This window comes from Schistocerca cancellata, chromosome 5, assembly GCF_023864275.1.
Source record: "Schistocerca cancellata isolate TAMUIC-IGC-003103 chromosome 5, iqSchCanc2.1, whole genome shotgun sequence".
Lineage (NCBI taxonomy): Eukaryota > Metazoa > Arthropoda > Insecta > Orthoptera > Acrididae > Schistocerca > Schistocerca cancellata.
The window spans coordinates 165,025,492-165,097,580 of NC_064630.1; the positions used below are offsets into that span (position 1 = coordinate 165,025,492).

General features: G+C 40.1%; 1 protein-coding gene across 1 annotated transcript; it reads right to left on the reverse strand.

Annotated features, from left to right (window-relative positions):
* Nucleotides 1-27,646: 27,646 nt before the first annotated feature.
* Nucleotides 27,647-54,967, reverse strand: LOC126188843 (synaptic vesicle membrane protein VAT-1 homolog). Its single transcript, XM_049930462.1, has 8 exons — nt 54,928-54,967; nt 53,536-53,590; nt 44,916-44,990; nt 42,078-42,269; nt 41,794-42,004; nt 39,320-39,577; nt 28,072-28,316; nt 27,647-27,995 (listed from the first exon to the last, which is right to left on the reverse strand). The coding sequence occupies exons 2-8, from the start codon at nt 53,572-53,574 to the stop codon at nt 27,765-27,767; spliced, it is 1,251 nt and encodes a 416-aa protein (XP_049786419.1). The 5' UTR covers nt 53,575-53,590; nt 54,928-54,967; the 3' UTR covers nt 27,647-27,764.
* Nucleotides 54,968-72,089: the final 17,122 nt, after the last annotated feature.

The window sequence follows — 72,089 nt, forward strand, 5'->3', positions numbered from 1 at the left end:
TACATTATTTTATATTGCTCAGCCCTACTCCCAGATTCTAGCTCCCAACCAGTTCACGAATGTTTGATACTAGGTAGTCACAGTTCTCCATTTCGTTAATAAGTCTAGCATAGTCTTGCATTACAACGTCTCCCAGCTACACTTTACATGGCACAGCCATGGATTTCTTTTATTTAATGTAATTGTTTTCCAGCGCTTCATTGCTATTTTTTTCCAATATGGCTGTTGCTAATGCAGTATGGTCCATGTTTAGGGGAATATGGCAGTTACATTTTGACACTATGTCTCTGCAAGGTCTAGTCATTCCACTATTAAAGCTCATATATGTAGAATCATCCATTTCATATATCTACTAGTTACATTAAAGCCCTACAGGCTATATGACAATAGTCCTTAAGGATGCTAAATGACTTATCCGCTTCCCTGGCAGCCTTCCTCTTGCACATAGAATTTGTGGTTTGATAGTGCGAGGCCAGTCTTAGCCATTTTGTCACAAAAATCGCTCAAAGTATTGCATTATTTGCACGCAGCCACTTGATCCCTTTGAAAAATAGTTTAACAGTGGCGTATGACACAGCCACAGATTTTCTTTTTGTGTTTACTTTTAATGGCTTCGAGCAGTTTTCTGCTATTTTTTCCCGAAATTCCTGTTGCTGATGCATTATTGCCTATATGTTGTCTAATATTACAGTGTTGTCTCTAGAGTGTACTGCCATTTCACTATTAAAGCAAATATACGTTGCGCCGTCGCTCTCATATATCTAACTAGTGCCTATATAAAGACCTGCAGCTTCTACTGCAAATTCCGGTTACTCCCCTTGTGCAACGCTTTTTGTTTTCACTAAGTGTATGTGTGCTGCTATTTATCTCCTAGGCATCTACTGTTTATATCGCAAATTTGAATTCTAAATACAGTATTCCCATTTTCGTGTCCGGATTTTTTCTACATTTTTCTCGATTGTTCCATATTTTTCATATTTTTCCATGATCTGCGTGTAAACGTACAAGAATATTTATGCTCTTATTGCCTACACTACCAAGTTTCTTTAGAATCCAACAGTAATTTGGATCCATCCTTCAAGCCAGTGAATATCTACGAAGTTGATACAATCGGCAACTCACCAAGGATGTGACCCAGGAAACCAATTCATAAATAGTGTTGGAATCTGTATAATCGATTTCGATGCTCTTTATCACTCTACCAATGCAAATGATCGCTAAATATAATTATTCCACGGTTTAAAAAGCTCGCCAACGACCTTGCCGCATTGGTAACACTGGTTCCCGTCAGATCACTGAAGTTAAGACCTGTAGTAACTGACTAACACTTGGATGGGTGACCGTTCAGACTGCCAACGCTGTTGGCAGGTGGGGTGCACTCAGCCCTTATGAGGCGAATTTAGGAGCTACTGAACTAGGAAGTAGCGTCTCCGGTTGCGAAAGGTGACGCCGACCACACGCCCCTCCACATCCGCATCCTATGACGCCTGTGGGCGGAGGATGACACGGAGATCTGTCGGTACCGTTGGCCCTTCACGGACGTATTTGAGAGTAGTATGGAGAAGAATATCCTGGACTGAGAAAAATATGTTTCTTCATCTTTAATATAGCACCTATGTATAACACATACGTCGTGTTTTTCAACACTCTTCTCCTTCACCTTTCTAAACGTTTATAATTTATAAAAAAGTAGGCAGACAGAGGACATTCCCAGTAGATGAAACGGCAGAACTACAGTAGTGTCACACATGAAACTTTACTGGAAGTCATTAGTAGGGAGTGGCATATATATCTGCTCGATTCAATGGTTCATGTAGATGCTATTCGTCTCAATAAAGAATTTCGATGCGTATTACATCATACTAAAAGAAAAATAGTGCCCCCACCTTTAATGTAATATATATGTCGTCTGTTATGGAGTCCATGTCAACAAAAATCGTCTGCAGCACATCTGTCAGACTCCTCTTTTTTAAGCAGAGTTACTGATAAAGTGTACCACATCCCAACATTAACACACATTCCATTACAAAAACAAATCTTCTGTGGCATATACATCCCATGCTGTATTTGAAATGCAATTTGCTTACAACGCTTAGTCATTCCTCCAGCAGAGTAATGGAATCAAATGTGTAACACAGATGCCCCACATAGTTTTACAATATTTCGTCTGACGATGCGGAAGTTTTTTGGGAATGTGAAATGTTAATGCAATGTTCACACCTCTCTTCATGCTTCTTGCTGTTGAAAAAATAAATGACTAATGGTGACGTTTATCACTGTTTTTCAACCTGAGATCGACTAGTGAGACCCCCCCACGTGCATCTGCACCAATAAAAATTTGTATAATTCAAGGAAAAGTACTGTTCATGGGGCCTCCTATTGCTTGGTTGGATTGTAAAATTCCGGCTAGATCTCTATCCAGCGGCCAACTAATGCATCTGACACATTAACCCAGATGAAATCAGTCACAAGTTTAATAAATGCGCAGGCAGGAATTTGTGGTGAAATAATGTTCACGTCTCACTTTTCACGGACTGAATTTGTTGCAGCACTATTCACAACAATTTATTATTAAATGATATTTGTCAGTGTGAGAACCTAAGTAAATCGACTAGCATCACTTACTTGCTTGACTTTATAAAATATGTGTTTAAAGTAATTCAGAACATTTCTATGTTTACGTTCTATAATTGTGAAGTAACGACATTTTTATATTTGCAGATCACCATCAAAGTTAACCGCAGAGCAGTTCATAGATGTGTAGACTAAGTCGCCTAATGTGAAACTTTTACAAGTCATTTACTGAAGACATAGAAAATATTTCAGTTACGTACACGAGATGACTTCCAGTAACACATATATCTTACCCGCATGCGAACTCCACCATAACTGCATGCCGAAACCCTAGTCATCACACGCGAGAATAGTAGCCGTTACTTGTACTCTTGCACTGACGTGAGTGAAACGAATGCACAACCGACTTCTGAATACATATATGAACTGTAAATTTAATGTTATATATGCATATGAATTTGGACGAAAATTTCACAACCATTTCAATGCTGGTCGTAGGTTTTGCGTATGTTTAATGGTTTTCACACAAATAGTTTTTGTCCTAATATCGATTCTAATTTGGGTCGTTATATCAGTAGTAATAATATTAAACAATTAAACTAATTACAGTCATGCATCAATAATTTAATCTGTTCGCTAATGCTGTTACTACTTTCACTGATTCATGTTTTATTTACTACAAAATTCACTTATTCATGTGCGGAACATACATTCCAGACTATAGTTTGAAATACGAAATATTCACAGAAAATGTATTAGAACAGTTATAGTGTTCACTGAGCCCTAATCATTGACATTACTTTTGTCTGAATCGCCTAAGGAATCAGTGAGTTATTAAATTTTATAAATAATTTTATACCCAAAACATTTAACATTTAATAACTTGTAAACTAAATCTCGAAGCGAAGGCATGTCTTTATTCACACACTCGTCTAACTTTAGCCCTTAAAACCGTGTGACTGGTGTCTCTGTCATTCGTTTTGTTTAGAGTTTCCCTTAATTCATATTTTCTTTTCTCAGTTAGTTCGGCCCCAGCATCTATCCACCACAGTCTATTCACACAGTCCAGTTTCACCCACCACATGATCTGTGTCTCCGGCTAGCTGATTGGTACTGATGATTTCTCAGACTCTGAGATCTGCCAGTCACTGCGCATCAAAGTCCCGCTACCTACTGACAGAACTACAAAGATCGTCTGACTCAACATGGCACCCTCAGCAGTCAAACCCCACTTTCATGATTGTCATAACTTTCGTCGACTGAGCTGCTAGCATTACATTAGTGCACGTGCGCATTGTGTATTCGTTGTTAAAGTTTTCATAGGCATTTATAGGATGTACTGCCTGAATATTCTATCTTGCTACTCCATACATGTAGCGAATAGTGTCACAGGCAGCTCCAAACACTGTGATGTACTTACAAAAATATCGTATTTATCTCTTTAAACACAAAGACATTTCAGGAAAGCTCATTTAAATTGTGGCATCATCTCCTATCCTAAACATATTTAAATATTTTTATCCCTGTGTAAACCAAGAATTAAGTACAAATGTGTGAATGAAACAAGCAACAAAATGTATCATAGTATGTTAGTGGTTCTAGTCTCCCCTGTATTTGCATGTATACATTAGTGCAACCAATCTGATAAACATAACAAACAATTAAAATCAAATTTAAATTCAGCTTCTGTGATCACAGACCCACAATGATTGCTTAATGCCCTCTACAAATGTTTCTGTTACCACTTTTGTAATGGCTTATGAATTCAACCATTTGTATTGTTGCGCAAATGAACACTGATCACAATACCTTTCATGTTCTGATATGTGCCTCCCAGTTTACTATGACAATGCAGCTCAGAATGTTAGCACTGTTTCCAGTTCTACTGCTAGCTGCTTTGCATGATGTTACAAAGGTTAGGTTAGTGTGTTTTAACGTCCCATCGACAACGAGGTCATTAGAGACGGAGTGCAAGCTCAGATTAGGGAAGGATGGGGAAGGAAATCGGCCGTGCTCTTTCAAAGGAACCATCCCGGCATTTGCCTGAAACGATTTAGGGAAATCACGGAAAACCTAAATCAGGATGGCTGGAGACGGGATTGAACTGTCGCCCTCCCGAATGCGAGTCCAGTGTGCTAACCACTGCGCCACCTCAGCCCGGTGATGTTACAAAGAAACAAAGATCAGCCCATAAGTATGACGTGAGTCAGAACACCAAGGATTGGACAGATCAAAACCCAACTCCTGTGACATCCAGGCTTGACACAATCAAAAAACTAAATCTTAGAGGGAAAACTGACACAACCAAACAGATAGAACTGTTGGCAAGGAATGCATATTAAACAGAGATTTTTCATATCTTTTACAACTTATTCCATTAACGCCCAGAATAGCCTAGGCCATTGCCACTGTACTAGACTGAGAAAAAGTGTCTCCAACCCAAATGAAATCAACATATGGCATAAATATAAACGCTCAGAGTATAAAACAGGTGACCAAAGTCATGAAGAAGATTCAGCAAATAAACTAATTATTCCTTGCACCAAACCAAAAAGAGACTGACTGTTGTATTTGCGACCAAATTAAAATCACTAATGCAACAATATTACATAATAACTCATTTCAGCTTAACCTTTCTGCTTATTCAAATTAAAACAAGTAATTACTATAAGCAATTAATCTTACTGAGCAATGCTTTACTTTCCCCTTGATCTGTAGTTCATATTTTCAATTTCCACTCTCAATTGAAAATTCTTAGCTCTAACAAATCCTTTAAACAAAACCTTTAAACTAAACATTTTGTATATACAAAATGAATCAGCTCTGAAAACATGAACTTAACATGTAATACCCATTAGTCCTCCAGTATTTTTAACCACATGCATACTCATAAGACACCCCCTCCCCCCCCAAAAATTAACCTGAACCAAGACAAATATCCACTTTATACACATCATTCCATTTCACCACAACAATGGCTGTTAATAACTGCTGCTTGCATAATGTGGCTCACTTTTACTGCAAACTATATGCTAACCCTTAATCTAATATATACACTGGCATTCATTCCTGAATCACCTTAACCTAGTCTGTATTTCACTGCCTGCTTCTCATTTGTCACCTCTACACATAATCTGGCCACCAAGTTCTTTCCAATCGAAGTATTCTTAAGTATAACTTTCTTCCTGAAACTTTCTGCATTTATTCCAAGTGCCCTTTTTTTGTAGTATACATTTACCTCATATGTACTCAGAAAGCCTATGCCCAGCACCACATTTATGCTCAGATTTGGCACCAGAAGAAATTCATGATTAAATATTTCTCCACAAATGTCTACATGTAACACAACTTACCTCTTTACTGGCTTACTGCAAATCCCAATTTTTATTCCTTTTCCTTTGACTGAAAATTCTTCTGTTTCCTCATTTTTAATGTGCTCATGAGAATCCTCTGCCAAGCCACAAAACAAACTCCCAGTATTTACTAAAACAGTCTCATATATTTCTCGTACCTGAATACCTATTATAGACTGAACCATTTCAATGATGTTATGTTTTAATTCAGTTTCAGCTAAAAGATCTTCCTCTACTTCATGTGCACAATCTTTCATCACAGAACACATCTGACTTTCATTAAACTATTCTGTCTCAATATCCCCTGCAAATAATAAATTCAAAGCTTCTTTAAATTTTAAACTTCCTGCACTCAACTCCCCCCCCCCTCCAGACCCTAGCCTTGTGGCAACATTACATTTTCCTTTCTCTCACGTCCCTTGTATCAACTGCTGGTGAAATTTTTCAAAGGCTACCCATCTTTCCCTATCCATTCAGTGTTTAAATCACACACATCCATACCAATAAGCTGATCATCATTTCATACTCTCCCCCATCTACTTAAAATCTTTATCCACATTCTCTTCACTTTGCTCGCTGATCTGCCAAGTATAATCATGTTTAATAATCTTCCAATCTGTATGTACCTACTTCTGAAACCCCTTGGCTAAGGCTACCCACTCTCTTGAATCAAACTCAGTCTTCTGCTTAGCCTCCCAAGGTTTGACAAATAAAGGGACCTGTCTTCATCCATACTGTCTGCAACAGAAGTTACATCACTAGGATTAATGGTGTTATAGCTTCTAACACAAAAATATCATTATCTGCAACTATACTCTGCCTACTGCAAAAATTGTCACCAACATCATCTTGTATAAGAATAACTGCCCAGCTACACTTGATGTCACTCACATTGTATGTACCTTGTACATACCCATTCACACAAACACTGTGGTACTATCGCCTTCACTCAATTGATATCTGCTTTAACTGAACTACGTAGATTCCATTTTAACTACTTCAGTATCATTTCTGTTGCAAATACTCCCAACATCACAAGACACGTTTATCTGCCCAGTCTCTACAGCCAATTGCGATCCATTATTTAACATAGATGCCAAACCAACACTAATTTACTCTACATTCGCAACACTGTCATCCCCTATATTGATTAGATGCCCAATTTAATTTCTGTCCTTTGCTTGTCAGTTTCTTTGTAAGATATTCTTGTATAAGCATTTCTTTTATAATGCTGTTTAAATCAGCCTCCAAAGAACTTATTGTTTCTTATAACTGTCTCCATCCACATATCCTCTCTTCCCTTACTTCTTTAGTGATATAAAAAACCGTGATATTGTGCCTATAAACACTATCCTGTCTCTTGATCTTACATTACGTCTTGTCCCAAAATGTACCCTGGTTCCATCAAATTTTCTTTTCTGAATTCTGTTCTTGTTACTGTCTATTATTTAGTTCCACAATCCTTGCACTACTTTCATTCATTGGCCTTGGTTCATTCCTGTAATTGTTTTCCCATGGATTCCCCCCCCCATTCCTAGTCCTTTGTCTATTCCCTCTCCAGTTCTTATCATGACTTCTATCCCTGTTCTGTTTCTCTGGATTGTTCTGTTGTTGTGTAGTTTCTGTGGTTGGTTTCCTAATCATTACCCCCAGAGCTTGGCTTAAGGCTCAATGTCTGATCCATACTCTATAGAAAATCTAAGTAACTCTCTACAGAGTCTGTAGGACAATGTATTAACTGATGATAAAATCTTCTCAGGTTGACAGCCAAGTCAATGCATTGTTCTCCAGTAACATTTCAGCATGTTTCTTACTTGTCATCTTCAGGTGAAGTATTTACTTCTAAGACAAATTCTCAGATAACCTTCTTCATCATCCATCTAAATGCAACATCTATCTTAATTCCTAAACGTGAATTTGGACGACATGGTCCAGTTGTTTTAACCCAGATTCTTACTTTATCATGACAGAACACTCTCATACTATATGTGCCCCCCAACCTTGCACACTGGTCCTTTCATAAACTCATTATGTAACCTACATTGCTTGGCTTGACTTCAATACCTATTCAAAATCAACTGTTCAAATAAAGTATACAAAATGAAGTGATCAGCACATTGATTTGCTCCTGTCCCAGCAGACTTAACAAACTTTGTTTTACTTTGGCCACTCAGCCCTTCAATAAAACTTGTAATCTGCAAGGAAATCCTCAGCATGGCATTTACTTTCACCTGAAAAATTTTCACAACTGGGTGCCTGTGTTATAAGCCATCCCACATTTCCTGAAGCACTATATAATCCTAAGTTACTTATTCTACTGTTTACTTTAGAAATTTCACAATTACTGTATTTACAGCTACCACAATTTTCATTTCTTTTCTCAGACTGGTAGATGTGCCTGTTAGTTCGCCCAACAGCAAAGTTTCTGTTTCATCACAGCTAACCACAGTGTTTCTATCCACCTCAAAAAGAGTTTACTTTGTCTTCCTCATCCCTTTTATTATAACCTGCTTACCTGAATCAATCTCAGACCTCAGTTCAGTCTCAACTGTATCAGTTCTGGCGAACCTCCCAAACTTTACCGTTTACACTAGAACTGCAGCTAGGTCATTAATGACAAGCTTCTTAATTCTTTCGTTTGTCACTCTTCTGTGTTCCTGCCTAGAGTGCTGAATTTCTGTTACTTATTATAAAATAAGGTAATTAGCGATTATACTTAATTTTACACTTCATGGGGAAACCTTAAAAGAGAAATATGAAGATTCACCTAGAACCGCAGACAGATAGTTCTGACCCCCTCCGCTGCAGCGGCTATAACAATCATATTTTTCGTGCAGCTTCATGCTTATTGTTAGATTGTGTTTGGCCAACAATCGCAAAATTCTCTTATGTCTCACTCCCTTTTATCTCGCTGGCGTTGCAGTTTTCCAGCGTGGGAGGAGAGGAGAGTGGAGAGAGGGGAGAGAGAGAGAGAGAGAGAGAGAGAGAGAGAGAGAGAGAGAGAGAGTTAGAGCGCAGGTTGAAACGCGTCCAACGGTGTATTCACTTATTGCATAGCCGGTGTTTTGTTTCATGCAATACGGTTTTAGTAGCGCATTCTAACTGTGTATATAGTGTTTTGTTTCATGCAATTCAGTTTTAGTAGTGCATTGCTAACTGTGCATATACTGTTTGCAACATAATAATTTATTATGGCCAAACGTCTATGAACAGAAGAGGACATTATTAATGCACTAAATGAGATTTTGGCTCACTAATCTGAGGTCGCGCTGGATGAGTCATCAGCTGAGGAAAATTGCCACCGCCTGCAGTTCCAGATTTTTCATCAGAAGATGATGTTACTCCTCAGGATGTTCTATTGAATAATAATAAGGAAGATATGTAAGTCTGTATGTTTTGTTTTTATAACAATTATTGTTCATGTATTTGCTGCATAGACACAGATTTCAATTACAACACATTTAGACATTGTTGCTTTCTTGACTTTTTACAAGTCTTACATTACATTTACAGAGATTTGTTTTTGTTCTAATATTCCACAATATATTGAATACCAATTGTTGTAATAATAGTTACTACTATTACAGGAACAGCTCCCAAAAAGGTTAGGTCAGATCGTGGTTGTGGATGTCATGGTCAACGAAATGTCCAAGGTTGAGGACTACTTCAGTTTCCTTCAGGTAGAGAAAACAGAGAGACATACGTGGAAAGTGGGAGTTACATATGACTGCTCAGTTGTCAGATATGCACAACAAAATGTTTTCATAGACCATGCAGGACAATTTTCGCATGCAAAACGAAACGTGAATGAGACATGCTACAGTGCTTGGCACCTTACGATAACGGACAACATTCTGAAACACATTGTAAAATTCACTGAGACTGAACCACGTCGAGTATTGGGTTCAGACGATTGGACTACGAATCTTGAAGAATCGGAGGCTTTTATAGCTATAGTGTACGTCCGTGGTCCTTGTGAACTCAACAACGGCTCTTAACAGATTCAGAGAGATAATGCTTTCTCAGATTTGACTTTAGATGGACAAGATCAGAACGACTGAAAGAAGTTTGCTTTGCTATTAGAGATCTGGAATGAGTTCATTGCGAATGCACAATGTTGCTACATACTGAGTCCATATATAATAATCGACGAACAGCTTTTTCCTTCAAAGTGACTTTGCAGATTCACACAGTTCACGGTCTCAAAACCAGACAAATACAGGAAAACGCTTTGGATGACACTAGACAAATACTCCAACTATTTTGTGAATGCTTTCCCTTATCTAGGGAAGGATAACACTAGGCCGAGTGATGAGCGTCTTGGCTATTTTGTTGTGGAAAAATTGATGCAACTTTACATCAATAAAGGAAAAAATGTCAGATGACAATTTTTTCACCTCCTTGGCTCTCTCTGAAACCTTGAAAGCAAATGCTACAGGTCTATAGGGCAAGCCTAGGGAAATTACACTCTGTATCAAGAAGGCAAAAGAAGTGTATATCATAGTATTGTTGAGGAAGAATGACACCACACTGACAGTTTACCAGGAAAAGAGCCACATGAATATCCTGATTCTAGCACTATTCATCCTCATATTAAAATTGAAGATGGTTTGATAAAGAAGCCAGATACAGTTACATTTTATAAGTGCTCTAAATATGGAGTGGACGTGGTTGACCAGATGGATCGCTAATACTCTGTCAAAGCACCATCGTGTCGTTGGACTGATCATAAACTTTACAACTTACTGGATTTGGCTCGAATAAATGCCTAGGTATTGCACAATGCTCTAAACGAGAAACATTTCGAACACAGAGATTTCTTACTGCAGGTGGGAGAGGAGGTTGGTACGCAATAACCAGGAAGAGTAGTGCCTCTGTCACACCCTAAGACACTCTTGAAAGACAAGGAAAGCGAAACGTTGCCTTGTAAAATCTAACTGTGAAGGAAAAAAATCATTTGTGATGTGTCCTACGTGCAAAAGACTGTCTGCAACAAATGTACATCAAAAGACTTATTTGTACTCATCATTTGAGGGTAGCCAGTAAAGGCGCACAGCAAATGTGTGTAAAATTTTTAAAATAATAAATGATAATTTGAGAAAAACTACTTTATTTTCATTGATTTCATAATAAAATTTACAACATTTTAAAGATTAGCTTTATTAGTAGTAACAATAACCCAATCACCCAGAATAATAAAAGGGAAATAAACGCAGGTCGTTTGTGACCCAACTGTGGTTCTAGTGTTCAATAATCCACTTTACTGAATAATCCCTGGATTTTACCACTCAAATCATTTTTAAACATCCCACAGAATTTTCCAATTGAGTTTTTAATTCGTCTTTAAATCCTCCCATGGAATTGGTCATTTTACTCCCCATAGAACGACCTAAATTTGTTATGGATTCATCTACTATACCGTTTGAACCATCAATCAAGTAAGCATGTCTTTCACAGTAATTTCCTTTACTTCTTCCGGCCTCTGTAGGTCGCTTTCAATAGCTGTGGAGTTACACTCACTAGGCGACTCTTAGGTGCCTGATCAATCGCTTTGGCTTGCAAAAGAATTGAAAATTAACGCAAAGAAAAAAATTACAATGTTTTGTTGAGCTAATTGGTCTTTCAATATTCTGCATGGTGATCTTTTATTCCTGATATATATGTATATCTCGGTAAATTCTCTAATATGGCTAACTTCCTTTCTTTCGGTACTTTATGGTATCTCTACTCTGTTACACTGTCATATTTCGGTAATCATACTGTTAAGTTGCTACCTAGACGCACGTCCTAGTCATCAAAAGACAAAATCTGACCAACTGAAATTTGTCTTGCATTATTACCTTATTCCAGATCTCATTATCAGGACATAAGAAAATGCATATTTGAGCACTTACTGTGAAACGTCATTGTCCAGTGTCATTGTTCACCTCAAGTGAGTAACCTGGACCTCAATTAATGGCATTTCACCTTGACATGTACACATCCAGTATTGTAATACATCAAAATACCATTACTTGTGTGCTATGTTTTGTGTATTGATGTATACATTACAATTAAACGAGCATGTTAAACTGCTCTATAATTGGAAATTTCCATGTGACGTCTACTGTGAGACGAAAAGTGTAATACATGATAGAATTTGTAACTAGGCTTTATACCATTGTGCTACAAAATGATCGACTCTCATACCGTTATCTATATTGTGTCCCACTTTACGTCGTTCTTGTAACCTTTAACAAATGTTTAATGTTAACTGACTTACTGGGAATAATTTTTAGATCTTAAAAATTATCGAAATATTATCTACTATATTTCTCATTTTATGTGACTGACATTGTACTATTTAAATGAGTCACATTGTATTCTATCACGTACTGTTACATGTTTGCTCATTGCTAAAGAACCCAGAAATTTATTATTATTAATTCTATTTTTCTCAGACCTTAGGTCTGGTTAAAAATGGAAAGTGACGCGGACCTTGATCAGGCGTGACTTCCTTTTAACTGTATGGTATATGTTACATTGTATTTAGGAACTTTCGGGTTATTGAACACGTATCAATAATTACGGATTTCTGTAGTTGTATATATACGTTTGGATGTAGCTGTATTGCATTGATGTACTGGGGGGTATTGTGTGGTATGACTCCTGTAGTTGATAGTATAATCGGTATAATGTTAACTTTATCCTGATGCCACATGTCCTTGACTTCCTCAGCCAGTTGGATGTATTTTTCAATTTTTTTCTCCTGTTTTCTTCTGTATATTTGTTGTATTGGGTATGGATATTTCGATTAGTTGTGTTAATTTCTTCTTTTTATTGGTGAGTATGTCAGGTTTATTATGTGGTGTTGTTTTATCTGTTATAATGGTTCTGTTCCAGTATAATTTGTATTCATCATTCTCCAGTACATTTTGTGGTGCATACTTGTATGTGGGAACGTGTTTTATTAGTTTATGTTTTATGGCAAGTTGTTGATGTATTATTTTTGCTACATTGTCATGTCTTCTGGGGTATTCTGTATTTGCTAGTATTGCACATCCACTTGTGATGTGGTCTACTGTTTCTATTTGATGTTTGCAAAGTCTGCATTTATCTGTTGTGCTATTGGGATCTTTAATAATATGCTTGCTGTAATATCTGGTGTTTATTGTTTGATCCTGTATTGCAATCATGAATCCTTCCGTCTCACTGTATATATTACCTTTTCTTAGCAATGTGTTGGATGCATCTTGATCGATGTGTGGCTGTGTTAGATGATACGGGTGCTTGCCATGTAGTTTTTTCCTTTTCCAATTTACTTTCTTCGTATCTGTTGATGTTATGTGATCTAAAGGGTTGTAGAAGTGGTTATGAAATTGCAGTGGTGTAGCTGATGTATTTATATGCGTGATTGCTTTGTGTATTTTGCTAGTTTCTGCTCGTTCTAGAAAGAATTTTCTTAAATTGTCTACCTGTCCATAACGTAGGTTTTTTATGTCGATAAATCCCCTTCCTCCTTCCTTTTGCTTAATGTGAATCTTTCTGTTGCTGAATGTATGTGATCTATTCTATATTTGTGGCATTGTGATCGTGTAAGTGTATTGAGTGCTTCTAGGTCTGTGTTACTACATTTCACTACTCCAAATGAGTAGGTCAATATTGTTATAGCATAAGTATTTATAGCTTTTGTTTATTGCTGTCAATTCTGTTTTCAGTATTTTTGTCAGTCGTCTATATTTTTCTTTTAGTTCTTTAATATTTGTATTATCTATTCCTATTTTTTGTCTGTATCCTAGATATTTATAGGCATGTTTTTTTCCATCGGTTCTATGCAGTCGCTGTGGTTATCCAATATGTAATCTTGTTTAGTGTGTTTTCCCTTGACTATGCTATTTTTCTTACATTTGTGTTCCAAAAGCCGTATTTATATCATTGCTGAATACTTCTGTTATCTTTAGTAACTGGTTGAGTTGTTGATTTGTTGATTTGTTGCTGCCAGTAGTTTTAGATCATCCATGTATAGCAAATGTATGATTTGTATGGGTATGTTTCAGTAATATTGTGTCCATAATTTGTATTATGTAGCATGTTGGATAGTGGGTTCAGAGCAAGGCAGAACCAGAAAGGACTTAATGAGTCTCCTTGGTATATTCCACGCTTAATCTGTATTGGCTGTGATGTGATACATGAATTTGTTTGGATATTGAGTGTGGTTTTCCAATTTTTCATTACTATGTTTAGGAACAGTATCAATTTAGGATCTACTTTGCATATTTCCAATATTTGTAGTAACCATGAGTTTTTTTGGTAACAAAGTATGCGTGGTGTAGCGACCTTTGTTTAGTTTTAGCTTGATATGTCACCTCTGAATTTATTATCAGTTTCTTTTTACATCCTCGTGCTCCTTTGCAACAGACTTTTTGTTCTTCATTTATAATTTTGTTGTGTGTTTTATGTGTCAATATCTGTATAATGACTGAAGTTAATATTTTGTATATTGTTGGTAGGCATGTTATGGGACGATATTTAGCTGGGTTTGCTGTGTCTGCTTGATCTTTAGGTTTCAGATAAGTTATTCCATGTGTAAGTGTATCAGGGAATGTGAATGGGTCTGCAATGTAACTTAAATAATTTACTTAGATGTGAGTGTCTTGAGCTGAAATTCTCTAGCCAGAAATTTGCTATGTTATCTTTTCCAAGGGCTTTCGAATTGTGAGTGGAATTAATTGCTCAGGTGACTTCATGTTGCAAAATTATCACTTCAGGCATTTGTGGTATCTTGTATGTGTTTCTGCTTGTATCCACTGTGCATGCCTGTTATTTTGTACTGGGTTTGACCATATGTTGCTCCAGAAGTGTTCCATGTCTTATGTTTGGTGGATTGTCTATTTTAATGTGTGTGTTGTCTGTTGTCTGGTCAAATTTCTTTTGGTTTGTGTTGAATGTTTGGTTTTGTTTCATTCTATTTTCACTTTTTTTGTATCTTCTAAGTCGTTTGGCCAATGCTTGTAATTTCTGCTTGTTTTGATCTAATTGCTCTATCGCTTCTTGTCAGATTTTACCTAACCTTTTTCGTTTTTCTTTCCTGACATTTCATATCTTATAAATTGTGTTAGCTGTCCGATGACTTTTCTCAGTTTGTCTATTCTGATCTGTAGCCTGTGCTGCCATGCTGGTTTCGTGGGTTTCTTTTGTGTGTTGGTTGGTTCTAATCTCTGCCTAGTGTGTATATTTAGTGTAGTGAGTGCTCCTATATAAACCAGTAGTTTTAACTCTTCCATAGTTGTGTATAATTGTGTTGATAGTTTTTGTTTCGACTTGTGGGTTATTTAGCGGTCTATGCAAGACTGGTCTAATGTCTGTATTTGTCTCTTTGTATTCTATATGTCAGCTGAAATTTTTCTTCTATATCTAACATGTGTGTCACTTCGCGTTCTATTTGTGCGTGTTCTGGTGGCTGTCTTAATATTTCGTTTTCCTCTGATTGTTTAATTTATGCGTGTTGTTCTTTGTTTGTTTGCTCTGGGATGTTTGACTCCGTTACTGTATTTTCTTCTGATTGCACATTTGTTCCAGTATTTGTTGTACTTGTTTGATGTTTTCTAATTCTGACTGGGGTATCCTGTTTTTGATTATTACACGGATCTGATCAGCTAGTCGTCGTTCTGTTAAAAAATTTAATTCTGGGTATCTGGTTATAAATGTTGTGTACACTTGTGGCGTGCAGGCAACTCAGACAGATGCGGGATGTCTTGGTTTGTCATGCCTGTATGACTACATTGTCATAAGGACAGTAAACTAATATTTTTCCTCTTTTCGTCACGATATAGTGTTATCTTCGGCATATTTTGGATTTTATATAGGCCTATTTAGTGTAATAAATTACGTGAAGGTACTTTTACCTTCATTTCAAATCACGTTCCGTTCAGATGGTTAAATAAAAGTGCAATGTATCTCACAAGCCATACGCTGAGGGTAGATTAAAAAGTACTTGTTTAAGATTGTTAATTTACGATTACATTTACAACAACTTAGTACTTCTTTAATCTTTTTCAAGCAATCGAATTTGAAGATCGTAGCTCAGCCCTGCCAAAACTAGTACCCAGTGTACGTATAAGCCATCGATGCAATAAGAACTTCATGTCTCAAGCTTTAATTGTACTAAAATATGTTCCTCCAGCTTTTTAATAAGCTAATACATGGATCGTCTGCACGAAGCTGTTGCAAAATTAAGAGTACTCACTGTAACATCGACTAGTTCCTTTTGTGGTAACACCGTATTTGTTTATTTAAAGTAAAGCACGGTTGTAAGTGTTAAACGCTAAACTATAGGACGCAGGTGCTAGCTGGCTGTTACATGTAGCGTTATAACCTCGGACAGGAACGGTTCTGTCGAGGCAACGCCAGCACCCTAACCTACCGTACAACTCTGATTAAGTTGAGCACTTACAGGTGACGTGATGTGGCTATTCTTAGGAAAGTCACTGTATTACCTAATTTTATTACCTACGAAAGGCGAAACAAAATATTTTATCGTTCCTCAACAATACTGGAACTGCGTCGGCGTTTTCCATTTTCTATTCCCATAGACAGTGGGATCCACAGTGAAACTCTCTTGTTACAGTTCTCATCAAGTTGCACATGGGTGGTTCCCAATTGCGAACGATAAAAACCTGATTCAGACGTGTATTTTGTAAGCTATTAACTATAGTTGCGTGGTTTATTTACTAACCATTTTGACTGCTAACTTTCTAATTCTCGTAACCTGCACTATTTCTCTCTCTTCCTCCTTCCCCTTTACAACAACCGGGGAAATTAATTTTCCGAAAAAACACTCAAAAAGTATGCAAGAACGATTAATTTCCTAAAATTAGCTACAGTTTAATGTAATATTACAAATGAATCTGACAGATTCTATAACAGCACCCGACACCGGCAACACACTTGAAAAAGGTAATTTTCCAAAACATCACGCACGTGATACAGGATTCTAGTTTGGGAATTTTATAGCCACTATCGTTTCCAGAGGCGTAGTACAAATGGTGCAATACGGCACTAACACATTTTTCAAACAGTGTTGTGTGTTGAAGCAGTATGGTCTACATTGACAAACTTATGACATCACGAACCTACCACACTTTTTCAAGGTGTGCTACAGCAGAATGACAGCACTACACATGTCTTTCTATACCCTAAAAAACGAATTTTTGACGGTATTGTTGCAGAAAGTCGATCCATTTCAACGCCAGCTAATTATACTTCGCATTAAATAATGCAATGAGGTATATATTAAACGATGGGACAGACACGCACTTGCTGGCTGTCAAATATCTTTGTTGCTCTGGCGACAGCTTGCGGTGGCACGGTGTAATGTTAGGCGTTTTCGTGGACGTACTAGTTGAAGAATGCTGGTTCTGCTTTCTTGCAACGCCGATGTCTTCTGCTAGCACCGGACGCTTCTCCGAAGATTTCACTGCTAGGAAGGGGAAATTTTCTCTCTCTCTCTCTCTCTCTCTCTCTCTCTCTCTCTCTCTCTCTCTCTGTGTCTCTCTCTGTCTCTCTCTGTGTGTGTGTGTGTGTGTGTGTGTGTGTGTGTGTGTGTGTGTGTGTGTGTGTGTGTGTGTGTGTGTGTGTGTGTGTGTGTGTGTGTGTGTCATTTAAAAAAAATAAGCTACTCTTGGAATATCATTTAATGCACCAGAACATTTCCACGTTGTACAAAAAAGACAACTAAAGAAGAAAGAATTATTTTGGAGTGATCAGTGTACACAGCTGACTGCAAGAATTTCCAGAGTGGGGGGAAAGGCGAAAACTCTAAATTCCAAGGTCAAGCTTTTTTTTAATATCCCGTTGCCAAAAATAAATACGTAGGTCAAGATTAGTGACTGTCGTGCACCACATTATATCTCTAAATGTCTTCAATTAAAAATGTTAAGCGTTGTCAGGAAGTACCATGAACGCTTAGAACGAAACTAAAGCTCATGAACGTTACAAATTTTACACCTCTGGCGAATACGGCATACGCACCTAAGAGCTTTTGCTATCTATGGTAAAATTTCAGCTAACATCTTATTACACAATTGCATTATAGCTCCAGATAAACTGTCAAAATCTTGTGGTAAATGGTGCTGCAGTTAGACTTTCTGCCCTCCAGAAAATGCATAACGTCTGCTTTGATTTTAATATGAATACAAATTATTTGGAATAGCTGACCAAGAATAACCTAGTTTAGAGTGCTTATGAAGTGACTATTCTCTTAATAGTTTTGTGTTGCTGTGTTTCGTCATCCGAAGTTTTATTTTGTATTTGTTAAGAATCGTGTATTTAGCAGACAAACATAAAAAAGTTTTAAATGACCTCCGGAACATGTACATAAAATTGGAACACAGTTCAACATAAACATCATTTCCGCCCTATTTATTGCTCATGAAAGCCACACCCTGCATGTTGTACCTCCATACAGCGAGACCTTCAGAGGTGGTGGTCCAGGTTGCTATACACTCATGTACCTCTAATACCCAGTAGCACGTCCTCTTCCATTGATGTATGCCTGTATTCGTCGTAGCATACTATCCACCAGTGCATCAAGGCACTGTTGATCCAGATTGTCCCACTCCTCAACGGCGATTCGGTGTAGATCCCTCAGAGTGGTTAATGCGTCACATCGTCCATAAACAGCAATGTTCGATAGGGTTAATGTCTGGAGAACATGCTGGTCACTAGTCGAGAGATGTTATCCTGAAGGAAGTCATTCACAGGATGTGCACAATGGGGGGCGCGAATTGTCCATGAATACGATTGCCGCGCCAATACACTGCCGATATGGTTGCACTATCGGTCGGAGGATGGCATTCACGTATCGTACAGCCGTTATGGCGTCTTCCATGACCATCAGCGGCGTACGTCGGCCCCACATAATGCCATCCCCAGACATCAGGGAACGTCCACCTTGCTGCACTCGCTGGACAGTGTGTCTAAGGTGTTCAGCCTGACCGGGCAGCCTCCAAACATCTCCGACGATTATCTGGTTGAAAGCATATGCGACACTCATCGGTGAAGAGAACGTGATGCCAATCCTGAGCGGTCAATTCGGCAGGTTGTTGGGCCCATCTACCGCTCTGCATGGTGTCGTGTTTGCAAAGATGGACCTCGCCATGGACGTCGGGAGCGAAGTTGCCTATCATGTAGGCTGCTGCGCACAATTTGAGTTCTAAAACGACGTGCTGTGGCTGCACGAAAAGCATTGCATTATTCAACATGGTTGCGCTGCTGTCAGGATGCCCCGAGCCATAATCCGTAGGTAGCGGTCATCCACTGCAGTAGTAGCCCTTGGGCAGCCTGAGCGAGGCATGTCATCGACAGTTCTTGTCTATATCTCTTCCACGTCCGCACAATATCGCTTTGGTTCACTCTGAGACGCCTGGACGCTTCTCTTGTTGAGAGACCTTCCTGGCACAAAGTAACAACAATGCGGACGCAATGTAACAGCGGTATTGACCGTCTAGGCGTGTTTGAACTACATACAACACGAGCCGTGTACCCCCTTCCTAGTGGAATGATGAGGTGATCGGCTGTCGAACTCCGTCCATCTAACAGGCGCTGCTCATGCGTGGTTGTTTACATCTTTGGGCGGGTTTAGTGACATCTTTTAACAGTCAAAGGTACTGTGTCTGTGATACAATATCCACAGTCAACATATATCTTCAGGAGTTCTGGGAACTGGGGTGATGCAAAACTGTGTGTGTGTGTGTGTGTGTGTGTGTGTGTGTGTGTGTGTGTGTGTGTGTGTGTGTGTGTGTACAACCGAACATTATGTAACTTCTACAAACTACGACCCTGGAAGTGTTTACAGTTTTCCTACAACAAAATAAGATTAATTGAACAAAACTGGAGATATTTTTCTGGGACATTTTGAAATGTCCATTGTTTTCTATTGATAGAAGGGAATGGTTAGTAATTGCCCTCAACAAATAAATTTGTGGCGCCCAGTTTAGACTAATCCTATACGTTTCACGCCTCTTCTGTTTCTCGAACGCCGTTTAAGACATTCATTTGATCAAATAGTTATTTCCCGCCACAGACTTTCTCCCATTTCGGAAAAGTGTAATTCAGCTACCACTAATCAAAGTATGCACTTTCGTAACCAGGGGCACTAACCATATCTACACATTCTAGTGTAGCCCGAGTTTTCTTATCCACGTCTGTACGATTTTCACGTTTCAACGTAACACTGTTTGCTCCTAGGGCATTTTGCGGTAAAAAAATTTCGAAACTGTCTAGACTTTTCCGACTTCCTATCGGTATTCAACAGTAGTCAAACACTCAACGCTCCATCTCAAACTTCTGACCATCCGTAATTACGCTGAATGAAGGGAAATTTGATTTTAACGTTGTGTTAAAGTCAAAAATAGGACATACGCGTAGTGAGATGAGCATTATTCGAGGTCTGTTGAAGGAGCAGTTCTCGTACTCACGTTATGCGCTTCAAGGTAATCGTAAAACAGTGGTATTTGAATGTAAGATGAGTGAGAGTCCATGTCTGCGTCCGTAGCTGAGCAATTAGCGTGAGAGACTGCTATGCGGATGGGCAGCTTTGAGCTCCTGGCACTTGCAATGCTTTTTGTTGGTGGGAGGCGGACTGCAAATGAATGCACTGTCTCTCGATTCCAATTGAGGAGCTCTGTGAGTAGCTGCTCGAGGCAACTGACAAAACAAGGATACAGGCATGCTGACTGGTGTGTCTCCATACTGCATGCAATTGCTGCCATCAGCAGACTGAGTCCCAAAACGTTATGACACCAGTTTAGTGTTGCACCCGATTTAACGTATAGTTTGGTTTGCAGAATGGTTTATTGAGAGAAGGTACGTGTACTTTGTGTTTAATTGCTGGGCATAGTTCTGCAAGAGCCGATTTCATTTACGTTTTACGTCGCTGGATAATCGGGGCATGGCGCGCCGCTGGAGCGAGCAGGGCCGCGTGAATCTGGCCACCAATGTGTACAGTATAGGCCGTCGCGGGATCTGTGCGCGCGCCTGCGTTGGGTAACTTTTCACGAGACTTCCTGCAATCGTTCCGTCATTATGACGTCAAGCACATTATCGACAATCGCAGGAAAGGCAATCGACTTTGTGACTAGCGAGAATACGAATGTTATTGTTCATTTTAGTTGATGCAATTTAAGCTGTCTTATGGGCTTCCGCCTAACCACACACTAGAATTGCAAATACTTCATCCTTTATCAAGTCAGATGGAAATTTAAACATCGAATATTGCAGAACAGACTTTTGTTGCATTCATGAAATTGTCCAGGGTGTTGCCACTGAGACGAGAAAGTACACATGTTCTTTTCTGAACACATTGAACGACTAGAGACAGGACGTTCGTATTCACAGAACATGTACATTATTATGTTGTGCAGAACCGATTAGCATTTGAACATTGTCGGTCTGCGGGTTCAGGGCTCAACTTCGATATCACGTGGAACACCACCAACCGGTAAAATGTACTGCCGCTCTCCTTGGCGCTGTGAACAGAAGGTGTGAACTGAGAAGAGGTACAGGATGCTTCGCACGAATCGTATCATCTAATCAATGAGTTATAAAGGGCGCATTTTTGACATGAGAGAATGTGACATCCATCCGGAAGACTGCTGCCCGTGTGGGACGAAGTGTTTCGGCAGTGCAACGAGTGTGTGCAGAAACGTTCACGGAAGGCCGTAGAACACGATGAAATGTCATGTAGCAGCACCCAGGCGACACCCCGAGAAGATGAACACTAGATCCGAATGGCATTGCAGGACAGATGTGCGTCGTCCTCGGCTGTGGCGCAACAGTGGATCAGTAACATGTGGTACAATATCAAGGGTGACTGTCCGTCGCCGTTTATTACGGCATGGTTACGTAAACGTTGTCCACTTCTCCGCCTACCTCTGACGAATGCGCAGAAACATGCTAGACGGCAATGGTGTACGGAACGTACACTGGGGAGAGGAATGGCATCAGTGTTTTCGGACGAATCCAGGTCCTGTTTGAAAATGATGCCCTCGTTTTGGTTCGCCGCAGACCGGGGAACGGGATCACTGTGACTGGATTCGCACAAAACATACACCGCCATCTCAAGGCCTCACGGTGTTCGGTCCTGAGTGCTATCACAAATCACATTTGGTCTGTGTCCAGTGTGACCTACGTGAGTGACATCCCGCGACCCATACCCCTTCTACCCAGAACCCCAGATGCCGTTTTTCAGCAAGACAGCGCACGACCACATGTTGCTGCGCTGACACGTGCGTTCTTGGTGCCATAGGACTCCGTTTTTTTGACCTGGCACGCCAAATCAGCAGACTTGTTGCAATCGAAAATGTTTGGGGTACGGTGAAACTACCACTGCAGCACTGTGAGCCAACGGCAGCCACCACAGATTAACTTTGGAACCAGGTGAATGTAGCGTGGATAGCTATACCACAGGACACCATTTGCGCCTTATACGCGTCGATGCCATCACGCTGGAACAAGTTATCAGGGCCCATGGTGGGTCCTCTGCCTACTAGACAACAGGACACATTCTGAAACGAGATGACTGAAATGCCAATTATTTCTGCAGAACATACTAACGTACATAGCCCATGAATATGAACGTCCTATGTCTAGTCGTTCCGTATTTTTCCTCTAGACAGGAGTGTATTTGCCTGTTGCGGGATATGAATCTACATCCATCGACTCCATTAACCACCACATTATCCGTTTCGGCATTTCCCCATGTGATATGTGATTCCCGTCTGGGTTTAATGTCTATTTAAGGCTCACATCGTTGATGCATTATTGGTATTTAATGATAAATAGTAAATGCGTGCGATAAATTTTCATTGCGCCATTATCTTAAAACGGCGTTTTGTGATTGTAATAAAAGCGTGTTTCACGCCTCATTTGTCAAATATTGACGCTAACTCACTCCTGAGAGAGCACTCATATGGAAGTGTTAACCGTCGCTAATCGATTACGCGACGCTTGATTATAACGATTACAAATCATAGTACCAAGAATGGAAAGTTTTTATAAATATCCAATACGCGTGTGTTAAGTCTCGAGAGATTCTTATCAAACGCTAACTAAAGTTTATGGCAGTTCCTGCTGTTGTCGATCCTGCGCATGACCTCAAAATGACGTTTGCAGAAAGTCCTGAGTGTTACGCACCCGGTTTATCCATACAACGTACAGAAGCAGTTATTCATTGAAAATTGTTAAGGAACCCTCATTTTAAAAGTTTTAAGAGAAACAGTTAACGTCTGATGATCACCGACCTGACAGAAAGACAAGTTAATGAAGGTCTAGTGCTCTGAAGTACGTTATTTATGATTTATTGAGAGAAAGAAGGCTATTTTTCAGGAGTGATTTTGTTTTACGCGTAGGGAAGTCGCCGTCGTTGTGGTCTTCAGTCCTGAGACTGGTTTGATGGACCTCTCCATGCTACTCTATCCTGTGCAAGCTTCATCTACCAGTACCTACTGCAACCTACATCCTTCTGAATCTGCTTAGTGTATTCATCTTTGTCTCCCTCTACGTTTTTTACCCTCCACGCTGCCCTCGAGTACTAAATTGGTGATCCCTCGATGTCTCAGAACATGTTCTACCAACCGATCCCTTCTAGTCAAGTTGTGCCACAAGCTCCTCTTCTCCCCAATTCTATTCAATACCTCCTCATTAGTTATGTGATCTACCCATCGAATCTTCAGCATTCTTCTGTAGCACCACATTTCGAAAGCTTCTATTCTCTTTTTGTCTAAACCATTTATCGTCCATGTTTCACATCCATACATCCGATGTTAAATTTCTCTTCTTCAGAAATTTGACCCTTGCCATTGCCAGTCTACACTTTATATCCTCTCTACTTCGACCGTCAGCAGTTATTTTGCTCCCAGAATAGCAAAACTCCTTTACTACTGTAAGTGTCTCATTTCATAATCTAATTCCCTCAGCATCACCCGAGTTAACTTCACTACATTCCATTATCCTCGTTTTGCTTTCGTTGATGTTCATCTTATACCTTCCTTTCAAGACACTGTCCATTCCGTTCAACTGCTCTTCCAAGTCCTTTGCTGTCTCTGACAGAATTACAATCTCATCGTCGAACCTGAAAGTTTTTATTTCTTCTACATGGATTTTAATACCTACTCCGAATTTTCTTTTGTTTCCTTTACTGCTTGCTCAATATACAGACTGAATAACGTCGGGGTAGGCTACAACCCTGTCTCACTCCCTTCCCAACCACTGCTTCCCTTTCATACCCCTCGACTCTCCTAACTGCCTTCTGGTTACTGTACAAATTGTAAATACCCTTTCGCTCCCTGTATTTTACCCCTGCCACCTTCAGAATTTGAAAGAGTATTCCAATCAACATTGTCAAAAGCTTTCTGTAAGTCTACAAATGCTAGAAACGTAGGTTTGCCTTAATCTTTCTTCTAACTTAAGTCGTAGGGTCAGCATTGCCTCACGTGTTCCAACATTTCTACGGAATCCAAACTGATCTTCTCCGAGGTCGGCTTCTATCAGTTTTTCCATTCGTCTGTAAAGAATTTGCGTTAGTATTTTGCAGCTGTGACTTCTTAAACTGAAGAAGTCAGGAAAAGTATATACTGAATATCATAAAAAGAGTAATGTGTGTGTCAGTATAGGTGTAATTTAGGTGAGCGAAGAATCTGAGTTGTCATTTGGCAGAACCGCCTATATATTCTCAATGTCAACTTTTCGCTTCTGCTGGTGGAGACATTTGACGGCAGATTTTATTACAGTGGGTGTTGCCGCCTGTGCCACCCTTCCTGCAGTTTCTCTCTAACAGTTATCCATCTAGTGCTGGAGCAGTCTAAGCTGCGCCAGGACTAACACGGAAGCCAAAAACCGAGGTCAGAGTACCAACCCATCAGCAGCAGGTCGATGTGGAACACCCCATCGTATGAAGTATGTGAAGATACTAAAGGTCCAGTGTTTTAACAACTACTATTTAAAATCAGAAGAAATTACGGGAGTGGAAACCAGTCTCGGAATGGATAATAACCGCACGCTTTAAAAAAATGTGCTATGTGTCACTGTAATTCAATGCTATACACCTACTGAAATAGCTGAAGGAGAATTAGAAGACGCAATTTATACAGAACTTAACGGAGTCCTTAGACAAACATTCTAGCGACATAATTTTAATGGGTGACTTGAACGCAAAAGTTGGTTCTGAAAATGAGGGTCTTGAACACATCATGGATGTGTATGGCACTTGGTCAGAAATGTAAATGGTGAATTATTGATAGATACGTGCACTGTACATGACCTAGTCATTGGCGGCACATTCTTTCCACACTAACTGGCATAAGATAACATGGGTTTTTCCAGACCACGTTACCGAAAATCAAAAGACCACATAACCATAAGCCATAAGTTTCGACAAACTGTTAGAGGTCAGAAATAGAAGAGGAGCAGACGTTGAATGCGACCACCACCTAGTTTCGGCGGAATTAAGACTGCAGATAGTGGCAAATAGAACCAAGCTCAAACACAGGAGCAAGAAAATAGATGTGGCAAGGTTGAAAGACCAACTTATCACAGAAACATTTGCACTTGAACTACGAAACAGATTCCAGGTTCTCTCTGGAGAAAACTTTATGGAAGAGGGAATTGAAACAAGTTGGCAAAAAATCAAAGTTATTTGTATGTGGGGGGGGGGGGGCTTAGGGTTTAAGGCACATCAAAGGAAGGGATGTGATCTCCGATGATACATGGAATGAAATCAGCTACAGGAAAGAACTAAAACTTAAGTTAAATCTTTGTAAGACAAGAACGCAGAAGAGTGAAACCCATAAAAAAATGCACGGAGGCGAACAAAAAGGGGTAAACATGGGTACGTCGAGAAAACCCTACAGAATACAAAGGCCCCAGGCCTAGCAACGGCGCTCTTAAAAGCCGATATTGAAAGTACTGTTAAAATGCTCCATGCCTTGCTGAAGCATATTTGGATTGAAGAGAAATGTCTAAATGAGTGGGAAAATGGTTTGGTGGTAAAGTTCCCAGAAAAGGGTAATTTGTCAGACTGGAACAACTGGCGTGGTATTACATTGTTGTCAGTGCCCACTAAGGTCTTCACCATAGTTGTTTTAAACAGAATTAAAGAGGCTCTTAAAAAGTGACTGCGTAAAGAACAGGCCGGTCTTAGGGCACTACGCAGTTATGTTGACCTTATTAACACTTAGGATCATTTTAGGGCAAAGCAAAGAATTCGAAGCAACCATGTACCTGGTATTCATTGATTTTCAAAAGACCTTTGATTCCGTGAAACAAAGTGCTCTGACAGGTGTTGCGGAAGTATAGCATACCACACGAGATCTTAATAACCATAAAAGATACATATGATGGCTACAAATGTTGCGTACTACACAAGGGAAATATGACAGACCATAAAAGTAACTGGAGTCGGGCAGGTTTGCATTTTATCACCAACACTTTTCCTACTTCTAGTCTCAGTTACGAGAAGAGTCACAGCATGCAGGAGACAAGGAATCCAGTGCGGGATCCATGTACGTTTGGATGATTTGGATTTTACAGACGATGTTTTATTAGCTCAAAGGCTGACTGATATGCAAGCTAAATTAAACTTGCTGAAAGAAGAAGCAGAGACTGCTGGCCTCAAGATAAATACAGACAAAACAAAGGAAATGAGAGTAAATTCAGGGAAAATGGAGGTGTCACTGTTAATAGGGGAGCAGCGGGTGGAGACAACTCATTCCTGTATCTGGGTAGTATAGGGACGGAAGATGGTGGAGCTGGAGATGACGTGAAAAACCGCATTAAAAAGGCAAATGCTGCCTTCATACAATTGTATTCAATATGGAAAAATAGAAATATCAGGTACAAAACAAAAACCCGGATTTTTAATAAAAAAGTGAAGGCTCTCCTGTAAGACTACAAGCTGGAAAATGAATAAAAAGATATCACAGTTACAAAGTTTCATAAATAGATGTCTCCGACGCATCATGAATATCTGGCGGCCACAAGAAATATTTAATGAGGAGCTCTAACGAATAATATACCAGATACCTATAGAAGACCAGATACGAGAGAGAAAGTTGGGTTGGTTGGGTCACACATTGAGAAAACCACAGGGAGCCACCGAGAAAAAAAAGCATTGGAATGGAATCCCCAGGGAACAAGGAACAGAGGAAGGGGAAGCAAAAAGAATTTGCAAGACCTCGTGAGAATTCAGACAAATGGCCAAAGACAGACGGATGGCGAGTTCTCCTGGGTGCCCTATGTCCCCTTAGGGGCCAAAGGAATTAAGTGAAGTCAAAGTTATTACCCGCGAGATGATCTGAAGACGCAGAGAACAAGGAGTGTGAGCTACAGTTAAATCACTTTGGATGTTTTACTGGAGTTTCAGCGTGTAAATCTAATATGGAAATAGTATAAATTATGCAATTAGTTACACATTAAGACTTCACAAGTTTTATTGTTAATGCTTGAGAGTTTTGCTTGGAATCTTTATAGAGGCCGGCCTGTGTGGCCTTGCGGTTCTAGGCGGTTCAGTATGGAACCGCGTGACTGCTACGGTCGCAGGTTCGAATCCTGCTTCGGGCATGGATGTGTGTGATGTCCTTAGGTAAGTTAGGTTTAAGTAGTTCTACGTGACTGATGACCACAGATGTTAAGTCCCATAGTGCTCAGAGCCATTTCTTAATAGAGCTCAGAGAGAAACACACGAAATTATCACCCATTACTTAAACTATTTGAAAAATGTGTCGGATTGATATTTTTGAAACCGCAAATTGATTAAGGAGACTAAAAATCAAATTATTATGCTAGTGAGCCTGACGACAGCTCCTAGAGAAGTGGCATGTCTTCGGAAAAATCTTCATCTTCAGGGTCCAGAACCATCTCTTCTGCTTCCGTATCGTCGTCCTCGTCTGATAGTCTTCCCCAATGCGAAGTTCCTCGCTGTGGCTTCGAACCTTGCCGTAGTTTCTTAGCGGAATGGGCGGAGAAATGCTCTTGATCGAGAACGATCTTTCCGTAGTTTCTCCTTTCGCACAGCTCCTTTATCCCATCATTCACCTAGAACAAGTATTAGCGTTACATTTGTTAGTGGCATTTTGTAGCAGTAAGTAACTTTCAACACCAGAAAACTCACTCGATCGAAAGGTATAACGGAATGAACACAAGGTCGAATCAGTCCTCTCTGATGCAGTTCAAATACTTTTGCTAGGATGGTCTGTACTTTTTTCGGGTGATTTTCTAGCCACGTTCCGACGTTCAAACCTGCTACCCTGTAGTTGTGACTGATTAACTCTACTGTACGTATGCGTTTGGTATCCCATGATGGTTTCGCAAATCCCCACGCTGTCGACCTGGGGTAACAAGCAGTGCTGTTTGAACCTGGAACAAATTCGGTATTTTTTATAAATTAATCTTACGAAATGCAATGATTTACTGTTACAGTTTTTGTAACTTTGACATGTTTTGTAAAAGTTTTTGATGAAGTTAACGGCAACGAACTGACTAACGAATAATTCCAGTTAATGAAAAGCATACAGGAGGTGTATAAAATTTTAAGAAACTATGTGTAGGAGAGACTGGTATTAACCTAATACGTAGAAATATGTTCAATGACTCTCCCATGTTTATGATGAGAACCAATATTAAAAGCAGTGTGTACACAAATGTATAAATAACAAAGGACTTTAAGTACTTACTTTAAAGAAATTATTCATTTCGGGTGTGTTGACAATAAGATGTTTAAAGCGACTGAAGTCAGGCCTTTCTGTCTAAAAGCATGGTGGAAAACGTTTTTGAATGGGTTAGCTAAGATTTCAGACGAGCGTAGGTATTAAGATCTGGAAGAATGTTGGTTCCTACAAAAACTGATTTTGCTTGGTAAGTAGGAATCCCGCCGTCAGAATTTTGCACAGAGCATATCTTGGTCATAGCTAACAGTTTAAGTATCACGAAAGAAGGTTGTATACATGGAAGAGGCCTGGAGACACTCGAACGTTTCAGACAGATTATATAATGGAAAGACAGATTTAGGAAACAGGTTTTTAAATTGTAAGACATTTCCAGGGGCAGATGTGTACTCTGACCACTATCTATTGGTAATGAACTGTATAGTAAAACTGAAGAAACTGCAAAGAGGTAGGAATGTAAGAAGATGGGACCTGGATAAACTGAAAGAACCAGAGGTTGTAGAGAGTTTCAGAGAGAACATTAGGAAACGATGGACAGGAACAGGGGAAAGAAATACGGTAGAAGAAAAATGGGTAGCTTTGGGAGATGAAATAGTGCAGGTTCAAATTGCTCTGAGCACTATGGGACTTAACTTCTAAGGTCATCAGTCCCATAAAACTTAGAACTACTTAAACCTAACTAACGTAAGGACTTCATACACATCCATGACCGAGGCAAGGTTCAAACCTGCGACCTTAGCGGTCACGCGGTTACGGACTGTAGCGCCTAGAACCGCTCGGCCACCATGGCCGGCAATATTGAAGGAAGCAGAGGATGAAGTAGGTAAAAATCTGAGGGCTGGTAGAAATCCTTGGGTAACTGAATAGATATTGAATTTAATTGATGAAAGGAGAAAGTATAAAAATGCAGTAAATGAAGCAGGCAATAAGAAATACAAAACGTCTCAAAAATGAGATCGACAGGAAGTGCAAAATTGCAAAGCAAGGATGGCTGGACGACAAATTTAAGGCTATAGAGGCATGTATCACTATGAGTAAGATAGTTACTGCCTACAGGAAAATTAAAGTGTCCTTTTGAGAAAGAGAATCATTTGTATGAATATCAAGAGCTCACGCGGAAAACCAGTTATAAGCAAAGGGAAGGCGGAAAGGTGGAAGGAGTATATAGAGTTTATTCAAGGGCGATGTACTTGAGGGCAATGTTATGGAAATGGAAAGGACGTAAGTGAAGGTGAAATGGGAGATACGATACTGCGTGAAGAGTTTGACAGAGCACTGAAAGACTTAAGTCGAAACAAAGCCCCGAGAGTAGACAACATTCCATTAGATCTACTGATAGCCTTGGGTGAGCCAGCTATGATAAACCATCTGGTGAGCAAGACGTGTGAGACAGGCGAAATACCCTCAGACTTCAAGAAGAATATAATCATTCCAATCCAAAAGAAAGCAGGTGTTGACAGATGTGAAAATTACCGAACTATCAGTTTAATGAATTATGGCTGCAAAATACTTACACGAATTCTATACAGACGAATGGAAAAACTGGAAGAAGCCGACCTTGAAGATCAGTTCGGATTCTGTAGAAATGTTTGAACACGTGAGGCAATACTGACCCTACGACTTATCTTAGAAGAAAGATTAAGGAAAGGCAAACCTACGTTTCTATCATTTGTAGACTTAGAGAAAGCTTTTGACAAGGTTGACTGGAATACTTCATTTCAAATTCTGAAGATGGCAGGGTTTAAATACAGGGAGTGAAAGGCTATTTACAATTTGTACAAGAACCAAATGACAGTTTTAAGAATCGAGGGGCATAAAGGGAAGTAGCGGTTGGGAAGGGACTGAGACAGGGTTATAGCCTATCCCCGATGTTATTCAATTTGTATATTGAGCAAGCAGTAAATAAACAAAAGGTAAGTTTGGAGTAGGAATTAAAATCCATGGAGAAGAAATAAAAACTTTGTGGTTCGCCGATGAGATTGTAATTCTGTCAGACAACAAGAGACCTGGAAGAGCAGCTGAACTGAATGAACAGCGTCTTGAACGCAGGGTATAAGATGAACAACAAAAGCAAAACGAGGATAATGGAATGTAGTCCAAATAAATCAGGTTATGCTAAGAGATTAGATCAGGAAATGAGACACTTGAAGCAGTAAAGGTGTTTTGCCATTTGGGGAGCAAAATAACTGATGATTGTCGAAATAGAGAGGTTATAACATGTAAACTAGCTATGTTAAGGAAAGTGTTTCTGAATAATTGAAATTTGTTAACATCGAGTACAGATTTAAATGTCAGGAAGTCTTTTAGAAAAGTATTTATATGGAGGGTAGCCATGTATGGAAGTGAGACATGGACGATAAATAGTTTGGATAAGAAGAGAATAGAAGCTATCGAAACGTGGTGCTACAGAAGAATAGTGAAGATTAGAGGGGTAGATCACATAACTAATGAGGAGGTATTGCGTAGAATTGGTTAGAAGAGGAGTTTGTGGCACAACTTGACAAGAAGAAGGGACCAGTTGGTAGGACATGTTCTGAGGCATCAAGGGATCACCAATTTAGTGATGGAGGGAAGCGTGGATGGTAAAAATCGTAGAGGGAGACCAAGAGGTGAGTACACTAAACAGATTCAGAAGTAGGTTGCAGTAGGTACTGGGAGATGAAGCTTGCACAGGATAGAGTAGCATGGAGAGCTGCATCAAACGCGTCTCTGGACTGAAGACCACAACAACAACGCAAGTAGGAATGAAATTACTGAGGAAATAAGTCTAGAGCGTTTCCTCTGAGGCTCTCCATAAGTAAAAGGTTGGAAATATTTCACGCTGGTAACAGTCTCATTTCACACTGTTTTATTATTCTGGTTCAGTTTATTTCCTTTCGGCACCACAACTCTGTTGTGGACTACTTTCGCATTTACTGCTTGTGGTAAACAGAGTTAACGCCCAAGAAACATCAATGAAGTCATGAAAAGCTGCAGCTCAGAAACGTGTCGGGTTGAAGCAGGAGAATAAAATTTCACTGGAGAAGGCGTATTACTATACCTGTGGGGTAAGTAAGCAACAGTGGCTAAAAGAATCTCTCTAACCTAAATGTAATGAAGTACACCACATGTAAAGATATCACAACTCCCAAAACAATATTGGCACAAAAACGTGATTATAGTACATGGGCACGAAGACAAAACAGCCAGACAATGTTTTAAGACTGTGTGTTTGCCAAGAACTGGGAACAGTGAACCAACATTTTCGAAACGGTTGCCCTAGCTCCCAGTCTGCTGATACATTTACAGATACACTGAGTTTTCCTGGAAATTTTTTCACCCAGTGTGAACGCCAGTAGGGTATGACGTGCACAAGACTACCTCTAACCTGGGCACGCTACTGACTATGAACGCTGTGGAATATTACAAGATGGAACAACTGTTAGTTGATCCTGTGTACCGCAACCTGGAAAACGATTCGACGAGAAGAGTCGTTCGGAAAGCAAAATATTTGATATTAGACCCCAGAACGGATAGCTCTATTACAAAAAATCTAACGCCCCATTAAGTGTCTGACCCAGAATGGACTACCCAATATACACAAAGAACATGCTTCCTTTGAGATCTATAGTGAGTAGGATTAAAAACTGAGCTTTTAGCAAGTCTTTTCTGGGAAACTGACATCTAGTTCGAAAAATAATAGTTTTGTAGAAGATTCTGAACATTTTCTAGAAATTATACGCACGGTGTAGAAATTCGCAAGTGACCTTTCTGTAAAATTCGATGTGACATCGTTATTTACTGACTTGACAGCATCAGACACTATGAAGACCGTAAGGGAGAAATTTGCTGCAGATGATGATGACTTCTTTTATGTCCTCGATGGCACCATTTCAAATACAGCGGTTAATTCTATTCAGTCTGACGGTCTTTCTATGGGCTCACCGTCGTCGCCAATTATAGTTGGCGTTCTTGTGGAAAAGTTTGAGCAACGGGCCTTAAGTAGTGCTGTTTTAAAGCCTTCCTATTGGCTCCGCTGTTGGATGACTGTTTTATATGACCACACAACGAAGAACAGCTTTATGGGTTCCAGTTTCTTAAATAGAATTCACCTCAAAATCTACTTTACCTTGGAGGCTGAAGTGAGTCGGTCTTCCGTTCCTAGCTGTGAAGGTACTTAGAAGACCTGGCAACACTCGAGCGTACAGTACTGACACAAACAGTTACTTAGACGCCGCTTCGCACCACCACCTAGCCCAGAAGCAAGCAGTGCTCAACGTTCGGTCTTCACGTGCCTTCCATATCAGCGATAACACCTTGAAATGAAGGCCAAGGGCTATTAGTTTGTACATAAACAAGGCTTTGAAGAGGAATTTGAATAACGCTAATAATAATGACTAGGAACTGCCTTCTCAGTTATCTGACTGTTTCTGTGGTCTGACCGTATAATCAGAATTGTAAGGAAAAACGTTATTCACTCCTCTTTAGTGAGAATAGAGGATTTTTGCGACAGAAAAACAGATGCACCTGACTACATCCACACTGCAGGCGTGTATGGAATGTCGCTGCGGCAAAGTGTATATACACGAAACGGGGAGGACTGTTACAGAATATATTAAAGAACACTCATCACGTAAGTGCAGATTTAGAACACAAACACCACACTTTGCTACATAAATCTGACATCTGCGTTAGCGGTTCACCACGGAAACAGCAGTCTTGACACCGATTTCAATCATGTTCATGTGCTGGCTAAGGAAACCGACATTTATAGAATAAAATGTCCAAGAAGCGATTGAAATTTGTAAGGACGCATGTAACTTTAGTAGAAGGGATAGGCTTACGGCATCGTGGATCCCCACATTCAAAGAAGTGAATACGTGGTCACAGCGTGCGACCAATAGAAGCAACGCCCTGAAGGCCACGCCTGGGGATAATATTTTGGATAAACATTCCCTCCCTCCTCCCTCCCCCTCTTACTCTACCAGTTTCGGTTCTAGCCAATAACGACGGCCCGTCGGTAGTAGCAGCAGGATGATTTTTAACAGGTACCTCTACAGCAAAACTGCGGGAAAAACTTTCTAACCAATGACCGTGGTCCATCAGTGGTAGCCGTAAGAGTTGTACCCAGTAATCGCATTTCTCCAGGAGAAGTGCGGGAAACTACTTAAGTGAACGCAATGCTGGTCTCTGGAAGTTTTTAGACAACAGTGGAACCCACAAGATGCTAAAGACACCAGCAGCCGGGTCAAATCGTCAAAATGGACGCAGCCTGACACTCCAGAAGTTTTTAACAATTTCTCTATATTGGAGGCATTACCTCACATTTACCCACATTTAATGAGCGCTGGTATTAATTACACCATGTTTAAACTGACCAAATATTTCTCAGTTTTCTTACCATCGCCCAACAACGCTCTTTCCTGTACAAAACTGCGTGTCTAACAAGCTCTCTTAGTGCCGCTAACCCTGTTTGACAAATGACTGACTTACACTACTGGTCATTAAAATTGCTACACCACGAAGATGACTTGCTACAGACGCGAAATTTAACCGACAGGAAGAAGATACTGTGATATAAAAATGATTAGCTTTTCAGAGCATTCACACAAGGCTGGCGCCGGTGGTGACACCTACAACGTGCTGACATGAGGAAAGTTTCCAACCGATTTCTCAAACAGAAACAGCAGTTTATCGGCGTTGACTGGTTAAACGTTGTTGTGATGCCTCGTAAGGAGGAGAAATGCGTACCATCACGTTTCCGACTTTGATAAATGTCGGATTGTAGCCTATAGCGATTGCGGTTTACCGTATCGCGACATTGCTGCTCGCGTTGGTCAAGATCTAATTATTGTTAACAGAATTTGGATTTGGTGGCTTCAGGAGGGTACTACAGAAAACCGTGCTGGATCCAACGGCTTCGTGTTACTAGCAGTCGACATGACAGGCATCTTATCCGCATGGCTGTAAAGGAACGTGCAGCCGCGTCCCGATCCCTGAGTCGATGACCTTTGCAGCAGCATGGACTATCAGCTCTGAGACCATGGCTGTTGTTACCCTTGACGTCACAGAAGGAGCGCCTACGATGGTGTACTCAACGATGAACCTGGGTGCACGAATGGCAAAACGTCATTTTTTCGGATGAATCCAGGTTCTGTTTACAGCATCATGATGGTCGCATCCGTGTTTGGCGACATTGCGGTGAACGCACATTGGAAGCGTTTATTCATCATCGCCATACTGGCGTATCACCCGGCGTGATGGTGTGGGTTGCCATTGGTTACACGCCTCGGTCATCTCTTGTTCGCATTGACTGCACTTTGAACTGTGGGAGTTACGTCTCAGATGTGTTACGACCCGTGGCTCTACCCTTCATTCCATCTCTGTGAAACCCTACATTTCAGCAGGATAATGCACGACCGCATGTTGCACGTCCTATACGGGCCTTTCTGGATACAGAAAATGTTCGACAGCTGCCCTGGCCAGTACATTCTCCCGTTCGCTCACCAATTGATAACGTCTGGTCAATGGTGGACGAGCAACTGGCTTGTCACAATACGCCAGTCACTACTCTTGATGAAGTGGTATGGTGTTTAATCTGCATGGAAAGCTGTACCTGCACACGCCAACCAAGCTCTGATTCAATGCCCAGGCGTTTTAAGGCCGTTATTACGGCCACAGGTGGTTGTTCTTGGTACTGATTTCTTAGGATCTATGCACCCAAATTGCGTGAAAATGTAATCACATGTCATTTCTAGTATAATATATTTGTCCAATGTATACCCGTTTGTCATCTGCATTTCTTCTTGGTGTAGCAATTTTAATGGCCAGAAGTGTATATTGAAGGAAGATCTTGCAGTGATCCCTCGGGGTGATAATATTGCTTCCGTGGAACATTCTCCGCTCAGTATGACGTACCGGTTTATGTTAGTAAAACATTTTTTTGATGATACTCAAATGACGTTGTGGTTCTAAACACTTTCGACTAATCTGTCAATTGCGGCTATCATCCAAACATTTTCGATTGGAGTGAATTTTTCCTAGAAATTTCCTGGCACAGCAAGCTACGCTAATGGGTATGTGACTGCGGTGTTGGGCCCATTTCAACTGTTATCAATTTCTTGCAAGTCTAAGAGCAACGCGTACTTTTCGGTAAAGCTACCAGCAATAGGTGCTTACTAAAGGATAGACGTAACTGCTATTACGCAGTTACGTCGCAGAGATGTCCTTGTACGATGTCTGCTTTGGAACCTCAAAATTTTGAGAAAATATACTTCCTAGTGGCCTTCTCTCTGTTACCTTTCAATAAGGCAAGTATATTCTCGAATTGTAATTACGAAGTGCCTTCAGAATACTCATCCACGGCTGACATAGCTTTAACTACAATATTTTTATATTTCAGCTACAAATTTCCTCAGATTTGTAATGCAGGAGATTATCGAATCCAAATATAGATGTTACTACTACTCAAACGTCACTGTATTGTGTCTTAAGGGTCCATTCTCATTCAGCCTATAAACTTAGTGATAAGTAAACGTAAACCTTTTTGCACCCTTTGTTGATTCTTGGGCAACAGTGATTTAAGAAATCATTAAGCCTCCCCATCGAGGTATTATTTGCTCTGACCAAAGTGATGTGTGCCCATGACGGAAGCCCTGCCGTCTACAAATGGTATCTGAAATCAAACAACGATTACTTCAATCTACAGAATATTGCGCATGGATTGTTACTACAGTTTTTGAAATCTGAGACTATATAATTGAGGGAGTTTGAAACAAAGATACTTCTGTCGTGGTTCACATTTTTTGCAATGACTAATGAATTAATTAAAATTAGCCTAATTCTACTCGTGTACATCCATGAGTAGCTCAGCTCTATTCCACAGAGAGATCTTTGTTACTTTGCGCTCAATCTCTTCTGTCAGCTTGAAACACACTATCTCAAGCTGACTGAATGGACTGCGGTCCCACTAATAAAAATCTCTGAAATGTGGCTGAATTACTCCTCGTGCTTGTTCGGAAGGAGTAATAGGCTGATTAATTTTAATTTATTCTTTAGTTATTGCAGAAAACGTGATCAAAAACACGAGAAAACAACATCTTTGTTTGAAAGATACACAATATTTTTTTCCAAATTTCGAAGGACTGTGCTACTGCTCCGTGAGCAACGTCCTACGGATTAAAGAAATTGTTTGATTTTAGGCAAGTTTCGCTGACTGTGGGACCTACGTTAGGGGCACACCTCAGTTTGAACAGATCAACTAAGTCCACAGATGGGGGCTTAGTTACGTTGAAAAAATCAAACTTATCCAAGAATAGATGTGTGCGGAAGGATACGTTTATTTCTTCATCATTTTTCCAAAAAACGATAACGATCTGTTCAACAGGCCAATTGAATTGACCCTTACTCCTATGTTGTCCCATTTTCCTATTATCACCCGTTTCGCTTATACCTGAGCTTCAGGACGTTCGTAACAGGAAAGTAACGAATTAGTGACTTACGGACGCAAATACGACAGATATGAATGTCATTTGAGTGCGAAAACAGGGATCAAGGCAAAAATGTATGTTGTGATAAACATGAAAGACATACCAGCTGCTTTGAATTTTCTCCCATTGACTGTGTATCACATTCCAGATTTTGCTTCAGATTTACCAACGCAAATCATCTGTCTGAGAAGGAGATTTCTGGGTGATTAGGTGAAGGAAGTGAGTTTCGTTTTAGGCACACCGAGTGGCGCAGGGACAGTTGATGTATCTCCACTCGCTGGAAAGTGTTAACTGCAGATTTAAACGTTATTGACACTCTGGGATGTGTGTCAGAAATCCTAATTATGTAGTTTCAACGAGCGGGTGCAATGGAAACTTTGCCACGTGGACTCCATTTAGGAAGGAGGGCGGGCTGTTCGAGATATTGAACAGGATGCTCTTTGAAGTCATTCGATTTAGGAATGGTTTTTCTGTTTCCCATTTTTGTATTAGACGGGTGATGCCAAGCGAAGGGGGATTTGCATGTCTCCCAAGAGGTAATTTATTTAATAAGGCTTGTTATGGACACCTCTGGTATTCGACCAGGAAAAAATTTAGAAAATTCTAGCATGAGATAAATGAAGTAGTTAAAACTTTTACATCTGCAATCAGGCTATTTCAATAGTGGCAACCGCTTCGAGAGTATGTCTTACTTGCAAACATTATGCTTCCGTGATAGTGAAGTTTCATTGGTGAATCGATCATCGCAATTATGCCCATAAGACAATCAACTTGTGCTGTTCACATACAATATCATAGAAATAATCAGAGTTAACTAGTTGAATTAAAATTGTCGACTTCTACTGGAGCAACGTTTTCACGTGAGGTATTTAGTGAGATTTGTTGCTGGAGTGGAAATTTGACAGGAAGCACGTAGAGAGTTACCCTACATGTGTTCTCTGCTGAAAAACTGTCCCTCATTCTTCAGGATAGAATCCTAAGATGTTTTCTTTACTAACAAGTTGGTATATCACAGGTGACAATCTGCGAGGATATTCTAAACGATACAAATTTTAACAATATTTAGTCACCAAGACGATCAATATTTAGCCTGATTTGTACAAACATTGTGGAAAGAGTACAGTTATAGGTAAATCCAGCAGCAAGCTTCGATTTTATTGGTTAAACACAAGGATTCAATTTTCATTATTGGATTTTCCGGAACATGGCACACGTAGTTCTCTTATCTTCAAGATAGTGATTGCAGCTTTAGGAAATGTGAAGTGTCTTTCAGGCCAAATTAATGTTTATAGTAGTGAAGTAAGTTGGCTGTTTTTGCCAAGAAAAATGAAGTACAGTGTGTGTATCAACGTTATGCTATAATGAGAAATAGCACTAAATTTTATTGCGATTGCTGGAAGACCAGAATCTATCTTCGGTCCGTCCTTGCCTAGCTGGGTTTTCTTTTGGGGGGGGGGGGGGGAAGGAAGGAAGGGCGGGCGGTGGGAGACGGGCTGCACAGGACGAAACAAAGTCACGATCCGGAAGTGTTGCATCCACAAGTAGAGACGTCCACCGAGAACGTTTTATGATCTAGGTGGCAGATTAGTAACAGAAAAAGCAAGAGGGCTAAAAACGTAATGGACATCTTGCAATAATAGAAGCAAGGGCAGAGAAACAGGGAGGTCGGCAGGTGGGCAACACCAGGGCTCTTCATGAACAGGAAACGTCCCACCCCTGGCCCATTAGTCAAGAGCGCCAATAAGGAGGTATACTAAATCTAAACGCGATTAGAAAGGAGTTAAGGAGGGATGAAAGAATAGCTGGTTGAGGAGGTAGAGTTGGGGAAGCCCAGACAGCTTACAGTGGGAGAAGCCACATCCCAATCACAGTGCCTCTACTCCAGAGGTAGGTTGAGGCCGTGTAACAGAAGCAACAAAGTTTCGCAGGGAAGCCTCTGCGTAGAGTTCATTGTTTATTACGCATGTAATCCATGATCTTAGAATGTATAGTCTGTTTAGAGTTTTCGATTAATAGTGCGAGTAATTTTTTTTCGAGATCCTAAGGATAGAGCAGTTGCCCGCCAATAGGCTCTCCTGATCGCCCTCGACACACATGGATCGTAAATTTTCTTTCAATTGGCGTCACGGTTTGTGGAATTTCAGAAATTGGAATTATCTGAGTATTTAGTCACACATACAGTCACACGTATCAAAGTTACGTAGAATCCAATGCATGTCATACTTACCAATATTTATCAGCGTCCCGCATGGCTTAAGCAATTTACAACATTTTTCAGTATCCTTTCCACCGTTACTGTTTACCATGATATCTACGCCTTCAGGGTAAAACTGCAGCATTCTTTCGACGTAGTTTTCTTCTGGGCAATAGACGCACTTCACTCCAAGAGTCATCAAATCATCATGTTTCATTTCTGAAGCGGTCCCAAAGACTTCGACATCAGGTACAGTTCGACACAGCTGGACCAAAGCCGTACCAACGCCACCTGCAAACAACGCTTGTCAGTTAAGTAATGGTGGAGCGGAAAATATTCCGAAAGTCTTTGGCTATAACAATAATCAAGTTAACGGTGCAGTTAGAAATCCGGAAAATGAATTTGTTACTAGCAAACTGATTTCTCACTAAGCAGCAGAGTTAAGTGGACAGGTTACAAAGAAATGGCCATTTAACTAGGTACACTTATTAGCGTATTCTATTCTTTTAAAGCATAAAATTAAACGGGGAAAAATAACAGACACAGGGGCGCGTTGACACGAAATGGAAAATTTTGTGGGACCATGTCTCAACGTGTAGTGCAACACAGAATGTAAGGAAATACAGACGTGTTACGACAAATGGTTTGGAGGGAAAATCAGCCTTCGTACAGATTTGACAAAGTATGATAAGTAGAGTGCTAACCGATGATCATCCATACTTACTAAAATATTATAATTTGTTTATTTCAAATTTTTCAGTAAATGGTTCGTTTATTACTTGCAGATGTAAGAACTGAGGTACATAAACTTTTTGGTATAGTGAATCTAAATTATGACCCTATTTAGCCAAGAGATTACATATATATATAAAGCTGTGCGTTATTTGGTACGTACGTCCCTTGTATGCCGTTTCTTCATCTACAAATAAAAATGCTTTGACAATTACTTACAAATTTTTCAACTATAAACTTTCGCGAAATAAAGTTTGTGTTCTGGTTATTTCATACAATACTATTAGCGGTTTATGATATTGAAAACTAACATTTGTACCGAATTGGAGCTATAAATTCTGCAGTCCTCTAAGCATTGCCTTACGCACCTCAATAAGCAGGTTTATAAAATCACGAACCTTCATTTTAAGATCGATGTGAACTTGTTACCTCCGTCGTATAATTTCAGCAAATACTGGATATAATCTGTAATTTCATTTGATGACTGCATTAAGTGATGACATTTAACGAGGTAAAATGTCAAATTGTAGCTTGGAGACGGTAAATGACAAATGTAGACGGTACAGGTGTCAACTAATAAAAAAGATTTCTAGTAATGAATATTCTCAGTTGAAGCGGTGCGAACAGACGACGATATCTGAAAATGCCAACAGTCAGAACGTTTACTCCTCAACATCGTTTTGAAATCAACATTTCAAAAATCAGAGGAATGCTTAATCAGTTCTTTAGGTCAGGCTGTTCTAGATAAAAGTAAAACCCAACATCGTCGATATGGTCCTGATGTTAGGAGGTAGTATGAATAGTGTACTACGTAATGGGGTGTGATTAGTATCGTGTGTCATATTGGGAAATGAACACTTTAGTACTAGCCTTTTACTTTTAATAACTTCCTTGTAAAAGAATATTTTACATTAGAGAGAAACCAAATGGAGTAGTTCTGCTTGAAAGAGACTTGCCCAGTATTCAGAAGGGTGGAAGCTCCAGTTATCTAGCCATCCTTATCTAAAGGTTTGTGGTCTGCCTAAATTACTCTAGAAAAATGCTGGGACAGTTTCTAGTGTAAGAATAAGGCCGACCACATCACTGTGAAACCAGTGATGTAACTGCCAGTATATATTAATTGAAGAACTGTAAGAGCATGACGTGTTCAACGTCCTTGTAAAAGTTATTTAACACTCCACCAGCCATAAACCAAGAAGAACATTCGGATATTAGTGATCAAAATTTCTTCAAATAACAGGATACGAACCAGCGTTTCCTATTCAGCTATGTCTGGGGGGTCATATAAATGGACAAGAAATTTCTCTACGCTGAAGTTTAGAACAGATTGTTGCACTTTTGAGGGCTGAAGATAAACGAGATGCCGGTTGTATTTTTGGAGAATTTAACAAAATGAACGAATAAAATTATGCGACAAAACTGTAAAACTGTTTATCACTCCGTATTTCACATACAAGCTTAAAGAGAAATTTATGCAAGTAAATTATTTCTTGGGCAAAGTCCTTTTTAATCAGTCAGCAAATACATGCTGAACTTTAAATAGGCGAATGGTGTAATAAAATGCGTGAAAGGTTCTAAAAGTAGATTGAAATTGTGTAACGTGTCTGTTTATTTAAAAATGATTCCTACTATTGTTTATATATTAATTTGTAGAACTAATAACGCGAAAATGTACTTTGGATTGATCCTGATTTGTAGATTAAAGCTGCTAAATGAAGTAATTCTGTTACAAAGTTAATATACTGTAAAACTAATCTTTAACACCACTTTTATACCTGCGATGGACTGCATGAAAACTCGGTCTTTCGGCTTTAAGTGGCCAATTTCAAACAAGCAGAGGTGTGCCACTACGAAGTTAAGGCCCAGGGCGACTGCATCCGTGAGAGGGAGGTCTTCCGGCAACCGGAAGCAGTGTTTGCGAGGGACGTGGACAATTCTGCTGAAGAGACCGCCTTGCATTTTCAGGCACAGCACTTTCTCTCCTCCCTGAAAAAACAGAAACTACAAACGACTGCTCATGTTCAGTATTGTGATTTCCACGACGAATTATGGAATCCACCTTAAGATCTTTGACGTCTCCTCCCACGCGAGTGACATAACCAGAGCATTCACTTCCCATAACGACTGGAAACTTCTCATTTCTTATAATACCCAGCCGTAAGTAGTTGTCCGTGAAGCTGAGGCCGCAGTAATGGACCACCACCTCGACGTGGTCGTCTCTGAGAGTCATCTCCGTGGCGCTCTGCTCGACCTGGAAACAGATCCAAACAGTTTATAAACATAAAATGTGAAAGTAGGTAGGTTATTGACGTGCACGTAAACTTAGCACTGTTGATTTGAGATTTTCTTTTTACAAATGCCATTGTTTGTTGGATTTCGTGACTTCACCTTACACGGCTGTAGAAGCTGCGACAACAATAGAATCGTTTGTGGACACAAGTTGAGTTTCCTGAAGTTTATCTCATTTCGGGAGAACATTACGTTGGCCATGGACGTGACATCTGCAGATCTGAGGTTGCAGGGATTATCTTTTTACATCCAAATCTGGTAAGACTCCTGAGCATCGTTTCAACGCATTTGACAGTTTGATGGTCAAATAAGTTGCAGATTGTAAACGTTCATTTCCTCTGACTATGGTTTAAAATTTTAGTCATCGCATCTTGGTGGTAGATTATGGAGAATAATCTGAAGTATGACACGAGACTACTATTTTGAAGCTAACGGAATCTACAGCTTCTTAAGTCAGCTAACCGCGATACCAATCTTTAGGTACATATAACTGAAGATTTCACGTTACTCTTAATTAATACAAGCTGTATGAGAAAATATTTTCATCCTAGTCAAACAAGAAACAAGTGTCTAAACATTTATTCCTGATTCGGTGCACCTCCACTAAAACAATGTGTTATTAAAGGACATCATCTATACACCATGAGCTACACTAGAAATATTTATTTGCGAAAATCGCTTTCCGAGACTATAAATCATCAGCAGTGGCATTCGATACAGAGGTACAAACACCTGTATGTACATAGATTTTTTTTTTGAAATGACAGTCTCATACATAGTAACAGTAATGTCCTAGTGGTATGCGCGGAACAGCATGCTTACCTTTAGTGTTCCAAAATGCCGCGCATATGAAACGGGATGAAAATATCCGGTCCAGCATTTTGGATAGCCCTTGTGTTAGGCACATTGAGCAAATCAGTTGATGGTTCTTTTACTTCATTCTACGGTGGACTTTTGAGGGCTTATTGAGGCACCATTAGTTCATTGTAAGTAAAACTTTATAAATGTTTGTAAATTTTTTGATCGGGGAAAAGTATGTAATCCTTGTGAGCTTTGGGAAAGTGGATTCTACAAACAATTGTTGAATGTTTCTAGCGGTAGTTACGTGCAAATGTTTCTCGGCAGCCGTGTAAGGGATTCGACGCCGAGGGAGCCTTAAGAGTTTGACATTGCGCGGATCAAAATATAACCAGCGAATATACTTGCGGGTTATGCATCCATCGCCACTGACCACTTACAGCTACAAGAATAAACGTGATCGCGGTACAACGTAGAGCATATCATGGCCTAGAAAGCTTATCATGGGTGTCCAAGTCGGATGGGCACCGTGATTTCGAGTATACAATTGTCACGTAAGTGATTAGGAAAGTCTGTTCATAGGAAGAAGGCAAAGACAGACCACCTCCAATAGGAAAGTTTATTACAGCACCACTGTGGTGAGCGGCCCAACCTTCGGGTTGAGAGCTTTATTGTAGTAACGTCTTATTTCATAACATGGCAAGGAAATGTGACTAATTGTAGTTCACGTTGAAAGCATTGGAGGAATGCCGGCAGTGATATATTGAACATACCAAATATGAATCACATTTCTTTCGAAAGGATGGAAACACAGCTGCACCGATGCTTGATACTGGGTTGTTTTGAACAGTGTGCTCGAAGAAAGACTATAAAAATTAGTACAAATGTACGAGTTCTTTCAGACAGAGCGCAGCGTTATACAAAGCAGCAACCTTAATTGCCGATCTGCATGAAGTATTGCAACAGGTCACACGAACACTTTTTCCTTATTCCTTAACGTGACAGTGTGGGTTAGTGGAAAAAGTGATCAAATATTAAATGTTAGCATATATGAAAATTGTCGATTTGGAGAAGGCAGTTAACTAAATCTGATTCGCTGATATTCATACAATCAGCGGTTTCAGATGTGAGCTATTGCCACTATCCTATTAATGCTGCAGCACCAGAAATAACTTAGCGCACAGCAGCATTCTGATAGTAAAAAGATTATCTTCTCCAGATCGATAGTTACGTCTTATCTCACTAGAAATGCCAGTTGGGATAAAGAGGAAATTATGGCCCTGACGAAGCTATTGAACGGTCGTGTATTCTATAGAATTCTCCAGTATATAGAGGAAGATAGATCGGAAAGTGCCTATAGCCGTCGAAGAAGACTTTAGTGACTTCCATAATTGAAGCCGTTGCTGTTTAGCAGACTTTTCAAATATATTTTTGAAAAATGTATCCTTTCTATAACATGGGTATCAAGACAATTTATATTTGTTTATTTCTAGCAGTACTACTTTTAACAAAGGTTTTTGGAAACTATTACCGAGTTCTGTATTTCCAACTCTAGGAGAAAAAATTACCACCAGTCTTTGGTGAAATTATTTGTGAAGAGGCGAACAACATTAAAATCTGGCAATAGGTCTTTATATAGAAAGGTTGACAGTGAGAGCAAGTCTATTTCCTTCTGTGCAGAAAAACATGTCTATTTCAATTTCGAAACGTATGCACTATATCATACAAGTCGTATGTATGGACTCGCTTTCGTTATTACGATACCTTGTGGAATAGACGTATGAATATTTTATTCTAGGCGGTCGCTTACCTTTATCCTGCTGAGGTCCCCGTGACCACTCAGTGTGACTGACTGAATCATCCTGGTAGAACATGTTGCACGATCCTGAAAAGTGAATCAAAGATTATTCCTAGTTTCAATATGCTTACCACAATGTTCTATTAGTATGATGCGAACTTCAGTTCTTTCAAACCATTACAACTATTGTTAGCTGTTCATAAGGCGTTTAATTTCACTCTGCAATGAATTTCACCCGTGACAAGTCCATTTTATTTATCAAATAAAGTACCGAATTTCCTATCTGTATGGTACAGAAACGTAGGCAGGAATTTAGCTGTTGCTGCAAACAGCTAACTTACCGTTCTCAATTCGAGGTATTCGGATTTATGATACATAACAGTTGATAGTGAAAGTAGTTTGAATCTTTGTTCATTAACTGTTCCTAAAGATACAATAACAAACAATATTTTTTGGAAATAATCTGCAGTTAATAGAGCACGAGTGAAATCTAAGTACAACTGTCGCAAAAATAACTAAGATCGTAACAGTCTTGTTCACCTTAAAAATGTCAGCTACTACGTTTTATTTTACTACAGTGGAACATGCAAGTTACAACTGCTAGACTTTCCTTTCGAGGAAGTATCTCATACTTTGGAAACAATCCATTAGGTTCTGGAATAGCCACTTCACTATGTCAGTCACGATAGACTTAGGAGCTCATGCCAACTGCTTAATGCATTTTGAAAAATCTGATACTATAAACCGATGTCAAAAAGAAAGCACGTTTGGGATCTGAGTGAAAGTCAAGTGAATCAGCCGGAATACCACGCCCAAGTGCAGATCACTGATACTGAAAGGAACCAATAGCATACGAGTTGCACTGTTTTTTAGGATACGACTTCTTTAATTCCATAGAGAAACTGCATGGAGAAGAGCAGCAACTGAGTGACAATGTAACTAATCCATTATAGCTCAAGTTACAAGAAAAATTCAAAACCGTAGGAGAACTTGACGGAATTTTTCAACAGCAATATAAATCATCAGGAATAATGTTTTAGGTAGTAGAGATTCGTGACTACCCTGTTAGAACCAGTTTGAGTTGGCAGATTCTCCCTTATGTTCTTTCTTTCACAGCACTTCATTTACGACCTTGAGGCTTCTTATCTTCGAGTCTTATATGTACGAAGGGTTCTTTCGGCTTGTAGTTAAATGATTTCTCTTCGCATGAAGGAACTAGTTTAACTGATGTTAAAAATGAGAAATGGTCTGTAATCTAACTGCAAGACTGGTTCCCCATCCGAATAAGTAATCCTTACCTCAGTCCAATTGGGCATTTTTATAACCTGCGGTCTTATCTGCAGACCATCTGGTGTATCTATAGTACCACAATCACAGAGTCTGAACGGTAGCACAACTTGGGAATATAATTAGTTCCACAGATTAAACACACAAACGGACCGATGACCTCAGCTTTTTGGTCCCATAAGACCTTACCACAAATTTCCCAAATACACAATATGTGGGACGTGTCAAAGAAAACGCAGAACTCATTAAATCAAAATAATTATTTATATCGTTACATACTGGCCAATTTAAGGACTTTCCTTCAAAAAATGACTGGTCAAGAATTTCTCATTAGTGTAGATGGATGTGGTAAGGGAAAACTTATTCTACATTCGAAAACACTTATTTCAGACATTTTATTTCCATGGGGACACTGCCAAAGTGTGTTGTGACTGATTATTGGACACCTTTCAGAGCCAACGTTAGGTTCTCTGAATGGTAACGCACATCATTTTTTCCTTCTCGTGTTGTGAATATCTCTTACTCTCAAACTTGGGATTGTTGATAAATATCTGAAGTGAAAAATGTATACTGTTAGGCGGTTGTTAATGTTTAAAGAGAGACCTGCAAGACGTGAGTGTGTCAACAGTGCACAATTCTTATTTCTTTTTTGGTACAATGATTACTTGTGCCTAAGCGAGGAACTACCCCAGAATATTACAGCGTAAGCGGATAGCTTCTCCAGTCTGTCGCATCCGTCCATCCTGTGAATGACTTCTCACTATATCCGAGTGACTTGAGTAAGACATCTGGCAGGTGTGTCAGGTAGCATGATGAAGCTGTCCTTGAATAGTACCCAGATCTAAATCTACACCGACATCCACGCTCGCGGACCAACGTGAAATTCATGGCAGTTAGTACTTCCCATTATACTCTACATTTGGGCTACTTACCATTAAATTTGAGTACGCAAAGCATGAATACGTCTATGCATGTAATAGTGTCGTATTTGCGGACCCTATCGAGCCATACGAACGGCATTTCCTTGGATCCCTACTTAATACTTTTTCTTTAATCTTTGGCAGTAGGCTTGCGCGAGATTTTGGGGGTATTGATAAGAAATATGGAGTGGGACGTTTATGTGAAATTGTTAGGGAAGGCGAAAGGAATACTTATATGAACGGTTCTAGGAAAACCGAATGGTTATACAGAGGTAGTCGCATACAAGGAGCTAGAGCGACTGACCCTGTTATTCCAGTGTCTGGAGTTATTGTGAAGTAGCCATGACTAACAGATACCGAACGAATTAAGACGCGTTGGTAGAATCCTAAAAAGTTTTTCTCGCACATGCTAAACTGACAAATGCTCGGGGAACCCGAATGAGATTCCCTATCACTGGAAGGACGACAACATAGCGCTTGTGAAACCCTGTTGGATAAATACAGAGATCTTGTGTCTGAAGAATATTGCGACTATCTTGCTGTTACGTCTCGCATATAGAATGTGAGAATATGGCATCAGGGCACGTCCTGAGGGATACACTCATTTTCTCCTCGCTCAATACGCGTTCGTAATATAAAAGAAAGTCTACAACATTGATGCGATGTTCCCTCCCCACCGTGCACTGAGTATATGTAATCGAGGTAGGTATGTACGAAAACAACGTCCGCTTTAGATCGATCGTCTTTTCCCAGCATTGTACCAAGTAACTAGTTTGTCTATTAATGAGCGTATATCATTCCTGTCCATGACCCTACACAATGTTACCCCCAGGTATTTTTTGGGGGTTTTATATTACATACAGTTGCATTTTACTGAGTCCATAATTTTATGTTTATAATCATTTAAACCAAATTGCGAAACTGAACCGCTTTTGAATCTAATCAAAGTTTGACAATATTCGTGCAGCTGTTTTTAGATAGTATAGCATTACACACAACTGCATCATCTGAAAAGTCTGAGGTTCGTGTTAAAATTGTCTGCCAAGTCAGTAATATACAACGTTAATGGTTAGGATCCCAACACTTTTCTGAGACTCGCCTGGCGTTACTTCATCTGTCAACGTCAGATTTCCTATCTTCTGAACTCCATCTGAAACGTCCCCTTTGAACAATTAGTGAATTTTTGTGCTGATAAACCTCTTACATTATTTGATTTTCAAACAGCTGAGCAGAACTGAACGTACTCAGACATTTATTTCTCTCTTTACTTATTCTGATCAACACTAAACTGAAACAATATTTTTAGCGCAACGCAATCTTTCAAAAATCCCTACAAAAGAATGGCCCTGACTAACAATAACTTATACACTTCATGAATCACGTATCTCAAAAAATCTTCGTTACTCGAACTACTGCAATACAGCGTGCGCCAATACTGCCAGCTGAATAAAAGATTCTTACTACTGAAGGCACTAACTACTGATAGGCATTGTCAACAAATGAAATATTTTGATAAAGAACAAACAATGTATTTACTTTAATAATGTTCAAAAATCACATACGTGTCACTTCATGATATCCAATAATACAAATTTACTCCTTCTGATGGACACGTCCAGATCGTCCGCTCTCAAAGTTCTGCCATGTCTCCCCACATCCACCACTGTTGGCGGCTCACCAACTGCGCAACGCTACGCGCTATTAACATTCAACTACCCAACATTACCATAGAGAATATTTCAACAATGCCAACCAGCCACAGACTTCACACAGCACAGTCAGTGATTTTCATACAGAGCGCTACGTGACGTTACCAACATAAAAACCTAAACAGCCTACTTACACATCCACCCATCCGTCCATCACTACGATAATAGGCATCGTTCTTCCTACATACGCTCATCCCACTCACGAGTCTCGTTTGACACCCTCACAACTTTTGTGAAGTATTTGTGTGATACCGTCAAAAATTCTCCGAAGTCAAATACTGCAGCCACATGACTACGTTGATCCACGGCTTTCAGTATCTCATGAAAACAGCAGGAAGTGCGTTTCGTATGATCAGACGTTGTGGCCAAGCAAGAGGCCCCTACCAGTGATTTATGTCGTACGAGTTTCGCTCTGTGGTACCAACATAAATATGACGATTGGTTTTAGTGTACAATGGCCTCTGCTTATTCATTCAATCTGTCACTGAACTACGTTCAACTGAGATGGCGAATCTTTTTGCAACCAGTTGCAGTAGTAGCATATCAGGTAAAATTTGACGAATTGTTTTGCGGGACCTGTTTAAACTTTTTGCAGTAATAACCGGAGTTAACATAAATGAACTGTTCAACACTATTTTCAGTTTCTCGAAGCACAGTGACCACATCAGATCCAAGCTAAGCCCGAGACATTTATTTTTCAATATTATCCCAAATCCGAACAACGTGCTAAGATGTGGATAATAATGGTAGCTGAATTTGGAAGGAAGTAACAACTCTAAATAAACGCGAACGACGCTGAGGCTTTCCTGTGTAAGCAGCGGATCTAGCCTGACTTCTATCTACTGTTTAACGGGGGTGAGGAACGAGCTGTTTGCCCCTAGTGACCTGTAAGAGTACTAGCCACTCGTCTTATCTTCTATTTGTGTAGACGAAGTTTTACGTTAGTTTGCTGTGGACTTCCGCACCACGAATTTGTCATCTTGCCTCAGTATTTCGGACATACCGGGATCTTACCACACATTTTATACCTAAAGATATCACCAAATTGCTGGTCGTGGAAGGTTACAGTGCATTTTCTGCGTCATCACAGCTCGTCATGTAATCTAAATTCTAAGGCTAGGGGTGAATAGATGTTTTAAGTTACTATAAGTCCTTGAGGCACAGTATAAGACTTCTTGTGAACAATATTGGCCTAAGTTTTAGAAAGACTTGCGACCACGCTAGTAGCAAGTTAAGAATTCTCGGTAAAGGTGCAGCATAGGGCCAGTGGCATACGTACATGTTGTCAGCGCTTGCCGTGAGGTATGACGAGGACAAAGGAAGGGTTGTGTCAGCTGTTTCTGTTTCGGAGCAAATGAGAAAGCAGCTGGCAAACGACGTGCTTCGGAATAAAGGGCGAAACAGTACTGTAAACTAAGATTGTAATTTAATTGCTCCTTGTTCGAGTCTCAACTATTTACACTGTGCTAGTATCTGCAAACCAAGGACAGCGTCCCAACTCGTGATATATTCTGGAAAGCTGTGAATTATTTATTGATGGTACGAAATTTATCTGCTTCAGCAAATGTATCTGGATCAGTTGCAATTAAAAATCAGGGAGAAGATACAGTAGGTTGGGTTGGGTTATTTGGGGAAAGAGACGAAACTGCAAGGTCATCGGTCTCATCGGATTAGGGGAGGGGGAAGGAATTCGGCCGTGCCCTTTCGAAGGAACCATCCCGGCAAATGCCTGAATCGATTTAGGGAAATCACGGAAAATCTAAATCAGGATGACCGGACGCGGGATTGAACCGTCGTTCTCCCGAATGCGAGTCCAGTATATACAGTAGGTGGATAAATGTTTATTAGTATCTCGAACGTGCGACTTTATTAATAATAAATATTTATCGACTCTCTCCCGTGATTTAATTAAAAAACATTGACCCACTTAGTGTGTTCATGCAGATCGATTGTATAGTCATTTCACCACCACATTTTACGTATTTTCCTGTTTCCGGAATTAATCCATGAAACATTCAGCAAGGACGGCGTCAGCATACAGAAACAAATCACTCGCTGCCATGATCACAAAATATTTCTCTCGAAAGTCAGTAACATACCGAAGCGAACAAAACAATGGTTTCAATTTCGGCGCTGGAAATACCATACATCTCCTCTCTTCTTGCCTCATTGGTTATGTCAAAGAGTCATCCCATTGGATACGCGAACTGACGCGTTGCCAACCTGCGATGAACTAAGCACCGCCGTGATTGCCGCTGACCCTGATGTAGACTTCAGCCGAATTCTCTGACCAAGCTATAGGCACATTACGACATTATTATAGACAAAAATTTTGTATTTATTGAGTCGGATAGGTGGTGTGTAATTTCCAAACAATTGAATAAGTGTAATTTAAAGCTTCACAAAAATAGTGTAACTCACCCTTAAATCATGTTTCTAATGACACCGTCATCATGCAGGTCTTTCAAGCTTATTGATTTTTTAAAAACAGCTAGTCTAATTTTGCGGAGATCTATTTCAGAAAAATTATGGTCAAACAGAAGCAAGGAAAAACAGAAATAGGCAACACAAGTAAACCCTTCGAAAAGTCTAAAACCTACGATACCCTCATGGAACAAGAAGTAAAACGGCGTAGTAATACCAAAGCATATTTTGTTTTTAAGCTTTTCTTTTCCTGATGAACACACATTGCAAATGGTTCTCCCATATGAACAGTTCTGTATCCGTCTCACTCCGAAGTACAGGTCAACCTACTCTCCGGCCCCATCTCTTGGTTGGGCTCTGCCGCGAAAGCACTAACTACATCTGCATATCGATGATGCGACCCGATCACGGGGTGATTATATTTTGTAATCGAAAAGCTGTGTGAGTTCATATCTCACTGTAGCAAGCCAGATTTTCAGTATGCTGATATTTCACTAATAGAGAAAATTCATTTATTTTACCAGTCTTACACAAATCGTTCATAAATGTGTGGTCTATATCTCCGCAACTCATCGACTGTTTATACGCAAGACGCTGCCGACTGAAGCATGCTTAACGTTCAAGATACGTTATCTGGCAGTCCTCTCCAAAATATTTTAACTGTACAACTCATCTCTACCGCCTACGTTAGTACGTAACTCTGCATTACCCATACCACAAAGTTATTACGGAGAATTACAGTGCAACAATTTGTATACGAAATAATTTTCCAGATTTGTTGTAAGTCGATTGTGCAGATAAGTACAAATCCTCCGCGATTGAAGAAAGAGTTTCATACATATTAGAAACATCGCAGATTCATCTTGCTAAATCTTCAAGTAAATTATTCACAGTTAACACTTGTGATTTAGAGGAACTTTGTAAGACAAATCCAGTACACAGGAAGAATAACATTCCATCATAATTTCTTAAATCATTGGCGGAAGTGACAAAACTATTATTCACGTCAGTGTCGAATGTGTGAGACTGGCGATATACTACCAGATTTACCGAAACCACACAATTACCAAGTTTGTAAAAGCCACCAAGTGCGAGAATTATCACTCAATCAGCTTAGACAAGAATATACAGAAGAATGGAATAGAAAACTGAGGATCTGAAAGATGGTCAGTTTAGCTTTAGGGAAGTTGAAGGCACCAGAGACGCAATTGTGACGTCCGGTTCATAAGGGAAGACTGAAGAAAACCTTCAACACTGTAGAATGGTGCAAGATGTTCGAAATTATGAGAAAATAGGGGTGAGCTATAGAGAGACTAATAAGATAAAACATGGACAAGAACGAAGAGGGAATAATAAGACTGGATGACAAAGAACGAAGTGCTCTGATTAGAAATCGTGTAAACAGGGATATAGTTATTCGTCCCTGGTGTTCAGACTACGTCGAAGAAGCGATGACGGAAATAAAAAAAGGTTCAAGAGCGGGACTAAATAAGAGAAGGACATCAGTTATGATTCGCTGATGACACTGCTATCCTCCAAGCAAGTGAAGGTTCAAATGGCTCTGAGCACTATCGAACTTAACATCTGAGGTCGTCAGTCCCCTAGAACTTAGAAGTACCTAAACCTAACTAACCTAAGACACATCCATGCCCGACGCAGGATTCGAACCTGCGACCGTAGCGGACGCGCGGTTCCAGACTGAAGCGCCTAGAACCGCTCGGCCACAATGAAGGATTACAGAATCTGTTGAACAGACTAATAAGTACAGAATACGGATTGAGCGTAAATTGAAGAACGACGAAAGTAAGGGGAAGTAGTAGAAATGGGAACAGATAAATTCGGAATTGGTCATCATGAAGTAGATGAAGTTAAGGAATTCAGGTCTTAATTTGAGGAAGAAATCTTTGAAAACGTACGTTTGGAGCACAGCATTGTAAGGCAGTGAGGTATGGACTTTGGGGAATCGCAGAAAGTGAATCTAAGCATATGAAATGAGGTGCTACAAAAGCATGTTGAATCAGGTGGAGTGTTAAGGAATGAGCAGGTTCTTCCGAGATTCAGAAAGTAAGATGTGGGGAACACCGACAAGGAGGAGGGACAGAATGCTAGGACATCTTTTACAGTATCTGGGACTGGGATACGTCCAGAAAATAATTGACTAAGTTTGCAAGCACTACGAAGAGATGACAAGGTGGACGCAGGAGAGGAATTCTTTGGGAACAGCATCAAACCAGTAAGAACATTTATGAAAAATGTAACACTAGAATAAATTTACTTTGCTTAACTTCTTACCACAGCCGGTGCAGTGAACTGAAGAGGGAACCGACCCATGACTGCAGGGCAGTGGCTGCAAGAGAGAATATTATTAGCTGCGGGTGCAGTTTAAACAGTGATTTAATACCATACGATACAACTAGGATATTTTAATCGAGAGATTTACTTACTTATTTATTCGTCCATAAACCATTTGCTAGGGCAGTATCGGACAGGTGAGAAACAAAAAGAATTAACACATACGTATAAAATATTTACGTATTACGATAGGGTGAGGATAGTCAGGACATTACGACATAATTTAAGAAATATTGAAACTTCTATACGATCCGTCTCCTTAAAATCTTATCACAATGGAGAACAAACCACGAAAATGCAATATGCACAAAATACGGGTGATAAAAGTTATGGTTATACTCTAAGTCACATTGCCTTTCCCGAAGTTCAACCAGACTGCCACCTTCCAGTCTAACGCAAACGTCCGACCAGGCTAAAGATCAGTTTGCAGATTTCCAACAGTCCATCCCCCCCCCCCTCCCATATATATATTGATCTTGTTCTCATCTATCTCAGGTTGCGCGTGTACGACTTCATATGCAACAACACTACTAAATTCCGTTCAATTATAGGTTCATTCATGTGTCCCATTATTTACGTAACGCTTTAGACTAAGTTACCTAACCAAATTAACAGTCATTCTGAATCTTTCCACTGTTAATGTGGAAAGTTTTGTTCACAGATTAGGATACTTGCACACTGCAGTTATGTGGGAAAAAGTCCATCGAGGCAGTGTTTCAAATATAATGAGTAACTCAGAACGTGGCTATTATAGACACTTAATGAACAGCAAACACACTCATCGTGCTCTAAAGCTTGGCACCTGCCAGTTGTATTGGAGTCAACTGAGAGAAGTAAGCTGAATACCAATGTTCATACGAATGCTAACAAACAACTATCGGGAATTACAATGTTTTCTGCATGAAGTAAATATTGCTACCCTTGTGACCTTAAATTTCAGTACCTTTAATTATAACAATTGGGCGTTGCTGACAGCGCAGTTGAGCCCCTTCCTATCAAACAACCACCACCACCACCACCACCACCACCACCACCATAATCATCGCTATGAAGCAATCCCTGTAATCCAACGGAAAATTATTTAAAAAATAAAATTTGGTGATGGAGCTGCATAAACAGATTAGCGCACACGCTTTCTGTGTCTCCTGACACGTGCTTACGCGGAACTAACTCAGTTTCATGTTTTCACTTGCAGTAAAGTCAAAGTATCTCTCAGAAATTAATATCAGAACACAATCCTTTCTTACACTAAATACTCAATATAGGATTCCCACAATTTTTTACAAACGACAGACAGGCTGTTACACCTATTTATTATATTATTAAACTTACCACAGCAGCGAGAACTTCGACTAAGCAGTGCGAGATAGTCCAAATGAACCACCTTATATAGACAGAATGCATATAGGGCGTGTCTGGACCTCCTCAAAACTCCATTGGTACGAATCGCGACACGTGACAACACTCAGAACTCATCGTCAACACACGATAGGTGTCGCCATGGGCGGTAGCTCATACTCTCGACTTCGTAGATGTCACCAGCTGTCACGCCGTCATTTTCCGGGCGGTGTTTTGGTTACAGTCGCTGGCTACAAATACAGAGGTTATGCGTTCACTGTTCGTAACCATCTAAATTTGTCTCGAGATTGAAGATTCTGAAATGGGTCCATTCTGTCTCGTACGCTCCGGGCGTGAACCTAATTAAACAAGCCTCCGAAATGTCGTCAAATCAAACAGTGGCACACTGCTGAGAGTTTTTTATTTCTTTTCTTTTTTATCGACAATTTATTTTTCATATCATGGGGTGGACTGTCAACTGTTACCTTGGCGATCTTGAGCATACGAAAATTTTAAAAACAGAACTATTTTTAAATAATGAGAGGTGTTAAAAACATAAAATCTCCGTAACTTCGCGAGATTTGTAACTTTTATGTGGATAGCTCAGACGGTAAGGCCACAGACCAGCAAAGCAAAAATTGTGGGTTCGAGTTCCGGTCCGACACAGTTCTAATCTATCCCAAGTCTGTACGAAATTTGTTGATAACCATTTGGTAGCTGTGGACAGGCCGGCCGTGGTGGCCGAGCGGTTCTAGGTGCTACAGTCTGGAACCGCGAGACTGCTACGGTCGCAGGTTCGAATCCTACCTCGAGCATGGATGTGTGTGATGTCCTTAGGCTAGTTAGGTTTAAGTAGTTCTAAGTTCTAGGGGACTGATGACCTCAGATGTTAAGTCCCATAGTACTCAGAGCCTGTGGACAGCTTGCGAGTGAGTAGCTGATATTTGTGATTTTAGGTGGGTCGATGGACGTGTGTATGGTGTGGTGGCGGGCGGGGGGAGGGAGGAGTGCAGGCGTGTGTCCTAATACAGGTAACATGACCTTTGTATGAGTTTCGTGGGAGTGCTTGGTGTTATGAATGTTGGTTATTGAATGAATGTTGATGGTGCGGGATGAGAGTTAAAAGGGGATTGGATGACAGCCATTATTCATGAAATTAGTAATTTGTGCAGGTGTGGGAACTTAACGCACTCGTAAAGAACACGATGTTAAGTTGAAGCAGAGGATACGTTTGACTTGTAAAGAGTGATAAACTTCGGAAAGAGCAATAAATGTTGCTATGGATGAGCCGGATAAGGTTCTTTCAATTGTGAAAGGCTCTGAAATAGAGCAGTTCAGGAGTGTGGTATGTTACGAGATCGTTTGTTGCAATTTTTTTTTCTTTTTTGACAGTGAGTATGAAAGGTTTCCAAGTTTAGTTTCCAGTCGAAAGTTAGTCCCAAGAATTTCAGTGTTGTAGTAAGTTAGATAATTGTGTGGTGAGATCAATGTCAAAGATGTTGATTTGGCGGATGGTTTGTCCTGTTATTGCTGTCTGTGTTTCTTAGCAGGCTGGGACCCACACAGCCAGACGAGTATTTTATGTATCCACAGTCCCGGTATAAAATTCGCCCACTGGCAAAAAGGATTAGGGAAAGGAAATAGGCTGTACCCTTTCCAAAAGCTACATCATTGCATTAGGGTTAACGGATTTAATAAATTCACGGAAAACCTGAATCTTCGCGATTGGAGGGGATTTGAACCGACGTCCTGGCGAATGCGAGTCCAATGTCTTACCACACAGCCACTTCGCTCGCTTTCCACTGCGGAAAATTTCATTTTTTCATACAGTGACCACTATGCTATCAAGTCGACAAATCATCGCAAATATTACTCAATATCTTAATAAACACTTGAATATATTGGTCCATTTAACACTTTCCTCGCAATATTATATATAATACTCTGTTATCGGTAATACCTCGAGCTAGCCGTCCTGAGAGAACCTTGTTGAAATTTCTTTCTTAGTGCACTATTTCTTTGCAGATAATATATCTAAACAGTAATAACATATACTGAAATAAACACTTTGTAATTCCAAATTATCAGGGTTAAATTGTGTTGGAGAGACGTTACGGGGTGAATATTAACAAAAGTGGAACAAACAGAATTTAAGCTGGTGATACGCATGATTAAGAAATGAGACACAAAAATCAATAGGTGAGTTTAGCTACTTGGGTAGCAAAATGGACGATGGCTGGCAGAAGTAAAGAGATGTAAAATGTAACTAGCAAAAATTATTTTTTTTACGTATAAGACTACTGTGTAAGCAGTGAAGACAAATTTAAATGTTTGGAAAATTTTTCTAAGAGTGTTTTATATAGAGATGTTTTATATAAATAAAACAGGGAGAATAAAAAGTATAGGCAGGAAGAGAAAGGGAGCATCTGAAATATTGCCTTACATAAGAATACCGAAGATTTGTCGGCTTGAAAAGAAAACTGTGGCTGAACTTGAATAAAAGAAGAAACGGGTTGACAGAAAACAGTCGGAAGTATAAACGGGAAATTGGAGAATAGGAGAATTGTTGGGGGAAAGGATAGATGAAAGGGATAGATGAAAACTGTGTTTGGATACCAAGACAGCTGAAGCACATTTGTAGAAATACTTACACAGGATAGACTGGCAAGGAGAGCACTAGCTATGTTTTCAGGGTGATGGAACGTATGATTCAGGCCCGGCTGGTATGGTGGCTTGAGTCTCGCAGTTTACTAACCACTGCATAGTATAGATTTCGAGCGTGCCGTTCTACAGTTGTCCATTGTCACTTTGTCCACCCATGTCATGAATGGTTTTCTGCGGAAATCCCAGACTGTGGTCGTGTTTTTCGATTTGGAGGAAGCCTACGAGACCCGCTGGAGGACTGGTACCCTCCGTACTCTCTACACGTGGGGCTTCCATGGCCGCCTGTCCCATTTCCTTCAGGAATTTTTAAAAGACCATGACTTCAAGGTACGTGTGGGTTCTGCCTTGTCGGACACCTTTATCCAGGAAAACGGTGTGCCTCAGGGTTCCATCCTGAGCGCCGTCCTTTTTGCTATCGCCATTAACCCTATAATGGCCTGTCTACCGTCGGTCATCTCCGGCTCCCTTTTCGTTGACGATTTTGCCATCTATTGCAATTCTCCATGGCCTGGTCTCATCGAGCGGCGTCTTCAGCAATGTCCCGATCGTCTTTACTCATGAAGCATCGACAGTGCCTTTCGTTTTTCCATTGACAAAACAGTTTGTTTGAATTTCTGGCGATGCCATTGGTTTCGTCCACCGTCTTTGCATCTTGAGCCTGTTGCTCTCCCGTTCGTTGGAGCTACGAAATTCCTGGGACTCATGCTCGACAGGAAACTTTCTTGACCCGCTCTGTGTGGTCCCTCAATGGCCTACGTCTCCTCAGCGGTACTTCCCGGGGTGCGGATCGAACCACTCTCCTCCGTCTGAACCGGTTCTTGTCTGTTCGAATCTAGACTACGGGTATTTCGTTCAAGCATCTGCGCGTCCGTCCCTGTTGCGCCGTCTCAATACTATCCATCATCGTGGCAACTGTTTGTCCACTGGCATCTTTTACATTAGTCCGGTTGGGAGCCTGCACGCAGAAGCTGCCGAACTACTGCTGTCTTACCACCGTGGCTTCCTCCTCAGCAGATAAGCATGCCGCTTGTCTGCCATGCATGGCCACCCATCGTGTACCTCCTTCTCCGGGACCGATGACCATAGCAGTCTGGTCCCTTTAATCCCCTAAACCAACCAACCAACCTTTTCCTCCACGGGCTAGTAGTACGTACCCTTGAAAAAAAAACTCTAAATACACAAAACAAAATATACCGGCGATGGCTGTGGTTAGCGAATTCTAGAGAGCGTATTATGAGTCAGTATAAGTTCGGGCATTTCTTAAAAATGTCCATGAGGAAGAGGAAACAGAATCCCATCATTTATGATTATGTAGAGTGTCGTCAGCAGCGCCTTATCAGGAACCAGCACTGTACAATTAAAGAACTCAGAAGGCATTTCCTGCAGGTATACTTGGCATGGAGTGTGCGATGGACTAGAAAATGAAATGGCTCTGAGCACAATGGGACTTAACATCTATGGTCATCAGTCCCCTAGAACTTAGAACTACTTAAACCTAACTAACCTAAGGACATCACAAAACATCCAGTGACCACGAGGAAGAGAAAATGCCAGACCCCACCGGGAATCGAACCCGAGAACCCGGGCGCGGGAAGCGAGAACGCTACCGCACGATCACGAGCTGCGGACGATGGACTAGAGGCGAGGGATTCTCGTTTCAGGCAATTCACGAAATTGCGCCGTCCCATACGGCTCACTAACATTACATCTGAAGCACGTGTTGCGCTTCTCGGTGCCTGACCGCCCATAGCAAAGGTCTATTAGTGCTTTCGACCTTTTCGTACACTTATAAAATTCCTACTCTGTCGACAGTTTGAAAAGCAATGAACAGCTAGAGTGAATTGTGACAGAACGGTTTCCGTCCAAGGTAGCCCACTTTCAGTCCAACATAGTGACGAACAACAGATACTAAGACATGAAAAGTGCCTCAGTTTCGGTGGTGTTTGTGTTGAGAGGTTCCTGTAATTTTTTGACAATTATGTTTTCATTGGGTTTACAGCCCAAAGAAAGCTAACTTTCCTCATGTCCCTAGCAGAACATGCTGTCCCTCGGTTCCTGACAAGGAAGCGGAGGTGACACAGAAGTTAGCACAGTTAAATGTTCTCTCACGCGAAGTGAGAATGCATGTGGTCGAGGAGCTGGCGACGTCCCAGCTTGGAATTCTAGGCCAACGAGATATACGGTCCTTGCAACGAACTTGTGACGTCACACTAGTCGGCTTGTCCGCCACATTTCGTGAACGCTTGGCTCCGTGCAGGGGCCAAAGGAAATCAATATTTAACCGGAAAGGTACAAACTAAAGGCTTTAATTCTGTCGTGTGCTATCGTTAACTTGCAGGCATTTAAACACGCAGACAAGAATTATTCAACTCGATTGAAATAGTTACTCGCTACCCGCCGGAGGCGGCTGTTGGCACAACCTGTAGTGTCACATGCTACGACTTACGCGCCACGGCCCGACTTTCTCGTGGGCCTCGTTGGAATTCCACGTTAACACTACGTTGAAAGCGTGAAATAAGCGGCTTTATCATATGGCGCTAGACATCTTATTTGGTTGGTTTTCTTTCTCATAGAGTACGTGTTATGATTATAAATTTAAACACCAGCAAATTGAGGATCTCTCGAAAACGCGTCATTTTAACTACAATTTGTTATAATAAAAGACGGGAAAATATATAACCGTAGGTAAAGTTTCCTGTAGGTATTATTTTTAGTGTTATAGCTTATGTGCTACGAAATTATACCGTTTCAGTGCTACGGCACAATGGTGATCTATCAAAAGCGCGTCTTTCTGGTACAATTTTAAAATATTAAATGAATACTAAATATCAGGTAACTACGTCAGCAGATACAGTTTTTAAATTATGCAAACCCTGTACGGAGACACGATTGCTGTGCGCAGTTGATAGCAATGTGAACCCTGGTGTTGTGAAGCAAAACGTTTTTTGTCACCTTTTGTTTTCTAACAGGTACTGGGTCTATCTTATTCACTTAATACGGGTATTACCTCACAAGTGGATGTATTTTCTGCAGTTCTTTTTGCAAAGACCAACGAATGGAGTGTTTCACCAGTGGCAGAAATCTTAACGTGGCTGCCTGTCTGTGTCTGAAAGTAAACACAAGTTAGGCACTATAAGTTTTTGCTGTTATGAAACTTTCTGTAAAACATATACATCTGTCTCTGGATTTATGGACTGGCTCATGTTTGTATATTGCCTGTAAATATCTTTTTCAATGATGGCGAGCAGCTTAGAAATAAATCCCCTCTCCCATTTGAATGAAATTACAAAACGAATCTCGATCTTGAAACCTATGTGATGTATTAACTTATTTCAGAAGGTTGGAAGTCAATGAAACATCGAGAAAGAAACAAAAAAAAAAAACGAAAAAAGAAAGAAAAGAAAAAAAGAAAACTGAAAAAAGAAAAAAGGAAAACAAGAAAGCATAAATAAAAAAAAAGAATATGGATATTACGCGTGCACAAACTGACACTAAGGACGATACTTTTACATTCACTTTAAAACCGAATTTGGGATGAAAATTAAGCTGAGTCAACAAATGACTTCTACCGGTATGTACCCCAGATCGTTGTACAGCATTTCGTAGAGTTCGTCTACCAGCAGTTCGCTGTTGAAATCATCGGCGAGTCCAGATTTTCTTCGCAATTTCCTCCACTCTCCTTCGACAATCGCTAACAGAGTTAATGCAGCTATTTTAAGCGCGTCCATTTTCGTAAGGAAAGTACATGATTTGCGAGCCAATGAAACCAACTACGGCCGCTGGAGAGCACTGTTAACAAGAATCACATCAGCTCGCCCCGTGAGCCGAAGATGCTGTCTCTCGTGAGGCAGTATGTCCCGTCCATGTGCACGTCAACGTCAGCTGTCTCGTCCAGTATGAGGACGGCTTTGGACTCGCTTGCAGCCGGCCGGTGTGGCCGAGCGGTTCTAGGCGCTTCAGTCTGGAACCGCGCTACCACTACGGTCGCAGGTTCGAATCCTGCCTTGGGCATGGATGTGTATGATGTCCTTAGTTAGGTTTAAGTAGTTCTCTGCTCTAGGGGACTGATGACCTCAGATGTTAAGTCCCATAGCGCTCAGAGCCATTTTTTAACTCGCTTGCGCCGCGCGGGATTAGCCGAACGGTCTAGGGCGACGCAGTCATGGACTGTGCGGCTGGTCCCGGCGGAGGTTCGAGTCCTCCCTCGGGCATGGGTGTGTGTGTTTGTCCTTAGGATAATTTAGGTTAAGTAGTGTGTAAGCTTAGGGACTGATGACCTTAGCAGTTAAGTCCCATAAGATTTCACACACATTTGAACATTTAACTCGCTTGCACAGGAGCAAGCTTCAAACCACGTGGTCTCTCAGAATCGATTAAGTCGAATCCAGGGGATCTCATGATTCCCAGGTCGACCTTACTCTCTTTAATGGCCTCATCGCCTACGTGTGTGGAGCCAAATAAGAATGCGTTTAGATGGGCCATATTCTACGGCAATGCCGTCAACAATACTGCAATAAACACAGTTTTGAGATTGGGTGGACACTATTGCTGATGTTTTTGGAAGCCGCCAACCTACTGCCGAGGGTTAGCCGGTGATGTTCACAACGAGTGGAGAACGTTTCGTATTGTATGACAATATTTATCTCTGTAAATGCTTACCTCTCGCTTTCTGTTTCCTACTCCTCTCACTGACAGCGCTGCAGTTATATGTTGTGCGAAAACAATATCCTTCCGGATTTGTTCCAAAGTTTACATGCGTAAATATGGCCACACGTTCTGTATTTGTTGGTTGTGGTGAGTTTGTCGTGTTCAGCAATGGAGAAGTGATCAAACTAGAGAACTATGTATTTTGTGCATTGGAGCCACCTGCGACCAGAGCTGTGGGACGGAATTATGCTTGATGAAGCATACAAAAAAATGTCAGTCTCCGATCCTATGCCAAAGTTGAAGCTAAGTAAATTGCTCAGGAAGAGTAGATGGACGGGTGGCTCTTCATCCACACGGTTTGCGTTTGATGCTATGTGTTTCATACTATTTCGAGACGTACTTGAAGCAGAAATTGATAGTGTAAACAGTGATGGGTGCTGGTGAATTAAATAGTAAAGTGACAATGAAAACTGTATTCTTGTTTCAAACTTACCTTAATGTAATCTTTCAGTCCTTCGACCAAAGTATTGCATTCTTCTGCTACAGAGATACTTACTGACGAACAGTTAATTTTCAAGAGGTGCACTAACTACTGTGAGAATCACCAGTAGCTAAAAACTGGAGGGTGATCGACAGCCGGACTGTAACTGTAATGCAGTATTTTATATTTCCATCGGTTTTAGCAGCTCTCGGATAAACAGCTTGAACGAAAGGTTCGAAACCGTGTTTCAACAGTCTGTCAAAATTCTGGAGCAGGTGTGTATCGTACATTTTGTGGTCACAGTGTGGCTCTTGCAAACACTTATGGGCCAGAAATGTACTGCAGCAAACATTGCCAGGTAACTGGAGATGCGGCTGCAACTCGTGAGGCCGCGAAATTGCCGTACAATACGTAAATGTACCTTAAGGCTTTCCGTCAACCGACCGACGCCAATTTTTAGAGACAAACGCAAACTCTCCCTCTAGCTGTCTCTGCCCAGGGCTAAAACATGACGTCACAGGCTGCTCTGCAATCGTTTGTGAGTGCTCAAGAAAGCTTGCGCAGTAAATTTAGTATTACCATTACATGGAGGGTACTGGGAGAGTATATTATGTAAAGTGTCTAAGATTAGACGCATAATTTTGTAAAATTTGTGTTTTCTCTATGTATTTTATGGTCAGTGGAGAAGTGCGCTAAGAGAGCTGTCTTCAGCAATGATACTGGGTGTACTGGATATAAGCGCAGATATTTTTATTGGTGACTGTGACCATTGTATTGAACAACATTACATCGGTATTTACTTCATTTGTAGACTAATAATTATATCTATTAGGAGTAGTGGCAAGAGTAGAGTTGTAAAACTACCATAGGCTAGAGTAAACTATGGTAAGTAGGCGTAGACTATAGTAATTTTCCTAGTAGTCTTGGTCAGTTCAGATCGCAACTGCATTACCTGTATGTTAGGTGTGTTGCATACCTGTCAGGCGTTACTTCATTTCGATCACCTTGTTCTTGTTCGTATGTGCAGTCAGTGTCTATTTTGTTCTCATAGAAACCAGAAGCAGTGAGTGAGTATATGTGTGTGTGTGTGTGTGTGTAACCTATGGAACATTTTTGTTCTACATAGTTATCCCACTGTCTGTTCCTTAAAAATAAACAATATTGTAAGTAGGCTGTTTATGTTTTCTTATTGGCAACGTTACGTAGCGCTCTGTATGAAAATCACTGGCTGTGCTGTGTGCAGTCTGTGGCTAGTTTGCATTGTTGTCAGCCATTGTAGTGTTGGGCAGCTGGATGTTAACAGCGCATAGCGTTGGGCAGTTGGAGGTGAGCCGCCAGCAGTGGTGGATGTGTGGAGATCAAAGAAATGCCATATGGCTTGCTTTATGTATTTATTTGCTCATTTTCTTTAATATCTAGTTTCTAGCTGCACTGCAGCATTGTTTAAAATAAAATTTTATGAATGTACTAATATAGATATTTTATGCCTACAGATCCAGTAAAAAATAACTTAAAAAAACAAAAAAAACGAAGGAGCACAAAAAGACATTTCCCTTCACAGGACTTGCATACATAATTTTCTTTTCAAGTCCTTGGTAATTTTTTGTAGAATTAGTTTTTGTGGTGCACCACTTTAATTACATAGACATTAAGATGTGAATATACATTTCCCTTATCTGCATTGTTGTTTTTACTGTAATATTTTTTCTGCTTGAGCTATGTCATGTTTAGGTATAAGTTACTGCTGTTTGCCAGGCATAGTGTTACTGAATTTGACTTTGTGTTACTCTGCTAAGCCAGTTTATTACCGATTTAGTTTTCTTGTTTGCTGCTCATTGCATATTAGTTGTAATATTGTTGCTTACTTTGCCAATTTGAATTTTTTGTCATTGCTGTTCGTGTTAATTGTTTTGTGCAGCTGCATTGCCTCGTCCCTCAGTTTAGCATCTGAGCTCAGTAGATTTAAGTTAGCTTAAGAGGGGGTAGCCTATAAGAGAATGAGTTGCGATGAATTTAAAGAAATGCACTGAGAGGTTATACGAGAAAAATACAGAAAGCATGCTTGGATAGGATTTTTTTGGCTGGAGCAAATATCGAAATAAGACGAAAGATCTATGGAATGAAGTTTTGGGTTGGACTGCAGTACCAAATGTTACACTGAAAACGAGCCCTGTCCTTTCCTTTTGTGTTATCCCACTATGTGTTTGTGTACCCTTGTGTATTTGTTTTCTTCCTGTCTCTGTAGTTTCATAGAATTTTTTCTTCTTCTAATACTAAGCTATTTTCACTATGATGAGGAATACTGTTATCCTCAAATATAATTGGCATTAATAATATGTTATTTACCTTGTAAATATGCTTAGACATTATTTATTCTGTTTTGTTTTAATGCTCATGTGTGAAGTTGATGTTTCGCAAGTTATTCTGCCCTTTTATGTATGTACTCATGTAATAATTCCTGTAACACTGATGTAAATGTTATTTCGATTCTTTTGTAAAGCCTGTACTACAAATGTTATCTGAATTCTTATGTTCTTTAATGATGTATTTTGTACCTTTGTAATTGTATTCTCATGTTATAATATTGTAATTGACACCAGTTCATCAAATTAAGTAACTTGTAAGTTACATTTCACTGCACACGTTTCTGTTGGTCATAGTATATGGACAATATGTGAGAAGTAGAGAATGTTAGTGTTTGCACATGTGTTAATAATTCAGCAAGGGACTGGATAACAGCATTGCTGGTTCTAAGGACAATTCCAAAAACTTTGTGAGTGCACAAGTGGTGGTTATGACCTTGCTATATTATCCGTAAGACTCTTCAATGGTGATTGTGCACCTGCACAGTCACAACAGATGGCTGCTGGCCATCTCTACAAGGACTACAGTGGGTCTGCATCTCTGATGACCCACCAATATCACAATCTCTACCAGGACTACAGTGGGCCTGTCCACAATTTCTACAAGGTCTGCAGTGGATCTGAACCTCTGGTGGCCTACAAATACCGTAATCTCTACCAGGACTACAGTGGGTCTACTCTGTGATGACCTACCTACCAATATTCTTCAAAACTCCGACTGACTCTGCTGTGGGTTTGCTCTGTTGTGGCCCATTACCTGTCTGCATGTCAAGAGTCAGCACTGTCTTTCCGTTGGAAGGACAACACTACTTCTTCAAGACTGCATGGAAATCCACTACTTCTGTGTGCAATTTCTTTTACTAATGAGACTTTGTGAAAAAAAAACTGTAATTCCTATTATGATGAATGATCAGAACTATCTTTATGGACTGTGAGAAAATTTTAGCTTTTTTCCAACATTGTATCAATAAGTGTGTGCATTTGATTTCTTTGTTATTGTAATTATGGAAAATTTTATCAAATCATTATTGGCCACTGCCCAAAACAATTTGTAAAATTTTTTTGTGGGGAGCATGGGGGCTATGTAAGTAGGCTGTTTATGTTTTCTTATTGGCAACGTTACGTAGCACTCTGTATGAAAATCACTGGCTGTGCTGTGTGCAGTCTGTGGCTAGTTTGCATTGTTGTCAGCCATTGTAGTGTTGGGCAGCTGGATGTTAACAGCGCATAGCGTTGGGCAGTTGGAGGTGAGCCGCCAGCAGTGGTGGATGTGGGGAGAGAGATGGCGGAGTTTTGAAATTTGTTAGACTGGATGTCATGAAGTGATATATATATATATATATTATGACTATTAAGGTAAATACATTGTTTGTTCTCTACAAAAATCTTTCATTTGCTAACTATGCCTACTAGTAGTTAGTGCCTTCTGTAGTTTGAATCTTTTATTTAGCTGGCAGTAGTGGCGCTCGCCGTATTGCAGTAGTTCGAGTAACGGTGATTTTTGGTGAGGTAAGTGATTTGTGAAAGGTATGGATTAATGTTAGTCAGGGCCATTCTTTTGTAGGGATTTTTGAAAGTCAGATTGCGTTGCGCTAAAAAAAATATTGTGTGTCAGTTTAAGCATAGTCTTGTATAAATGTTCAAAAGGGGACGTTTCAATATTTGTATTAAAATTGCAATTATCAATGTTTAATCCAGATTTTATTCGAAAATTATTAATTTGTAACATGAAACAGAGGGACATTGTAAAAATACAAGAATACAGATTCTTCAAGTAGCGTTAGAAAATGTTCAAATGTGTGTCAAATCTTATGGGACTTAACTGCTAAGGTCATCAGTCCGTAAGTTTACACACGACTTAACCTAAATTATCCTAAGGATAAGGGAGGATTCGAACCTCCGCCGGGACCAGCCGCACAGTCCATGACTGCAGCGTTAGAAAAGGCAGTTTCTGCAAAATAAGGTAAAAATTAGAAAAATGCAAAACAAAACCATATCAAACATCGCTTGAATACTTCATGAAGTTTATATAAACATGCTAAACAGCTTACACCCATCAAAAATAACAGGAAACCCTTGCCTTTAATCATAATTAAGAATATTCTATTGAGTACAAAGTAACAAAGTTGTTGTGTTGTGGTTGTGCATGTAAACTTTACGTGCTTCAAAAGTAATTCCTTTAGTCACAAAAACGCAGAAGTGGTCAACTAATTTTTTTATTACTTGTAAAATTTAATTTATATTTTGTAAGGACGTAAAACACACAAAGGACTAAAAATGTATGGTGTGCAGTTCTAATTATGTTCGGATTCTGTTTGCTTTCCCTATTTTGGTAGCGCGAAGGTCTAGGGAATGCTTATTTCCCTCTGGGCAGTCTAGACTTTCAGTCTAGGCTAATCATTTTGCGTCCATTCGTCCGCTTAGTGGGGCAGTTATGACTATGCAGAAAACATCAGGTCGTAAATTATGTTACATTGTGGGAAGACTGTTCCACACAGAGGAAAAACAACCAACACACTAACGTGTGTAGATATTAACGTACCAGACACAAAAGTATCTGGACTTAACCATTGCACCCTGTATGTTTTTTTCAAATATACTAAGCTACTTCTGTGCACATTTACAAATTCCAATCAGTCTGAGCGATTTATACTGGAATTAATGTTTTCCGTTAAGTATTGTAAAATTCTGTCTAGATTAAATGCTCTTGCACTTGAGTCATCTTTTTAGAACTTTGAACCGTTGTGCCGTGTAGAAATTCATGTGGATGTATGGTTTTGGAATGGTGTAACGTAAGTACTCCAGTCTCAGTGAAGAGCTTCTGAGACTACAGGCGACTCTGTCAGATCTGCAAAAAGGTTTCTATACATAACTTTTACAGACTAGGATGGTATTTTTCACTGAAATTCTTTCCGGTGAAGATCCTCGAGTGATATGATAAAGAATAAGCAGACCATAGCAAAGACCCATGACTCAAATTAAAATGCTGAGAAAGATTTAGTTGATCAGGTTATAACTGTATCGGTGTTCTTTATTTTACCCCCATCTCTAATGTCCTCCCCCTGCTTAACTTTACTTCTATAGTATAACTGCAGTCACAATGCACATACATGATTCATGAATGTACCCGGCACTGGCACCTGTAAATAATCTTTACAGAATGCGATAGTATCACAAATTAAAATTGTACTATTGCATTTCGTTAATTAGTTTAGTACAGATTCCAAGGTATGCCATATTTCGACGTATCGTAGCAGTTTCTTTGTTTTTTCAGAGCGCTGTGGTGCAGCAAAAGGAAATGAATATAGGACATGTCCAGTTAATTTTGTCGGCGATATTTCCTCTAATTTCTTTTTTTCTCTACCTACGAGAGAGAACTATTCAAAAATTACTTTGACTATTGCTACCTACACTGACAACATGTTTTGTGCACTTTAGCTATTAATATTTCTCGTGAGTCGTAAAATGAGTATGGTATAAATGGCGTTCAGTTGAAATCGGTGAAATTTGGTTGCGATGAGAGACATATCAATTAGCCCGATGTCTAGGTTAGACTACGAGTCGATGAAGCCAACGAAAGTGAATGCGAAATAAAGACTGTGGTAACATCTTGGGTATTAATAAACCGCTTCAGCTATATTTAGTCCTTTATTATTAGATCACTATCGGTTTCGTGGGACTAAAAGTCACATCTTGATGTGAACTTATAACCTGAAGATGTCATATTTAGTGTCACGAAACCGCTCCTCAAACAAAGGTGTGGCGTGTCCTAAACGATACCTGCATATGGAAGGGTGTGGCGTGTCCTGAAACGATACCTGCATATGGAGCCTTACAAGATGCAGTTACTGCAGCTGTTTCATCCCGGCGACCTTAACAGAAGGTAAGAATTCTGCATTTCATTTCCCTGGGAATGATTTGTGTTCTCAGACGAATCGACTTCCCATCTATCGGGAAAAAAATTAAGCGTAACAAAATCGTGACTTCGTCGTCGACAACGAAAGAGACTCACCGAAACTCAATGTGTTCTGTGCTGTTTCTGTTGACAAAGTTCATAGGCCATTCTTTTTGTGGAGGAAACTGACAAATGTCATACCTGGGCATGCTGCGAATAATTCAGCTGTTTCCTCAACTTCACGCTGATTCCAATATCGTTTTTATGCTGTTTCATCTTGAGATACGGCGTTATCTTAACAATACCATCTCACAACGTTGGATTGGAAGAGGTGGACAACAAGATCTTGGTCATCTATTGCCCTAGCAGGTCACCAGACCTGTTATCTTGCGAATTTTTTCTGTGGGGGATACGTAAAAGAGTCTTTATCCTAACTATGGCGGCTATCCTAGAGCCAAAAAATCGAACTGTTGACGCTGTCGATTGAATAAAGAGGGACCTTCTGATTCGTGTGTGGTATGAAATGGACTACGTTTTCGATGTTTCCCGAGAAACACATGGTGCTCATGTTGAGTGTACAGTATAGTGCCTGCGCGAACATAAAACTTTGAACCTTCCTCTATCCAGTGACATGCTCAAAATGTTTGTATCTTTCATAGTTTGTAATAAACAACTGAAATCTGTTCTTTCTTTTGAATTACGCTCTAGTAGAGATCCCCCGTAATGGATACTGCTACCGACAGATGCAGGAAACTTTACCGCTCAAGTATCACTATTTCTCCGGGACAGAGCAAGTATTTATCGGCAGGAAGGAAAGTTTCCAGCGCTACCGTTTATGTCACTGTATGCGAGGCGGCGACAGTTGTCGCTCGGGCTTCGCTTGAACTGTCGTGGGCTTGGAAGTTTTCATTTGGATTGATTAATCCAAATGAATCAGTTTATGGCGCTGCGGGTAATCACAAACGAAATCAGTGGACGAAACAGTATAGTCACTATTAGTACCGTCTGTTAGCGGACTATATAATTACTTGAACATTATGATGCAGGTTACCACTAACTAAGCGTGATTGCTTTACTTGAAGCAATACAACAATGGGAAACTTCACTTGAATATGGAACTAAATTTAACTCTATGTGAGCACGGCTGAGCCAAAACGTTGATTGGAAGTATGCTTATGAATATGAAGTAAACTGAAGACTTCAATACCATTAATAGAAATAGACAAGCTTTAGTTTTAGGCAATACGATCAGGTCCCTTACGAAGCGTGTTCTCTGTTAACCATCCATCACCCACGACCGATCGCCGCCAAGAAAGGTGTTTCAACTAAGAATCGTCCAGACACAGCGGGATGAGTTTTCAAGACCTTGTCTCTTTAGGCGTTTATTTAGCGCTTAATCAGAATGCAGCTAGTGTTCTACAGAGAGTGAAACCTGTTTAGACAGGTGTAATTCCATTAGAAGCATTTTAATCACAGTAGTAGCGGGAGGAGTCGATTATCAAGAAAAGCTAAAGCAGCCAGCAGGCTGTGAAACGTTCAGAGTCACTGCTTTTACCAGTGTTTTCCAAGCAAGATCACGATCCGTCTGAGCTGCCCATGTAAACTGAGATGTCACAGATATTTCGTAACATGATAGCATTGACGAAAGCAAGGCCACAGAAACGGCCATTCGCTGAGGGAGACGTTAAACCTTAATTTTCCTTCCGTAGTTTCGAAATACCGATACTCCTGGCCTTTCCAGCGCACTGTTCATAATTAACTTACAACCAGTTAGCAGCACTATTGCCTTTCTTGTTTGAGATCCTCGTTATTTGCGGCTCTGAGGTATTTAAAGTGGGTACCGCAAACAACAGAAGGTTCAAATGGCTCTGAGCACTATGGGACTTCTAAGTTCTAGGGGACTGATGACCTCAGAACTACTTAAACCTAACAAACCTAAGGACATCACAGGCAGGATTCCCCGAGGCAGGATTCGAACCTGCGACCGCATCGGTCTCGCGGTTCCAGACTAGCGCCTAGAACCACTCGGCAACTCCGGCCGGCCAGCAAACTTCGATACTTAAGTTACAAAAGAGCATAACTTTCTTATCTTCCAGTTAGAGATGCCGCTGGTCTCCGTAATGCAAATAAGAAGCATATAGTATCGTCAAAATAAGCACTAGTGCCCTGATAACTCCGAAGAAACAATGAGTCGTTTGTTCCGGCCCTTCAATTTCAATGTGCAGTTGGGAAAGCGGTATTTTACACCAAACTCCTCCTGCAATCAAATGGACGTTATTTTTTGAGTTAATTTTCTTAGCGTGTTAATTTTTTTATTTGATATATGAATTTAATTGAGTTATGTTACATAAAATAGGTACCACTACCAAATAAACGCATACAATTTGCACCAGCCGACATTTAGCGACGTAAGCCGGAACTGTGTCCATCTAGGAGCCATATTGCCAGCCACGAGTTATGCATGTTGAACAGATCATCTGATGATAGCGTTGAATTTGTTGTAGTTTCCATCGATCTTGTCTACGTGGCGAATAGAATTGTACGATAAGAGGCAACGTGTTTCCTTTATGGGTGAGTATCCATGAAATAACTTGTCTTCAGATAGTCAAATCTGTATTCGTTTAGTTCGTGAGTAGGATGTTGACAGTGACGAAAAGTGAGACCTCGCCTATAACCAGCAGTAAATTTTCGATATTGTACCGATACAGTTTGATGAAATTAAGTGGTATAGTGAACTTTAAAAATGCATGCAATTTGTTCAGCATAATGTTAGAAATTATACGAGTTTTGTAACATTCTTTAAGTTAATTACAGTATGGAAACTTACGGAAAGTTGAGCGCAGGTGAATTGCGTTTAGCTGTAACAGTGTCCTGAAATGAGTATCTTGATTTAAATTAATGTGCACAAATATAAAACTTTAAGCCAAAATTAAAAGTATGCTGAAAATAAGAGGAAAAATCCAAAAGGTGATATGATAGTATTTGACTGCAGTAGTCATCCAACAACGTTGAAAATAAATTGGAAGAGTACTTTGTTACATTCGAGTACGTCGAACTAAATAAAAACTCACGTTCGACATTGCAGAACGAAAGGAACTGCCCCGTA

Coding starts and splice junctions, on each gene's coding strand:
- LOC126188843 (XM_049930462.1), bottom strand. CDS start 53,574: ATGGGTCGGTTCCCTCTTCAGTTCACTGCACCGGCTGTG. Junction 39,578..41,793: donor TTTCATGCAGTCCATCGCAG/GTATAAAAGTGG, acceptor CGTTGTTTGCAG/GTGGCGTTGGTACGGCTTTG. Junction 27,996..28,071: donor CCGTTATACCTTTCGATCGA/GTGAGTTTTCTG, acceptor TACTTGTTCTAG/GTGAATGATGGGATAAAGGA.